Here is a 72,089-nt window from a genome sequence, read left to right as displayed (position 1 = left end):
TTATGTGTCAAGTGGGTTAACTATGTCCCATTGGAACCAAATTTCACCATGTGGAAAAAAGGCCAGAGCTCAGAAGGTCATGTTATGTGTCAAGTGGGTTAACTATGTCCCATTGGAAACAAATTTCACCATGTGAAAAAAAGGCCAGAGTTCAGAAGGTCATGTTCTGTGTTAAGTGGATTAACTATGTCCCATTGGAAACAAATTTCACCATGTGAAAAAGGGCCAGAGCTCAGAAGATCATGTTATGTGTCAAGTGGGTTAACTATGTCCCATTGGAAAAAAATTTCACCATGTGAAAAGAAGGCCAGAGCTCAGAAGGTCATGTTATGTGTCAAGTGGGTTAACTATGTCCCATTTGAACCTAATTTCACCACAATTGCACGCAACGCCACTGTGGATGTGCCACATGATGTCAAGGACGTCACAGCACCTAATGCCCACATTCCACCACTTCGTTTGACTCCTCTGACGGAGGTGAGAACCGCGAAGCCCGGCGTTAATTTCGCTTACTTTTCCTATGAATGGCCGAGGAAAACATTCCAGACGCACCATCGCACAGAAAAGACACTGAAAGGTCTCAGCGGGTGGCATGCATGGTGTCAAGGACACCGCTCCACGCTCAGTGGGGTTGCTAGCCCACAATGCCCTTAGAGAAGCACTGAAGCGTCAGGGAGATATCAGGACTACCAACTACGTCATTCTGTTGCTCATCGCACTGCAACCATCATTTTCGACTTCGGTATGTGTGAGGATCGAAGGCCCAAGAGAGGCGGTAGTTTCAACGAAAGCCTGTGTGGTGGTGTGTCTGAAATGTCGGCCATTCCTAAGAAAACTAAGCGATTTGAAGGCCGGGCTTTGCGGTTCTGACCTCCGTCGCAGAGGCGTCAAACGAAGGGGTGGAAAGTAAGAGGGGCCGTGAAGACCACATCGCGTGGCGCATCCACAGTGGCCTTGCGCGGAATTGTGCTGAAACTTGGTTCCAATGGGACGTAGTCAGCCCACTTTATACGACACAACAACTTTGAACCATCGACCTTTTTTTTCCACATTTGTCGGCACCTGGCTGTCTGAAGCGTCATTGAGCCCATAAGTGATATCGCAGGCCGTCAGCCTTTCTCGCCATTACAGAAGAAGGTTGCAGGTTCGTTTGAGCCTAGGGGTTTCCATTATCGGGATTCATGATTGAAACGAGTTTGGGCAATTAACAGAGCTGGAGGTAGTTTCATATTTCTTAAATTTAATTCTTCTGAATTTGCATTATTGTCAGAATTTCTTTGCAATTCAGGGCCACCATTTGTGTTAATTGTTGGATGTCATGTTGTCAATGTACAGTACTCTGATTGCGTTGGGCTTGTACGAGGGTCACTCCAAAAGAAATGCACACTATTTTTGTAAAAAATACAGTTTTCATTCTGCATGTGTGGAAGTTTCACAGTGTGTAGATACATCCTTCCCGTTTCTTTTCAAACTTAGTTCAACCTGTTCCCGTGAGTGGCGCCGTCACAGCATGTCTTCAAGATGGCTGCTACACTTGACGTTCGTCAGAAGCAACGAGCTGTCATAGAATTCCTGTACTGTGAAAACGAGACAGTGGGAAACATCCACAAGAGGTTGAGAAAGGTGTATGGAGATGCTGCTGTCGATCGCAGTACAGTCCGTCGGTGGGCAAGCAGGTTACGTGATGAAAGCGGGCACGGCAGTATTGATGATTCTCCTCGCTGCGGCAGGCCTCGTACTGCACACACTCCGGACAATGTGCAGAGTGTTGACGAATTGGTGACTGCTTTCAGACGCATCACAGTGAACGAATTGTGACGCTACGTTGGGATAGGGGAAGGAAGTGTTGGCGTTAAAAAAGGTTTGTGCCAGGTGGGTTCCCAGGATCTTGACAGTGGCTCACAAAGAAACAAGAAAAACGGTATGCAGCGAACTTTTGGAACAGTACGAGGATGGTGGAGATGAATTTCTTGGAAGAATTATGACAGGTGATGAAACATGGCTCCATCATTTTTCACCACAGACGAAGAGGCAATCGGTGGACTAGCATCACGCAAATTCACCCAAGAAAAAGAAATTCATAACCACACCTTCTGCTGGAAAAGGTACGGCTACGGTGTTTTTCGATTCCGAAGGACTCTTGCTTGTGGACATCATGCCAAGTGGAACCTCCATAAATTCTGATGCATATGTGACGACACTGCACGAACTTCAAGCTCGGCTGAGTCGTGTTCGACCACATCGGCAAAAGCAGGATATTTTGCTGTTGCACGACAATGCACGGCCACATGTCGGTCAAGAAACCATGGAAGCGATCACAAAACTCGGATGGACAACACTGAAACACCCGCCTTACAGTCCTGACCTGGCTCCATGTGACTATCGTCTCTTTGGGAAACTGAAAGACTCATCGTGGAATAAAGTTTCAAGATGATGACTCCCTTGTGCACGCTGCCAAACAGTGGCTCCAACAGGTTGGTCCAGAATTTTACCGTGCGGGTATACAGGCGCTGGTTCCAAGATGGAGTAAGGCAATTGAGAGGGATGGGAATTATGTGGAGAAATGAAAATATTGTTCCTAAAGCGTGTATCTACACACTGTAAAACTTTCAAACATGTAGAATAAAAGAGGGATTTTAAAACAAATAGTGTGCATTTCTTTTGGAGTGACCCTCGTATATTGTGGGTAATAAATGGATTGGTTAAGTTTGAGTTGCCTTTGTCAGGGAAATTAAAGACTTAGTTTCAAACTTTAGAATATGCTCTTTTCATTGGTTATTAGCACATAAGAGTGGGCATTAAGTGTTTGAAGTTATAATGTGAGGAAACCTAATGAATCGTTCGTAATCACCGTATGACTGTGTTCTCAGGCGTCTGATGGATAACTCTAGGAGAAAACTCCCAGAGAAGGGGCAAACTGGGTACTTCAGTCCTCCAACATCACAACGCGCGACCGCATATGGCTTATGTCAATCACGAATTTTTTACTAAAAACAAGATGTCACTTGTTCTCCACCCGCCATACTCACCATATCACAATAAGTAGCTCCGGGTGACCACTTGCTCTCCCCCAAGATGAAAAAAAAAAAATACTGAATGGGCTTACATTTGATACAGTGGGGAAGATTCAACTGAAATTACAAAGACTTGGAGCATTCATTTAAACGTTGGGAGTAGTGGCAGATGACGACTTTGTAGCTGGTAGTGCAGAGTAATGTCTGGGGAAGGTGTAACACATTTAATTAATTTATTTCGTGACGGTTTGGACCCCATCTCGTAAGGGCACTGAATCTCTGAAACATTTGTTTACGACTCTTGAGATACAACTTGTGGCAATTTACCGCGTTACCGTTCTGTTGCGAGACACGTTTGACAGAGTATGCATCGCAGCCAAAGAACAATACCGGAACACAACAATATTGCTGTTTTCCTGTATTCCGGCTGAACAGTACTACAGAGTGGAGGACTCAAGAGCAAAATATGCCACAGTTCTCCACACGACAGGCTTGACACTAAGTTACGGGTCGTTTTTTAGGGGCTAATGACCTGGTACGGCCTCAGATGAAAAGCCGGAGCACAGATGCGAGACGTTGGAGATAAGATTATGGAAAGTTGCGACACCGAGACGCTGATGCTTTATGAAAGCAATACCAAAGCAAGCAGAGTCTTGCCCTTTCTCCTCTTCGTAAGCACATACACTCCAAGCGCAACGAGTTTCCAAAAAATGTTTCTAGCCTCAACCAGTTGCATATTATTAATTTAGGAAGTTTTAATTGGTCATATCGCCATTGCACCTGGCCAGCGCTCTTAGATTCTTTGCAGACTATGCTGCCAATTACCGTCTTGTAAAGTCAGCTGTCGATCAAAACCAATTGAAAAACGATTTAGACGAGATATGTAAATGGCGCAAAAAGTGGCAATTGACTATAAATGATGGAAAATGTGAAGTAATCCGCATGAGTACTAAAAGAAATTCGCTAAATTTCGGTTACACGTTAAATCACACAATTCTAAAGCCTGTAAATTCAATTAAATACTGAGGGATTACAATCGCGAATAACTTAAACTGGAACGATTTATTTATTTATTTATTTATTGTTCCGTGGGACCAAATTGAGGAGAAGTCTCCATGGTCATGGAACGAGTCAATACATGAAATTATAGCACGATAGTAGAAACAGATAAAATGAAATATAAGAAACATATTCAGGCGGCAATTCGTAAGTTTAAATAAAGAAAATCAACAATGCAACACTGGAATTTGCTTAATTTTTCAGCTCTTCCACGAGCTCCTCGACAGAATAGAAGGAGTGAGCTATGAGGAAACTCTTCAGTTTAGACTTAAAAGTGTTTGGGCTACTGCTAAGATTTTTGAGTTCTTGTGGTAGCTTATTGAAAATGGATGCAGCAGAATACTGCACTCCTTTCTGCGCAAGAGTCAAGGAAGTGCATTCCACATGCAGATTTGATTTCTGCCTAGTATTAACTGAGTGAAAGCTGCTAACTCTTGGGAATAAACTAATATTGCTAATAACAAACGACATTAAAGAAAATATATACTGTGAGGGCAATGTCAGAATTCCCAGACTATTGAATAGGGGTCGACAAGAGGTTCTCGAACTTACACCACATATAGCTCGAACAGCCCGTTTTTGAGCCAAAAATACCCTTTTTGAATCAGAAGAATTACCTCAAAAAATAATACCATATGACACAAGCGTATAAAAATATGCGAAGTAGACTACTTTTCGTGTTGAACTGTCACTTATTTCAGATACTGTTCTAATGGTAAATAAAGCAGCATTTAGTTTCTGAACAAGATCCTGAACATGGGCTTTCCACAACAGCTTACTATCTATCCGAACGCCTAGGAACTTGAACTGTTCCGTCTCGCTTATAATATGCCCATTCTGTCTGATCAAAATATCGGTTCTCGTTGAATTGTGAGTTAGAAACTGTAAAACCTGAGTCTTACTGTGATTTAGCATCAAATTATTTTCCACAAGCCACGAATTTATTTCATGAACTACATTAGTTGATACTGTTTCAGTATTACACACAAGATCCTTCACTACCAAGCTGGTGTCATCAGCAAACAGAAATATTTTTGAATCACCTGTAATACTAGAAGGCATATCATTTATATAAATAAGAAACAGCAGTGGCCCCAGCACCGACCCTTGGGGAACGCCCCATTTAACAGTGCCCCATTGGGACTGAACATCACTACCACTCTCAATATTGCGGAGAATTACCTTCTGCTTTCTGTTCTTAAAGTAAGAGGCGAACCAATTGTAAGCTACTCCCCTTACTCCATAATGGTCCAACTTCTGCAGTAATATTTTGTGGTCAACACAGTCAAAAGCCTTCGTTAAATCAAACACCTAGTGTTCGCAACCTTTTATTTAGTTCGTCCAAAACCTCACAGAGAAAAGAGAATATAGCATTTTCAGTTGTTAAACCATTTCTAAAACCAAACTGTACATTTGACAGCTAATTATGTGAATTTAAATGCTCCAGTAACCTTACATATACAACCCTCCCGATAACTTTAGCAAACACCGATGGCATAAAAATAGGTCTATAATTGTCAAAATTATCCCTGTCTCCCTTTTTATAAAGTGGCTTCACTACCGAGTACTTTAATCGGTCAGGAAACCGACCACTGCTAAAGGAAAAGTTACAGATATGGCTAAGTACTGGGCTAACATACATAGAACAATACTTCAGTATTCTGCTAGATACCCCGTCATATCCATGAGAGTTCTTGGTCTTTAGTGATTTAATTATTAACTCAATCTCCCTCTTGTCAGTATCATGGAGGAGCATTTCAGGTAACAGTCTCGGAACACTTTTTTCTACGAGCGCTATATGATTCCCTGTTGGGACTAGGTTTCTATTTAGTTCACCTGCTATATTCAGAAAATGATTATTAAATACTGTACATATATGCGACTTATCGGTAACACGGACATTCCCACTACGCACTGATTCTATATCCTCGACCTGTCACTGCAGACCAGCCACTTCCTTTACGACTGACCACATGGTTTTAATTTTATCCTGAGACTTAGCTATTCTATCTGCATACCACATACTTTTTGCCTTCCTAATAACTTTTTGAAGCACCTTGCTATACTGTTTTTAATTGGCTGCTGCATTTAGATTTTGACTGTTTCTAACGTTTTGATATAATTACCACTTTGTTATACAGGATATTCTTATCCCTCTAGTCAGCCACCCAGGCTGCCTATTTGTGCTAGTACCCTGTTTTGAACGTTCTAACGGAAAGCAACTTTCAAAGAGCACGAGAAAAGTCTTGAGGAAAGCATTATATTTATCGTCTACTGTATCAGCCATGGAGGTACGAATAAGGGGAGATGGCGCTACGTATCCCAGCCGTACTACGTTTCGAAGCCATGGGGGCGTGGCTCGCTGCCATGACAGTCTGACCAAAACATTGCCAGTGTGCTGTAGCGCTGCGTGTATTACAGTCACTAATTGCACCATATACGCATTTAACGACATCAGATTGGTTGTTTCAAAGTTTTTGTTTAAAATAAAATCTCTTAAAGGCGAAATTCCGCGTTTCTTCTGATTAAAAATAGTTTTTAATGTAATATTACGAATAGCTAGCCTTCAATGTAAACGATACAATTTTGTTAATTCAGTAATAAATGTGTATCACAAACTAAATAATAGAAACTGAAAACTAAGTTAGCTATACCCTCCCTCAAAAGCCCCATAAATACATCTTGTTTGTAATACGTACTGGGACATTTCAGTTACGTTACACTACTGGGAAACACTGTTCATTACCACCAATATTTACTGAAATACGGTACATAGAATGGCAAATCTACACAGTGTCCTGTTTAGGCCTATACTTTACGCCAGTTAATGTTGTGTTAGCTTTTAACTTGGTACATGATGAAGACTAAGTGAGTTACTCAACACTTGGATTATCGACGATACGTACGTATTATACTGAAACGTGTACTTGAAAACTAAGAATTTAATTCTTTGAATTAACATACCTTTTGCAAATGTTTTGGGTGTGAAGGGAAAACTGATGGTACAGCATTTTCTCGGAACCTTACTGTTGAAAGGGAAGTTCGGTCTATGTCCTCTTCTCGGAAATGCTGAGAACATATAGTGCTCCATTTAGACGCACGCCAATTCTTCCTCCTCACGGCATTCTCCCACAGAGCTTTCCGACTTTCATTTTTAGGAAATCTAAAATCATACAGGAGAAAAACACGCTATAGTACAAGTACCGATGTAGCACACGTTCATTCACAATGAAGTTGTAAAATCACATTTAACGAGACAACTTACACATGAAATGTTATTCCCTTCGATTTCGCATCACAATCAGAACGATTCGTACATCCGAACACCACACAAGTCACCATAATAGCGCAAAATCCTTCCAAAAGCGAGCGACAAGCCTATGCACACAAGCTTACAGCAGCAATGTTTTGGTCGGATTGAGATGGCTACCCTCGGCTTCACATAGCTTCACAGCTGTGACGTCACGGCGTCTCCCTCTATTCTTACCTCCATGGTATCAGCACTATAAACATAATGCTGTGGGGAAAACAAATCAGAGGCTGCAATTAACTGGCGGAACATTTAGAAAGTGCAACAGGTGTGCTAAAGAGACTATGCTTGTCCGCCCTCCTCTAGAGTACTAATGTGCGTTGTGCGATCCTCGTCAGATAGGACTGACAGAGGACATCGGAAAAGTTCAAAGAAGGGCAGCTCGTTCTGGGTTATCTCGAAATAGGGGAGAGAATGCCACGGATGTGATTCACGAATTGGGGTGGCAGTCATTAAAACAAAGGCGTTTTCTGTGGTGTCACCGCCAGACACCACACTTGCTAGGTGGTAGCCTTTAAATCGGCCGCGGTCCGTTAGTATACGTCGGACCCGCGTGTCGCCACTATCAGTGATTGCAGACCGAGCGCCGCCACACGGCAGGTCTAGAGAGACTTCCTAGCACTCGCCCCAGTTGTATAGCCGACTTTGCTAGCGATGGTTCACTGACAAATTACGCTCTCATCTGCCGAGACGATAGTTACCATAGCCTTCAGCTACGTCATTTGCTACGACCTAGCAAGACGCCATTACCAGTTACTATTGATGCTGTAAAACATGTACCGTCAAGAGCGATGTTCACCAATTATGGATTAAAGTTAAGTATTCCAGCAGCTACGTACTTTATTTACTAGTCTCAATTCCTTTAACTGTTCCAGACCTCACGCCAGCCTGCGTGATCTTAAACGCGTGCCTTCGGCTGTCTTGCCAGTCCACAACATTTTCCGCTGCAGCTGTTATTTTCTCATGAAACTTCAATCAGCAACGTCCTACTCAGAGTATGAAAATATTTTGTTGGCGTCCTCCTGCATAGCGCGTAATGACCATCATTATACAGGGTGAAAAGTATTTAAACCGACAAACTCTGGGAGGTTGTAGGGGTCATCAAAACATAACTTTTTCCCTAATTTCATTTTTTCCTATGAGGATTATTTAAACACGTAAAGGCCGTATTACGCTCTTCAGTTGTTAGAGGCCGTATTACGTTCTTCAGTTGTAGGCAACTGCTGTCCACTAGTGTAGTAGTGCATTGTCTCTGTTTACTAATGGAGCGATACACCTGGAGTGAGTACACTGATATGGTTGGTGCGTACTACGTAGCGCACCACAACGGACGAGCTGCACAGCGGGTTTATCAACAACAATATCCTAATCGCCGTATCCCGCACCATACGACCTTTGCTGCTGTGTACCAACGTCTGCGTGAGACCGGGTCATTTAGCAGATTACCTGGACAGGGACGCCGTCGCACACTAAGAACGCTGAAATTTAAGGAAGCTCTCTTGCAGCATGTGGAGTGGGATCCTTCAATCAGCACTCGTGCAAGTGCACGTAACATGGGAACGAATCGGACGAATGTAAGAACAGTCCTTCGAGAGCAATTGTTATGTCCATTTCCCTTACAGCGTGTCCACAACCTGAAACCAGTTGATTATCCACCCAGAGTACAATTTTCGCATTGGTACCTGGAACAGTGTGAAATGCATCCAACATTTCCATCCTCTTGTTGCTTACCGATGAAGCAACGTTCGGGCGTGATGGAGTCTTCAACATGCACAATTCGCATGTTTGGAGTGAGGATAAACCACATGCCACAGTTACTAGCGCTCATCAAGTGCGGTTCTTCGTTAATGTGTGGGTCGGTGTTGCTGGGGACTGTTAAATTGCGCTGTATCTGCTACCTAGGCCATTAAATGGCAGGCACTATTACAATTTTCTCGCCAGAGCATTGCCAGAATTGCTGGAAGACGTCCCGCTCCCTACAAGACAACGCATGTGGTTCCAACATGACGGGGCGCCGGCACATTTCAGTCGTCGTGTGCGTCGATTCCTGGACCGACGGTTCCTAGAAACATGGATTTGCAGGGATGGTCCTGTACCATGACCTGCTCGATCCCCAGATATGTCCCCTCTGGACTTTTTTGTGTGGGGAGAGATACGCAACCTTGTTTACGCAACTCCTGTTGCATCAGAAGAGGATCTGGTTGCCTGGATAGTAGCAGCAGCAGGAACAATTCAGGATACTCCTGGGGTTTTTGCCCCTGTCAGACATAACATGATCCGACGGTGTAACCTTTGTTCACGTGTCAATGGAGGCATTTTTGAAAACCTACTGTAATTGAAATTGGGTTGTGTTAATGTGTTGTCTCTTGGTCATAAAAAAATGGAAAAGTGATTGTTGGTTTAATTAATTTGCTGCCAGAGAAATCTTCCTCTACCAGTTTAAATACACCACATAGGAAAAAATGACATTAGGGAAAAATGTTTGTTTTGGTGTCCCCTACAACCTCCTATAGTTTGTCGGTTTAAATACTTTTCACCCTGTAAAATAAGAGAAATCTAAGCACGCATGGAAATATCTAAGTATTCATTTTTCGCGCGCGCTCGTCGAGATTGGAGCGGTACAGAAACAACTTGAAGGTGGTTCGATGAACCCTCTGCCAGACGTGGCTCAACAAGTCGCTGGAAGTCCTCTGCAGAAGTATTGAGCCGTGCTCTCTCCACAGCCGTCCATAACTGCGGAAGTGTTGCCGGTCCAGCAGTTCGTGCACCAACACCTCTCGATGATGTACCACAAATATTCGATGAGATTCATGTCGAGAGATCTGAATGGTCAAATTCTTCTCTCGTACTGCCCAGAATGTTCTTCAAACCAGTTGTGAACAATTGTGGCCCGGCTACATGGCGCATTGTCATCCATGAAAACTCCACCGTTGTTTGGGAACATAAAGTCCATGAATGGCTACAAATAGTCTCCAAGTAGCCCAACATAACCATTTTCAGTCAATGAACCGTTCAGCTGAACCAGGGACCCAGTCCATTCACTAGAGCCACCATTAGTGCCTTGTTGACAACTTGGTTCCATGGTTTTGTGCTACCTACGTCGCACCTACGTTCACTGGGTCTAGGGGTAGCGTCTTTGATTCATAATCAAAACATCTTCGGTCCCGGGTTCGATCCCCGCCACTGCCTAAATTTTGATAAATAATCAGCATTGGCGGCCGAAGACTTCCGGCATAAGAAGTCAGCCTCATTCTGCCAACGGCCTTGTCAAAGAGGGCGGAGGAGCGGATAGAGGTTCAGGGCACTCTCTTGTCCTAGGGATGGGAAATTGCCCCTAAAGGCGGAAGAATCAACAATGATCAACGACATGAGGGTGCAGAAGGCAATGGAAACCACTGCATTAAAGACACGTAACGTGTATCCACAGGACATGTGGCCTGTAATTGAAGAAGTGTTATGATGATCTCTCCATTGGCAAAAGATTCCGGAATAGTCCCCCATTCGGATCTCCAGGAGGGGACTGCCAAGGGGGAGGTTACCATGCGAAAAAGATTGAATAATCAACGAAAGGATAACGTTCTACGAGTCGGGGCGTGGAATGTCAGAAGCTTGAACGTGGTAGGGAAACTAGAAAATCTGAAAAGGGAAATGCAAAGGCTCAATCTAGATATAGTAGGGGTCAGTGAAGTGAAGTGGAAGGAAGACAAGGATTTCTGGTCAGATGAGTATCGGGTAACATCAACAGCAGCAGAAAATGGTATAACAGGTATAGGATTCGTTATAAATAGGAAGGTATGGCAGAGGGTGTGTTACTGTGAACAGTTCAGTGACCGGGTTGTTCTAATCAGAATCGACACAGACCAACACCGACAACGATAGTTCAGGTATACATGCCGACGTCGCAAGCAGAAAATGATTAGATAAAGTGTGTGAGGATATTGAAAGGGTAATGCAGTATGTAAAGGGGGACGAAAATCTAATAGTCATGGGCGACTGGAATGCAGTTGTAGGGAAAGGAGTAGAAGAAAAGGTTACAGGAGAATATGGGCTTGGGACTAGGAATGAAAGAGGAGAAAGACTAATTGAGGTCTGTAACAAGTTTCAGCTGGTAATAGCGAATACCCTGTTCAAGAATCACAAGAGGAGGAGGTATACTTGGAAAAGGCCGGGAGATACGGGAAGATTTCAATTAGATTACATCATGGTCGGACAGACATTCCGAAATCAGATACTGGATTGTAAGGCGAACCCAGGAGCAGATATAGACTCAGGTCACAATATAGTAGTGATGAAAAGTAGGCTGAAGTTCAAGACATTAGTCAGGAAGAATCAATACGCAATGAAGTGGGATACGGAAGTACTAAGGAATGACGAGATACGTTTGAAGTTCTCTAACGCTATAGATACAGCAATAAGGAATAGCGTAGTAGGCAGTACAGTTGAAGAGGAATGGACATCTCTAAAAAGAGCCATCACAGAAGTTGGGAAGGAAACCATAGATAAAAAGAAGGTAGCTGCGAAGAAACCATGGGTAACAGAAGAAATACTTCAGTTGATTGATGAAAGGAGCAAGTACAAACATGTTCCGGGAAAATCAGGAATACAAAAATACAAGTTTCAGAGGAATGAAATAAATAGGAAGTGCAGGGAAGCTAAGAAGAAATGGCTGCAGGAAAATTGTGAAGACATCGAAAAAGATATGATTGTCGGAAGGACAGACTCAGAATACAGGAAAGTCAAAACAACCTTTGGTGACATTAAAAGCAACGGTGGTAACATTAAGAGTGCAACGGGAATTCCAGTGTTAAATGCAGAGGAGAGAGCATATAAGTGGAAAGAATACATTGCAAGCCTCTATGAGGGTGAAGATTTGGCGGATGTGATAGAAGAAGAAACAGGAGTCGATAGGGGATCCAGTATTAGAATCGGAATTTAAAAGAGCTTTGGAGGACTTATGGTCAAATAAGGCAGAAGGGATAGATAACATTCCATCAGAATTTCTAAAATCATTGGGGGAAGTGGCAACAAAACGACTATTCACGATGGTGTGTAGAATATATGAGTCTGGTGACATACCATCTGACTTTCGGAAAAGCATCATCCACACAATTCGGAAGACGGCAAGAGCTGACAAGTGCGAGAATTATCGCACAATCAGCTTAACAGCTCATGCATCGAAGCTGCTTACAAAAATAATATACAGAAGAATGGAAAAGAAAATTGAGAATGCGCTACGTGACGATCAGTTTGGCTTTAGGAAAAGTAAAGGGACGAGAGAGGCAATTCTGACGTTACGGCTAATAATGGAAGCAAAGTTAAAGAAAAATCAAGACACTTTCATAGGATTTGTCGACCTGGAAAAAGCGTTCGACAATATAAAATGGTGCAAGCTGTTCGAGATTCTGAAAAAAGTAGGGGTAAGCTATAGGGAGAGACGGGTCATATACAATATGTACAATAACCAAGAGGGAATAATAAGAGTGGACAATCAAGAACGAAGTGCTCGTATTAAGAAGGGTGTAAGACGAGGCTGTAGCCTTTCGCCCCTACTCTTCAATCTGTACGTCGAGGAAGCAATGATGGAAATAAAAGAAAGGTTCAGGAGTGGAATTAAAATACAAGGTGAAAGGATATCAGTGATACGATTCTCTGATGACATTGCTATCCTGAGTGAAAGTGAAGAAGAATTAAATGATCTGCTGAACAGAATGAACAGTCTAATGAGTACACAGTATGGTTTGAGAGTAAATCGGAGAAAGACGAAGGTAATGAGAAGTAGTGGAAATGAACACAGCGAGAAACTTAACATCAGGATTGACGGTCACGAAGTCAATGAAGTTAAGGAATTCTGCTACCTAGGCAGTAAAATATCCAATGACGGACGGAGCGAGGAGGACATCAAAAGCAGACTCGCTATGTCAAAAAAGGCATTTCTGGCCAAGAGAAGTCTACTAATATGAAATACCGGCCTTAATTTGAGGAAGAAATTTCTGAGGATGTACGTCTGGAGTACAGCATTGTATGGTAGTGAAGCATGGACTGTGGGAAAGCCGGAACAGAAGAGAATCGAAACATTTGAGATGTGGCGCTATAGACGAATGTTGAAAATTAGGTGGACTGATAAGGTAAGGAGGTTCTACGCAGAATCGGAGAGGAAAGGAATATGTGGAAAACACTGATAAGGAGAAGGGACAGGATGATAGGACATCTGCTAAGACATGAGGGAATGACTTTGAAACACTTATGTTGTGTGGCGGCGATGGCGAGGCATTGCAGAGTCTCTGACCAGAGAGCCATTTATCGTGGCTAGTCTGCGCTTGACCGCGCGAGAGTTGCGAGCGGTACACTCTGTCAGTAGTAGTCGTGCAGTGCAGTTGCGAGCAGTAGTCTGTGGGCAGTCTGTCAGTAGCAGTAGGGCAGTGCAGTATGTCGGTAGTAGCAGCCCAGTGCAGTTGTGTGTGAGGAGTCGGCGGGCGTCAACATGGCACTCTGGTCAAGATACAGGATGAGGTATATTATTTTTAAATGCGCTCAGCTAATAATGTAAATTAACTGTAACTAATTTCTGCAACAATCGCCCCAATAATAATTTTGGTTTTCAAAGCAATTTTTTTTACAAAGAATTCTTTAATGAAACAAATATTCCCTTGATATTGCTTAAAGAAAAGCTTCCCTTAAATTCAAAATTTTTGCAATCAATTTCCTCCAAGCTATGGCAAAAGTAAATAAGAGCAGATGCAGCTTTACTAAGGTAAGAATTTCAGTCTAATTAATGAACAGGGCCTAAGATCGACATTTCGATCTGTTTGTGTTTTCTTGTCACTGAGATTTTATTATCACTGAATTGACTTTCATTTTTCGTGAGGAACTTATACTTGGGTCAGATTGCTAATTTTTGTTTAATTGTCATTGTCATTGAATTTATTTGCTGGGAGGTTACATTACGTTGTATTCTAGTTAACATTCAATTATTGTGTTTCAAATTTCTCTGGGGAGCTTATACTTAGCTCACGTGCATTAGCGTTTAAAATAATATCTTTTAAAATTTTCGGTGGGGAGGTTACAACTTCCATGGTACTAGAGGGAGCTGTAGAGGGCAAAAACAGTAGAGGAAGACAGAGATTGGAATACGTCAAGCAAATAATTGAGGACGTAGGTTGCCAGTGCTACTCTGAGATGAAGAGGAAAGGAATTCGTGGCGGGCCGCATCAAACCAGTCAGTAGACTGATGACAAAAAAAAAAAAAAAAAAAAAAAAAAAAAAAAAAAAAAAAAAAAAAAAAAAAAAAAAAAAAACGTCGCACACGAATTCTACCATCAACTATTATCAACTGAAAGCGGGACATATGGCCAGTCCTCAATTTTCCAGTCGTCTATGGTCCGAACGCTGCAGTCACGACCTCAGATGTGGTGTTAGCAAAGGCACTCGCGTCAGTCATCAGTTGCCATAGCCCATTCTTAACATTCTGCGTGGTGTCTGTTTGTTCTAAGTCGTGTCTCCCTACAACTTTCGCGCAACGACGCTCTGAGCGTATTTTTTAGGGAATTGACTAGTTTGAACCTGGGACCTGTTGCTGGTAAGGAGACGCCAGACCACACATGACATGTAGAGTTCAGAAGAGTTCAGTGAGACTAGCGATGATATAATCAAATACTTAATGATTTCAGCGTCAGCTCCACTGCACTCCCTGTGAAAGAATCTTAATACTAACTGAATTTAGTGGAGGGCTTTCAAGGCTTTCCAATTTTTTGTTAGCTGGTAAAATAACGTCGAAAAAGCAGTTAAGCTTACCACTGGAATTTTTATTCTACTCTCAAAACATTGTTTATAAATTGTACTATTGCTAAAAGGAAATATTTTAATACAGGATGATAAAAACCAACTACGTTCAACAAAAATGTGAACGAATATTCCCTGAATGGGTTTCCAAGTTCTACAATGAATCGAAGGATGACCTATGCCATATCACATGTATAATCTAGGTTTAAATTAAGTTCCATAAAAGAGAAAACTATCAAAAATGGTCTACAGTGACCCTCAATTATTTTTAATTACTTATTTAACTTGTCGTAAATTGCAGTGTCTGATGTGGCTTCTTAACAATTATATAACAGAAAAATCATCACGTTTCAGATTTTTACTTCAAGTAGCATATGTGAATACCACGAAGTTTCATTGACGATCGACACGAGTATTACGTAAAAAGGGGATGTAACAGATGAGACTTCTGCATTTCTGAGTGAAGCCTTATGGCGGCATCGCGTGTGTTCATTACCTTGCCGGTGGTTAGGCAGCGACAGCTGGCGGTGCAGCTCCACATACCTTGCCGTCTCGGTAGCAACTCTCTCGAACTTTATCCTTACTACTGTTTACCGAAGTTGGTTTAAGAAAAAGGTATCTGGCTGTGTTTTCAACTGACCAATCAGCATCTCAATGTTAACCTTAAGCTCTGCCTACAAAAATTCTTTATACTTTTCGTGGTGGGGCAATGTTTTTAATGTTTGCCATGTAACAGAGATGCGTATAGCCTCATGCTAAAACTTGCAGCTGGTGTGGCCCTTTTAGTGTTTCCGTAAGATCTATATTGTTCTTCTGGAGGGCTCTGACTTTCAACATGCGCTGGGGGATGGACCTCCTGGCGGTCGGCCGGTGATGCGGGTGTCCCATTGACCCACTCTTATCGTAGGGCCATCTAGCCTACACAGCTCTGCTCTCGGCTTCTGTTCATTTTCTCCCATCGGAACTGCGTCTGTTTCACGGTGGGAAGATATGACATGCATTTAGACGTTCTTGTGTTAGTCCGTGGTATTCCATTTGCTCACTTGTTGATCGTATTACTTTGGTTAATTTAATATCAGGATTTATTCGGAACTATGTGACATATTGCCGGATTTGCTATTGTGTCAGGGTTTTGATGGAAGGTGTTGGATTTGCCTGACACCTTACACCATTAACTGCATATCCTAACGAATATTTGTTGTACATCCACATTTATTTCTGCGTTTATTTCTCTCAGTGTTGCTTGTCTGTTAGCACTGACAACGCTGCGCAAAGCCACTGCTCTCGATCGTTAAGTGGAGGCCGTCAGCCACTGCGATGTCCGTGGTGAGAGGAAATGCCTGTAATCTGGTATTCTCGGCACGCACCTGACACTGTAGATATAGGAATATTGAATTCCGTAGCGATTTGCGAAGTGGAATGGCTCCTGCGTGTATCTGAAAATACCATTCCGCATTCAAAGTCTCTTAATTCTGTCGTGCGGCGAGAGCCACGTCGGGAACCTATCTACGTGAATACCTTTTATACTTTTGTGTATGCTATACTACCGTCATTTGTATATGTGCATATCGCTTCCATAGCTTTTGCCATCTCTGTGTAGAACGTGCTTACATTTTAATGGTCTGTAATCCAGTATTACTCAAAGAAAATTGTATTTCAATTGTCAAACGAAGAGAACTCTTCCAGTACTTTCTAAGTTTGTGGAACAAGAAAAGGCACTGGAGCAAAGCTACGAACTGTTGTTGTTGTTGTTGTTGTGGTCTTCAGTCCAGAGACTGGTATGATGCAGCTCTCCATGCTACTCTATCCTGTGCAAGCTTCTTCATCTCCCAGTAACTACTGCAGCCTACATCCTTCTGAATCTGCTTAGTGTATTCATCTCTTGGTCTCCCTCTAATATTTTTACCGTCCACGCTGCCCTCCAATGCTAAATTTGTGATCCCTCGATGTCTCAGAACGTGTCCTATCCCACCGATCCCTTCTTCTAGTCCAGTTGTGCCACGAACTCCTCCTCTCCCCAATTCTATTCAATACCTCCTCATTAGTTATGTCATCTGCCCATCTAATCTTCTGCATTCTTCTGTAACACCACATTTCGAAAGCTTCTATTCTCTTCTTGCCTAAACTATTTATCGTCCATGTTTCACTTCCATACATGGCTACACTCCATACAAATACTTTGAGAAACGACTTCCTGACACTTAAATCTATACTCGATGTTAACAAATTTCGCTTCTTCAGAAACGCCTTCCTTGCGATTGCCAGTCTACATTTTATATCCTCTCTACTTCGACCATCATCAGTTACTTTGCTCCCCAAATAGCAAAACTCCTTTACTACTTTAAGTATCTCATTTCCTAATCTAATTCCCTCAGCGTCACCCGACTTAATTCGACTACATTCCATTGTCCTCGTTTTGCTTTTGTTGATGTTCATCTTATACCCTCCTTTTAAGACACTGTCCATTCCGTTCAACTGCTCTTGCAAGTCCTTTGCTGTCTCTGACAGAATTACAATGTCATCGGCGAAGCTCAAAGTTTTTATTTTTCTCCATGGATTTTAATGCCTACTCCGAATTTTTCTTTTGTTTCCTTTACTGCTTGCTCAATATACCGATTGAATAGCATCGGGGAGAGGCTACAACCCCGTCTCACTCCCTTCCCAACCACTGCTTCCCTTTCATGTCCCTCGACTCATAACTGCCATCTGATTTCTGTACAAATTGTAAATAGCCTTTCGCTACCTGTATTTTCCCCTGCCACCTTCGTAATTTGAAAGAGAGTATTCAAGTCGACATTGTCAAAAGCTTTCTCCAAGTCTACAAATGTTAGAAACGTAGGTTTGCCTTTCCTTAATCTTTCTTCTATCATAAGTCGTAGGGTCAGTATTGCCTCAAGTGTTCCAACATTTCTACGGAATCCAAACCGGTCTTCCCCGAGGTCGGCTTCTACCAGTTTTTCCATTCGTCTGTAAAGAATTCGCGTTAATATTTTGCAGCTGTGACTTATTAAACTAATAGTTCGGTAATTTTCACATCTGTCAACACCTGCTTTCTTTGGGATACACGCTACGAGCTAGTAAATTGAAAATGAGAGAACAGTAAAGAAAATAAAAAAGAGGAATAAGAGAAATGTGGCTGTACCTTATACGGCTAATCTCTGTATCTCTCAGAGACACTTTTTTTCATATCGTAGCTCATCTGGCCACTGGAGAGATACATAGCGTTGAGTTCGTTGCACTGTCGGTGCGGCGCGATAAAAAACTGAGCAAACATGTACTCCGATGTCTCGCTCTGACTGCTGTCCAAACAGTTAAAAAAACAGGTTGGAGACTGATTCATCAACGTCAGCATTATGGCTACATAAAGACGAGGTGAATTTTTTATTATATTCCTTTTAAGACTACATTGGACTTTTTCGTGGTTTTCTGTTTGGTTCGATGTGGCCATCACGAATTGCTTTCTTCATCTTAGAGAAGCGTTTCACCCTACCTGCTCAGTTATCTGTTGGAAGTATTACAGTCTCTCTCTTCCCCTACAATTTTTGCCCTCTACCGCTCCCTCTTGTAGCTTCGAAGTTATTTCCTGATATCTCGACACATGTCCTATCTTCCAGCCCGTTGTTTTTGTTAGTGTTTTTCAGATGTCTATTTTGCGTGCAGCAAATTTCCTCCTCAGATTAAGGCCATTGTCAGATACTAGCAGATTTGTCCCCACTTTGCCTGTATTAATCTGCTTTATGTATCACCCTTGTTTTGTCTGTCATGTGTTGTTTTGCTTACCTTTATCCAGGTCGACAAATCGTATCAGCCTGTCTTGATTTTTCTTTAGTGTTGCTTCCATTATAAACCGCAACGTCAGAGTTGCCTATCTGATGGCTTCTTATTTTCTAAACCGAAAATGATCGTCATGTAACACGTCGATTTATCAGCCACACGTAAAAACCTGTTATGGTTTTTCTCGTGTCTTGCTTCCATCATCTATTACCCTTATCTTTCGTAAAGCCAAATTGATCGTCACCTAACACAACCACAATTATCTTTTTAATTCTTATGCATATTTTATTTTAAAGTGAGTACAGCCATTAGACTTGTTTGTTTACAGTGTTACATCTACACTTACACAATCATGATTTCGGCTTCAAAGTGCCATTATCAAGTATTTTAAGTGTTATACAGTGCTTAGTGTATTCATCTCTTGGTTTCCCTCTACGATTTTTACCTCTGCACGCTGCCCTCCAATGGTAAATTTGTGATCCCTTGATGCCTGAGAACATGTCCTACCAACCGGTCCCTTTTTCTTGTCAGGTTGTGCCACAAACTCGCCTTTTCCCAAATTCTATTCAATACCTCCTCATTAGTTATGTGATCCACCCATCTAATCTTCAGCATTCTTCTGTAGTACCACATTTCGAAAGCTTCTATTCTCTTCTTGTCCAAAGTATTTATCGTCCATGTTTCACTTCCATACATGGCTACACTCCATACAAATACTTTGAGAAACGACTACCTGACACGTAAATCTATACTCGATGTTAACAAATTTCTCGTCTTCAGAAACGCTTTCCTTGCCATTGCCAGTCTACATTTTATATCCTCTCTACTTCGACCATCATCAGTTACTTTGCTCCCCAAATAGCAGAACTCCTTTACTACTTTGTCTCATTTCCTAATCTAATTCCCTCAGCATCACCCGACTTAATTCGACTACATTCCATTATCCTCGTTTTGCTTTTGTTGATGTTCATCTTATATCCTCCTTTCTAGAGACTGTCCATTCCGTTCAACTGCTCTTCCAAGTCCTTTGCTGTCTCTGACATAATTACAATGTCATCGGCGAACCTCAAAGTTTTTATTTCTCCTCCATGGATTTTAATACTTACTCCAAATTTTTCTTTTGTTTCCTTTACTGCTTGCTCAATGTACAGATTGAATAACATCGGGGAGAGGCTACAACCCTGTCTCACTCCCTTCCCAACCACTGCTTCCCTTTCATGCCCCTCGACTCTTATAACTGCCATCTGGTTTGTGTACAAATTGTAAATAGCCTTTCGCTGCCTGTATTTTACCCCTGCCACCATTAGAATTTGAAAGAGAGTACTCCAGTCAACATTGTGAAAAGCTTTTTCTAAGTCTACAAATGCTAGAAACGTAGGTTTGTCCTTCCTTAATCTTTCTTCTAAATAGGTCGCAAGGTCAGTATTGCCTCACGTGTTCCAACATTTCTACGGAATCCAAACTGATCTTCCCCGAGTTCGGCTTCTACCAGTTTTTCCATTCGTCTGTAAAGAATTCGTGTTAGTATTTTGCAGCTGGACTTATTAAACTGATAGTTCGGTAATTTTCACATCTGTCAACACCTGCTTTCTTTGGAATTTGAATTATTATATTCTTCTTGAAGTCTGAGGGTATTTCGCCTGTGTCATACATCTTGCTCACCAGATGGTAGAGTTTTGTCAGGACTGGCTCTCCCAAGGCCGTCAGTAGTTCTAATGGAATATTGTCCACTCCCGGGGCCTTCATTTGTATTGTATTAAATGTTTAACTCATTTGGCCTACTTTAGTTTAATTTTTGTGTTTGTTTGTATTATTTTCCGTGTTATCCGACGTTCCCGCTTATCTGACCTTGCTGCGGCCGGTTTGGGTCGGATAATCGAGACTCTACTGTATATGACGAAAAAATATGGAAACGTCGCCAGAAAAGTTTGAACGTAAATGCAGATAGATTGGAGGCAGCAGGGTGTGCTGTTGCAGTTAACCACGAGCAGCGTCTGTGCAATGTGCTCAGTAGGTTGCGAGTACCAGTTGTGGCCAAAACAGCGCTCTGTGTGGTCATTAGTTCAGCATGCTGAGAGCATTATGTGCGAGCCAAATGAATTCGAACGTAGGGTAATTAATGGTGCTCAATTGGTGGTCGCTTCCGGAGTGCTCGATGTTTCAAGAGATATCATATCGAAGATTTATTCGCATACAGGGAAAGCCGAAAAACTTCATCTGCTAAGTCACAATATCAGACGAAAGCGTGTGTTAAGAGATCGTGACGGACGGTCATTGAAGAGTATTGTGGAGAAAAATAAGACGACAACAGCTGGAGAAGCCACAGCAGAAATGAATGTCGCACTCGCGAACCCTGTACGCAGCAAAACAACACGAGTGGGTCTCCACAAGCTCGGAACTTCCTGCCGACCTAGAATTCCAAAACCACTCGTCAGTGATGGAAATGCCCGTAACAGGAAAACGTGGTATAGAAGCCATAAAACCTGGGCTACGGAACGATGGAAGAATGCCATCGGTCGGAGAGTCTTGTTTTACAATGTTTCAAACTTCTGGCGGAGTTTGCGCCCCAAGATTCAAACATGGCGAGGGTTCGGTGACGATTTGGACAACCATGCCGTCGTATTCCGTTCACCCCGTGATTACTCTGCAAGTCGCAGTATTGTTCAAATGTTCAAATGTGTGTGAAATCTTATGGGACTTAACTGCTAAGGTCATCAGTCCCTAAGCTTACACACTACCTAACCTAAAGTATCCTAAGGACAAACACACACACACCCATGCCCGAGGGAGGACTCGAACCGCCGCCGGGACCAGCCGAACAGTCAATGACTGCAGCGCCTCAGACCGCTCGGCTAATCCCGCGCGGCTCGCATTCTTGCCAAGGGTTATGTGACATGATATACAACAGGCTCTAGATACCGGCTCCCAGATTGATACCATATTCCTCGACTTCCGAAAGACGTTGACTCAGTTCCACACTGTCGCTTGCTCCAAAAAATGCGCACTTACTGCCTGTCCGATGACATATGCGGTTCGATAGAACGTTTTCTAACAGACAGAGAGCAGTATGTCGTCCTGAATGGGGAGACTTCAAGAGAAACAGGCGTAACATCAGGCGCGCCCCAGGGCAGCGTAATAGGTCCGCTGCTTTTTACGATTTACATAAACGATCAGGTTGATGGTATTGACAGCGGCATTAGACTGTTTGCCGATGATGCTGTAGTCTACAGGAAAGTAGTATCACACGAAAGTTGTGAGCAAATCAATGAGGATTTGCAGAAAATAAATACGTGGTGTAATGACTGGCAGTTATCACTCAATATCAGTAAGTGTAACCTACTGCGTATAACAAAGAGAAAATCCCCATTAATGCACGAGTACAAAATAAATGCTCAGTCTTTGGAAGCAGTAACATCCGTCAAGTATCTGGGTGTGACTATTCGAAATGATCTCATATGGAACCATCAGATTACACAAGTAACGGGCAAAGCGAACTCTAGATTGCGGTTTATTGGTAGAATCCTGAAGCGATGCAATCCTTCAACAAAGGAAATTGCTTACAATAGTTCAGTCCAGTCTTATTGTTCGTCTGTGTGGGATCCTTACCAGTTGGGTCTGATTCAAGAGTTTGAGAAGGTCCAAAGAAGAGCGGCAAGATTCGTGACCGGCACACTTAGCCATCGCGAGAGCGTTACCAATCTCATAGAGAGACTGAACTGGGACATACTTGCAGATAGACGACGCGCTAAACGGAAGGGGTTGTTCACTACATTCCAAAATTCGATCTTCGCCGAGGATGTAGAGCATATATCATTACCACCTACTTTCAAATCGCGCAATGATCACCGTTCAAAGAGAAGGGAAATTAGAGCTCGTACTGAGGCGTTCAGACAGTCGTTTTTCCCTCGCACGATCCGTGAGTGGGACAGAAGGAGGGGGGGGTATGACTTTGGCGCGAATAGTGCCCTCCGCCACACACCGCTTGGTGGCTAGCGGAGTATATATGTGAATACCATCCAATAGTGCAATGTTTATTCCCCAGTGGATATGCTGCACTCCAAGATGACAGTGCCCTGGTTCATGTAGCTCGCATCATCCAGGACTGGTTTTGTGAGCTCGAGAATGAACTGTCACATCTGCCTGGCCATCAGATCTCAGTGTTGCTGGGTCATTGTTGTGTGTAATCGCTATTCCCCTCCATCGTGATTACGTGACGTTGTCACTGTTATGCGGGAATAATGGCATAAGAATCTCTCGAAAGCTATAGAGATGAATGGAAGCTGTTTCGAATGCCACTCGTTTTCCTACGCCGCATTAGGTATGGTAATGAGATATGTTTGTTGTGTGCCCATATTTTTGTCCACCCCATGTATGTGGACCTGATTTCTTGGGCTGAGTGGATGATATTTTTGGGAAAGTCTGATAGTACGTCGACAGTCTCATAGGTTCTATATACCAGCTTGTGTAGCCTATAGCGTGGTTGCCAAGACATTAAGGTGCCACACCCAAATCGATAACGCGAATCGATACCACAGTAGTGGAGGCTTACTGCAATCTGCAACAACCAATGGCAGGCCCTGCAGAGGGCCACGCCTCCCTCTCAACACAGCATCACTCGCACGCTGAGGTCAATATAGTGTCGAGCATGCATAAGCTCAGGCAGGTTCGAGACTTCAGCTATAGCAGTCAACATCTTAGTGTAGGACAGCGATAGTTGCCAATGAAACATACTTTTCTTAAACGGTGCATTTTGTACTGCAAGAGAAGTTTGTTAATCTGTGCCTACGAAAGCATCAGTGACAGCTGTAAATTATCAAGCAATCCTGTGGCAAAGAACTGTGCCAAAGCTGAAAAACCTTTTAGTCATATATGTAATAAAGTGAACTAAAATTTCACATGTTCTATTTCCATGAACGTTCTTCCAGAGTAATAAAAGTATCCACAGTTATGGCGTAATGAAAGTAGTTTCGTCTGGTCATAACACGTAGCTTGCTGCTTACCCCAGTAAGTTTTTAGAAGCTCCAGTGGAATGTCTACATCGTTTCTGATTTATTATATCGCATATCTTGCACAGCTACTTTAAATTATGGCTGTGATGCTGGATCCCTTACGTCTTCCATCCCAAGTCTCATGTCTCCTTCTATCACTTCATCTCAGAAGTCCCCTCTTATAGGGGTCTTCAATCTACTCTTTCCGCGTTTAACAATGGAACTCCTTTTCCATTCTTCATGACCTAAGTCGAAACAAGGCCCTAGGAGTAGACAACATTGCATTCGAACTACTGACAGCCTTGGGAGAGCCAGTTCTGACAAAACTCTACCATCTGGCGAGCAAGATATATGAGACAGGCGAAATTCCCACAGACTTCAAGAAGAATATAATAATTACAATCCCAAAGAAAGCAGGTGTTGACAGATGTGAAAATTACCGAACTATCAGTTTAATAAGTCACAGATGCAGAATACTAACACGAATTCTTTACAGACGAATGGAAAAACTGGTAGAAGCCGACCTCGGGGAAGATCAGTTTGGATTTCGTAGAAATGTTGGAACACGTGAGGCAATACTGACCCTACGGCTTACCTTAGAAAATAGATTAAGGAAAGGCAAAGCTACGTTTCCAAGCATTTGTAGACTTAGAGAGAGATTTTGACAATGTTGACTGGAATACGCTGTTTCAAATTCTGAAGGTGGCAGGGATAAAATACAGGGAGCGAAAGGCTATTTACAATTTGTACACAAACCACATGGCAGTTATAAGAGTCGAGGGACATGAAAGGGAAGCAGTGGTTGGGAAGGGCGTGAGACAGGGTTGTAGCCTCTCCCCGATGCTATTCAATCTGTATATTGAGCAAGCAGTAAACGAAACAAAAGAAAAGTTCGGAGTAGGTATTAAAATCCATGGAGAAGAAATAAAAACTCTGAGGTTCGCCGATGACATTGTAATTCTGTCAGAGACACCAAAGGACTTGGAAGAGCAGTTGAACGGAATGGACAGTGTCTTGAAAGGAGGATATAAGATGAACATCAACAAAAGCAAAACAAGGATAATGGAATTTAGTCGAATTAAGTCGGGTGACGCTGAGGGAATTAGATTAGGAAATGAGACACTTAAAGTAGTAAAGGAGTTTTGCTATTTGGGGAGCAAAGTAACTGATGATGGTCGAAGTAGAGAGGATATAATATGTAGACTGGCAATCGCAAGGAAGGCGTTTCTGAAGAAGAGAAATTTGTTAACATCGAGTATAGATTTAAGTGTCAGGAAGTCGTTTCTCAAAGTATTTGTATGGAGTGTAGCCATGTATGGAAGTGAAACATGGACGATAAATAGTTTAGGCAAGAAGAGAATATAAGCTTTCGAAATGTGGTGCTGCAGAAGAATGCAGAAGATTAGATGGGCAGATGACATAACTAATGAGGAGGTATTGAATAGAATTGGGGAGAGGAGGAGTTCGTGGCACAACTTGACTAGAAGAAGGGATCGGTTGGTAGGACATGTTCTGAGGCATCAAGGGATCACCAATTTAGTAGTGGAGGGCAGCGTGGAGGGTAAAAGTCGTAGAGGGAGACCAAGAGATGAATACACTAAGCAGATTCAGAAGCATGTAGGCTGCAATATGTACTGGTAGATGAAGAAGCTTGCACAGGATAGAGTAGCATGGAGAGCTGCATCAAACCAGTCCCAGGACTGAAGGCCACAACAACAACAACAACAACAACACGTTAGCACCATTGTTTACAATTTCATCTAGGCTTGTTTCGACTTTTCCATATGCTGACTGAATCCTTCTGGCGTTCATTTCTTTTTAATTTCTTCATATTTCTCGTGCAGCCATTTTGCACAGGACTACGTAGTTCGTAATTCTGGCGTGATTTCCCCTTAGCCCAGTACAGTCTCTTCCGATGTCACGGGTATTTTTTCGTTCCTGGGCCCACTCCAATTCACTTCCATTGCTGCCATAGGGGCTACACTAAGAAGGCACGTGGTCAGGCGTTGCGCAGTAATAGTGATGGGAAATCCAACTGGTTTTAATAACAGATTGGCCACTTGCTTTTCTTAACCGAATGAAGAGGTCGAATGAAACTAATCTCTGCCGCAACGTCAGCTACGGGAATGGTTTTCACTTATTCTCTCCATTGAATGGTCTCACCAAATGTGAGACAAGTGGGTGACAGAAGTCTCTAACAGGTACATCAGTTATAGGAATGTTTTAATGTTTTCACTCAGTCCGCAGGTTTGAGTGATTTCACTTACATATTTATTCCCGTCTTTTCAGTGGTATATGAACCATGACTAGATTGCCCAACGTTTTCAGACACAAATAACGTATTTTATTTCAGCGAGAGATTAACAAAAACTACTTTTCTAAAATAAAGGACTATTTTTAAATTTAGGTGAAGCCAGGGCAGGACAGTATTACAGGGAAAAATGAAACTAAGAGGTTTATTTTGACTAAAAAGTGGCGCGCTCTAGAATCATTTTCAGGAATTGTCATCCAAGCGACAAGCGTGGTAAGACGCCATTGTAGAAGAGCTTCTCATTGACTGTTGTGCCAGTAATATGTTTGCACTTGTTTTTCTCATGTATATTACAATATTAGGAACCATTTATGTGCAAGTAAGCGAAAATGCTTTATCTGCTAGTTTTTCTCTAGCTTACAGGGTGGTCCAAAAGTCCGGAAAAACCCTGATAAAATCCAGATGGAGTAGCAAACAAGGAAACAGAGTCCCTACACACGAGGAACGGGAAGGGGGAAACTTTATAGGCTATGCCACCAACATGGCGGCCATCTTGAAAACCGCCAACTTGGATTCAACTCCAAAATTTCAAATGGGAATGTGGTCATGTGACATATCAAACAGATACAGAATTTCACCAGAAAAACAATGCCGTCGTTATTTTAAACATAGCTTTATTCATTCTCGGGTTATAGCGAATAACTTGCGGCAGCAGTGGGACGCTTGGCAGCGTGAGTCGTACGTAATGAGGAGTCATAAAATGGAGTCGGTGCAAAGTGACTATCTCATGCCTGATATGTTACATGTGTTTAACTGTTAGGTATCCTTTACTCATGCTAACGTTTTAATCATTGTTTCCTTATTTACAGGTTACAAAACGTCCTTAACACATGAAGAGCGCATTGAAATCATCTTGATATCAGGAGAAAGAAGCACACGGGTCATTGCTGAGGATTTCAACAGTTGTCACCCAACCAGGCAGCCCATCACTCACAGCGCAGTTGCCAAGCTTTTGGCCAAATTCCGAGCAGCAGGTTTTGTCGCAGATAAGGCTGGAAGACCAAAATCCGCCACCGATGAAGCAACAACAGTGAGCATGTAGGCATCATTTAGCAAGAGTCCGCAACGGAATACTTGTCGCCTGTCACGAGAATGTGGGGTTAGCCGTACCTCCTTATTGCGAATTTTACGGCAGCACAAATGGCACCCGTACAAATTTCAGCTGCTCCAACACCTGGCGAGGATGACCCAGACCGTCGGGTACAGTTCGCAGAATGGGTGACACAGCAGCTGCAGATAAACCCACGTTCCCCCTATCAGGTGCTGTTCAGTGATGAAGCCAATTTCTTTGTCAATGGTGAAGTGCACAAGCAGAATCACAGAAACTGGTCCGACACAAATCCGCACTGGATCGATGCTTCCAAAACGGTCGACTCACAAAAAGTGATGGTCTGGTGTGGTGTATGAGGTACCAAAGTCGTTGGACCTTTTTTTTATTGATGGTACGTTAACAGCCAACGGTTTCCCTCGTTGTTAACGGAGGACGGGACATTTCCGGAATTCTTCCAGCATGATGGAGCCCCACCACATTATGAGCACAATGTGCGAGCATACCCGGACCTGCAGTTCCCTCAAAAGTGGATTGGACGTAGGGGTGCTGTGGAGTGGCCACCACGTGCACCAGATTTGACTCCTTTGGATTTTTATCTTTGGGGTCATGTCAAAGCACTGGTTTATTCTGTGAAAATACGGGATTTGCATCATCTAAAGCAGAGCATTGTTGATGTGAGTGGTCAAATTCAGCCACATGTGTTGGTCAAAGTTCATAAGGACTGGGTTCGGAGGATAGCACAAACAGTCCAACATAATGGCCAACATATCGAGCTATTCCTACGACTGTTGGTGATCTTTCGGGACTGTGTACCAATGGCGTAATGTCTCTTCGGCACACGACCCACACGCTGCCGAGCGTCCCACCTCTGCCACATGTAACTGGCTATAACCCGAGAATGAATAAAGCGATCTTTAAAATAACGACGGCATTGTTTTTCTGGTGAAATTCTCTATCTGATTGATATGTCACATGACCACATTCCCATTTGAAATTTTGGAGTTGAATCCAAGATGGCGGCTTTCAAGATGGCCGCCATGTTGGTGGCATAGCCTATAAAGTTTCCCCCTTCCCGTTCCTCGTGTGTAGGGACTCTGTTTCCTTGTTTGCTACTCCATTTGAATTTTAAGAGGGTATTTCCCGACTTTTGGACCACCCTGTAGAATCTCAGTCCCCTTATTTTAGTGAGTTTACACGGTTTTTATTTTTCAGCGCGCTTTTGAGTGTACCTAACCTCACAGGTCGGGCCGGAACGGACCGAGGGTCCATTGCGCCCCATGTAGCGTACCAGTCTTTCGTAGTGTTCACTTTTTAGTATTCGTATTTATTCTAACACTTGTAAGATATGTTACTTCATTTTCAGCATTTCCTATTCTTACTTGTGACAATTCTTTTTTCGTAGACGGTTGGAAGATACGAATGCAAAACTAATCTTTCAGGAAATTCATAGCACTTGGCCACATTAGAATAATTTATTAATTTGTTTGTGCGTGAGAATGGATGCTGACGTATGAAGAGTATTGGTCTTGTATATTACTGCCCATGAAACTGACAGTCTATACGATTGCATGGCTCAGCATGATTGGCAGGTGACTTGTAGTAGCTATTTTCTTCTGCCAGATAATGGTCAGTGACCGAAACCGATAGCACATTAATAAATTGTTCTAATGCAGCCAAGCGTCCTGAACGATATTTCCTTGCTGACAGTTGCGTGAAGAAAACAAGTACAAAGCTAATCGTTAAAGTTGGCTTAAAGAAGACGTGGAAGAGGAAGTGACGGCTGTTGTGGGCAAGGAAATGGGACAGAGGAAAGACAGTATTCAGTTAACCATTCCCTAAATCAATCCTTGTCATAGCAGTTCACTATAGATTTCGAAATGAAGCTTTTCAAATCGTTAAGTCAAGAAGAAAATTTTCTTCCGTTTTTTCGAACGAGGACCAATTCGAGTTTGTCCGTTATTCAAAAGACACAGAAGACAGATTGTTTTGATTGACAATGAAGGAGTACAGAGCTTAAGCTTATCGGTTAGCAGAGAAACAACTAAAGCACCCCTTTAATAAAGAACTCAAAATGGCGGCTAACATTCTGCCACTGGAAAGCTCATATACTTATATTGCGTTTTTCTAGATTCTAGGAAATGCGATTATATTTTGAAGTTAAACCGTTAAGGAAATGTAAATTAGTAATAGCCCATACACTACATAGAGTTGATGTAGTTCCAGCCTGTCCCGACCTGATACCTTTATTAATTTTTTTTAGTACTAGTCTGTGTGTCTTAACATCAGATTTCTTTGTTTAACTGTTTAAAGTATGTATTAAATGTCACACAAATTTTTCTTAGCTTTTTCTTTGCCATTTTAATTGAGCTGTGTGTTACCATCCTACCACGGATTCGCCTATATATTTATTCACTTAAATGCATATTTTTCGTACTTCTGGCGTTAAATACGGATTTTTGATTGGCTTTAAAGGTTGCTAATTGAAGCTACATTACAAATTTTTGTTTAAATGAATGAGAAATTAATTTTTTATATTAGAACAAATAGGCCCTCGGTCACAAATATTAAGTCAAAATTGACCAGGTTTCGACGCTACTAGGACTTCAGAATTAAACTAACTGTTCTAAAACATATTAGATATACAATACATTAATTAAATTAAAGTTTGTACTGACTGGAAAGAGATGCAGTACTTACAAGTCAAAATTTAGAAAACCTAAGCCGGAAAGGTGACGTCATGAATAGTTGTAAATAAGATGGCGAGCCGCTAAGGGCTGCTCGTACTTGAGTGAACAAGGGTTGCAACAAGAGTCTCGGCTAACCTGGCGGGTCGAATTTACATTTGGAATATTGTCGAATAACTAGTGAATTTTTCACCGACCATTGAATGTCTCCCTCGAGTTTGCAGAAGACATTAAGAAGTGTTGCGTTGTGCTTCACAATTTTGTGCGCACTAGAGATGGAATAAAATTTGCAGGTAGCTTGCAGTGTGATAATTTTAAAGTAACTCATTTTGGAGATGGGATGGAGGCACTGGGACATCGTTGGACCACGTGAATTAATCTACAAGGAGACTACATTCAAAAACAAAAAAAAGTTTTAGTGATGTAAGTACTTTTTTTCTGTGCCGTTCCGAGAACTTTTCAAACCACCCTCGTATGTTGGCTTTATGGTGAAGTGCCCAAAATTCCGATGGTGGTAACACTTAAGGTGAAATTCGTATCTAAGTACGACGCTGTGCGAACTCGTAAAAGTCTGCAGTGAAAAACGTGGGTGGCTATAATTTTGCGTTTGGTGCACATTACACCATACGTTGCTGCAAATGAAACTCAGCTAAGATATTGAATTTTTCTGTAGACTTGAGAGGGGGTCTCTATCTGTCTCCAGTCTCGCGATAGTGGAATTTATGTTGCACGATCACTTTGGATCGCAGGCGCACAGCAGTGAAACATTCATAACACATCTCATATCTCCTAAACCGTTCGAAATGTCGATACGAGATTTTGGCAAGTGATAGCATGCAAAGAGGAGAGTATTTTACTGCCTGGTTAACATAGGCGGCTTTCTACGGCGATATAGCAGAAGCTAAAGTCATTATTTTATTTTTTCAATCGAATACTGTAATTTTTAAGTCTTAGATAACTATTGAAACCAAACGTGAAATTTCTGACCTTATTTTACAGCAAACCGGTACAACGAGTTTTCCATGAGCTATTGACCATCCCACTCCGTTTCACGATTCTGTCGCATTAGGTATCATAAAGTAAGTTTGTGCAAATTATACCGTATTTTCAAATGTTGCCATTCCTCACAATTGATGTTCTTTGAATGAGAAATAACCATCAATTCAGACAAAAATTAATTGCTAATTCTGTTGCAATTTTGGTGGAATCCTGTACCCCATCGTATTTTTGATAATGGAAGCTTACAAAAGGATTTTCTCCCTGTTTTTCATTTGAGAAATATGAAAATATTTCGCAGCAAATAGTGTACAATATTTCTGTTCTTATCCCCATTCGGACTGAAGTGGTGAACTTTTTGCACAACAGTCATCTTTTAATCTGTTAAAAGATAGACTATATTCTTTCTTTCTTTCACGGGCCTTTGTTCCGCTCCAACGCGGGGTCGGCTTTGTTATGACGGATTTGGCAGAGTTACTTGCAGAAGGTGGCCAGATGCCCTTCCTGCCACCACCCAGAACCCCACGGGACGGAAGTAGTGTCTGCGTCAAGTGTAAGTCATGAAATAGTACGATCGTTTTCAAATGTCTGAGAGTTGTGTGAGGCAGGAGATGGGAACCAGCCCGGTATTCACATAGCGGGATGTGGAAAACCGCCTAAAAACCACATCCAGGATGGCCTGCATACCGGCCCTCGTCGTTAATCCGCCGGGTGGATTCGATCCAGGGCGGCGCGCCTGCCCGAGTCCAGAAAGCAGCGCATTAGCACTCTCGGCTACACTGGCGGGTTAAAGATAGACTATACATATACTTATAATCTTTTTAAACCTTGATGAGTAGTTTCAGGCGGTTCATAAAGTAATGAAACCATATAATTTTTAAGAACCATTAACAGTGTAAAGAGATTTGCTTTTGTTTTGCAACAACATAAATGCAGAAATTACATAATTATTTTCATATCGAGGATGTACTTCTTGATAAGCTATTAACCTGATTTGTTCTCAGCTCGTCACTTAATAAACGACTGTTTCAGGAGGCTTAAGATGCAAAATCGTTTACTTTCGGTAGCACCTGGTCCTTATTCAAAAGACACTGATTTACAAGATTACTCTGAAATTGTAACAAAAGGAATGATTTGCTTTGGTCTGACTATTGACCTGATTTGTTCTCAGCTCCTCACTTAATAAACGACTGTTTCAGGAGGCTTAAGAAGCAAAATCGTTTACTTTCAGTAGCACCTGGTCCTTATTCAAAAGACACTGATTTACAAGATTACTCTGAAATTGTAACAAAAGGAATGATTTATTTTTGCGCGACTTGTTAAACGTCTCTCTTCCCGAAAAGTGTAATTAGTGGCGATTTTTTGTTAAAAACGTTTAACAACACGGATGAAAATAAATCACCATTTCTGTTACAATATCATGGGAAACGTACATCGCAGTGCCTTAAATAATGAAGAGCGGGGATTGAAGCTTGCCAAAGCATTTCCTTTCTACACCTAAGTTAGATTTGACATATGAAAAGGTACAGCAAATAGTGGGCCAGACTTCCGTTGCTCTCCATGTACAGAGTGAAGGAGTGAATCTTCTTACAACAAATGTCTTTTAATTCATCAGTGATATTGACTTTCACGAATAGTTGGCACGATCCTGCAAGTCTTTCTAATGTTAACAGCTCCAAAGTTACGAAAGAGTTTTTTTGGGTCTACTCTGAAGCAAAAATGCAGTTTTGTTCAATTAGAAATAAAAAATTAGGTGCCTGTGTATCTATGGATGACAATATTACAAAGACATGATAGTCACTGCTTTATGAACAGCTTGATACTACTAATTAAGATTAAAATAGATTATAAATATGTATGACATATTTTTAAATATATATAATCAAAAAAATGGTTCAAATGGCTCTGAGCACTGTGGGACTTAACATCTTAGGTCATCAGTCCCCTAGAACTTAGAAGTAATTCAACCTAACTAACCTAAGGACATCACACACATCCATGCCCGAGGCAAGATTCGAACCTGCGACCTTAGCAGTCCCGCGGTTCCGGACTGCAGCGCCTAGAACCGCATGGCCACCACGGCCGGCTATATATAATCTATGTTATATAATTATGGTAGGGAAATTCACCAGTCCACTCTTAATGGGGACAGGAACAGAAATATGTGGTCCTTTCTAAAAATTCTGGAACATTCGTAATTTCGCGCCAACCGTGTGTTGGGGGCGAAATGCGGTTGGCATCCCTGCACAGGCCTGTGTTAAATGTGTAACAGCTGTAAGTTTCATTGTTGTATGTCCATTAGTTATTGTTCAGTGGTGTACTGAGTAGAACGTTGCGTCGCACAGTTTTAGAATTTCGAGATGGCAGAGTTAAGGGATCAACGCGTCTGCATTAAATTTTGCGTGGAACTTGAGAAAACTTTACAGAGACACACTGAATGATGTAGGACACCTACGGCGATGAGTGCTTAAGGTGCACTCGGTGTTACGAATGGTTCACCCGTTTTAAAAGCGGCCGGACGGAAGTCAAAGATCCCTCATACAGGGCGCCATTTGACGTCTACCGACGACTTTCATGTTAGGAACGGCAACGAAATGTGCCTACCAATCGAGGACTGCCTGTCCGAGAGGTCGCTGAAGAATGTAAGATTTCAGTTGGATCCTGCCATGAAATCCTGACACAGCATCCTGAAATGTACTGTGTTGCCGCACAAGTTCGTCCCACGGCTTGAGGGTCAAAGACCCTTCCCGCGCAATGTGTGAAGAACTTTTGAATCGCACAAGTCAGAACGAGATGTTCCTTAAGAGAATCATAGCTGGTGACGAGACGTGGGTCTAAAGTTGTGATGTTGAGACCTGAAAGGGCGAAGATTTGCAACGATGGACGAGATAAAAAAAAAAAAAAATTGCATACGGCGCTTCGCGCGATCCAGCAACAGGAGCACCAAGACTGGTTCCGAAGTCGAAACGGCGTTGGAAGCGGTGCATCAATTGTGGAGGAGAGACTATGCACAATTCGTAAAAGGCAAACGTAGAAAAATTTTGTGGACAAATTTACGGAATTTTTTTTAACAGAGCTCGTATTGTATGCTATTTGATGCGAACTATTTTCATACTTCTTATATGAGAAACAGGGAGAAAATCCTTTGGTAAGTGTTCATTCCAGTCGTTCAGTGTTAAAAAAATACGATATGTTACAGGATCCCGCCAACATCGCAACACAATTGACGATTTATTTTTAACCGAATTGTGAACTATTTCCCGTTCGAAGAAATATCATCGGTTATTTCTCTTGTTGAGCGGTTTAATTTACCTTTTTTGTTTTTAAAATACGGTATAAACTGCACAAACTTACCTGACAATACCTATTGCGACAGAATCATGAAACAGTCTTTCTAAAATGCAATAGGCAACTAGGGTGGTTAGTAGCTTATGGAAAACCTCATTGTATCGGTTTGGTATAAAATAACGAATTTCATGTTTAGTTGATAGCACCGAATTCTCTTTTCCGTACTTGTCTAAGACTCAAAAAATTACAGCATTGGATTGAAAAAATAAAACAAAAACCGTAGTTTCAGCTATATCATCGTAGATAAGGAAGTTACCTATGTTAACCACACAGGAAAATACTCTCCTTTTTGCATGCTATCACTGCCAAAAATCTCGTATCGATATCTCGAGCGGTTTAGATGCGATGTATGAATATTTCACTCCCGTGCCCGTGCGGTCGGAAGTGATCGTTTTACATAAATTCCATTTTCTTGAGAATGGAGACAGAGACCTACCTCCCTCCAATTCTAAAGAAAAATTCACTATCATTCGCAGCAACATATGGTGCAATATTTACCAAATTCAAAATTATAGCGATTCATACTTTTCATTGCACAGTTCTTCGAATTCCGCGCTGCGTCGTACTTGATGCGAATATCACGTTAAGTATTATCGAAATTTTGGGCGCTCCACAATGAAGATATAAGTAACGCGAAAATCAGTTTTTTTTTACCGGTTACTTTCTGTAAAATCGTTTGAGAAAGACTGCAGGGCGTGCTCCCCGATTCTGTGAGCGCACTATGTCGCCAACCGGCGCGCCGAAAGCGGGCAAAGAACGTCTCGTTCATCCGGACTCGGCATTGTGTGCTGCCTCATTGGATAACAAGGGGACATTTCCCGCGCTGGACTCCCCCTGCGCAGATAGTGCGCTTCTTTCTGTGCGCACCCTAACGCGTGCGCATAGAACATTTAGCGTTCGTTTTCGCGTTACTTTAATATGATGACGTTACTTCTGAACACCTCGTATTTATTATGGCTGGCATAAAGAAAGCACAGCAAGTATTACGTTAAGAACGGGTGGAAAGGGGATCGTCGAACAAAAGACAGTGCGGAAACTCTACGCATCAAAATATTTTCCAAAGCTCTTTGCGCAGAAGTGTTTCTCGCAGTCGCTTTACTAGTAGAATACCTATACAATTCGCCAGATTAGTCATTTCGATGTTTCAGAAGTATGTATATTCATTCCATTGTCCGCAGCTCGTGGTCGTGCGCTAGCGTTCTCGCTTCCCGCGCCCGGGTTTCCGGGTTCGATTCCCGGCGGGGTCAGGGATTTTCTCTGCCTCGTGATGACTGGGTGTCTGTCCTTAGGTTAGTTACGTTTAAGTGGTTCTAAGTTCCAGGGGACTGATGACCATAGATGTTAAGTCCTATAGTGCTCAAAGCCATTTGAACCATTTCATTCTATTATGGCCGTAGTGGGGACTGATGACCATAGATGTTAAGTCCTATAGTGCTCAAAGCCATTTGAACCATTTCATTCTATTATGGCCGTAGTCTTGATGTTATGTTATGTTAGTTAATCATACACTAACAGCAGTTGACCATCGTTGCCTGGTGAAACGTTGTTGTGGTGCCTCGTGTAAGGAGGAGAAATGCTTACAATCACGCTTCCGACTTTGATAAAGATCGGATTGTAGCCCTTCGCGATTGCGGTTTATCGTATCGCGAGATCCAATGACTGTTAGCAGAATATGGAATCGGTGGGTTCAGGAGGGTAATACGGAACGCCGTGCTGGATCCCAACGGCCTCGTATCTCTAGCAGTCGAGATGACTGGCATCTTATCCGCATGGCTGTAACGGATCGTGCACCCACGTCTCGATCCCTGAGTCAACAGGTGGGGACGTCTGCAAGACAACAACCATCTGCACGAACAGTTCGACGACGTTTGCAGCAGCATGGACTAACAGCTCGGAGACCGTGGCTGCGGTTACCCTTGACGCTGCATCACAGGCTGGAGCGCCTGCGATGGTGTACTCAACGACGAACCTGGGTGCACGAATGGCAAAACGTCATTTTGTCGGATGAATCCAGGTTCTGTTTACAGCATCGTAATGGTCGCATCCGTGTTTGGCGACATCGCGGTGAACACATATTGGAAGCGTGTATTCCTCATCGCCATAATGGCGTATCACCTGGCGTGATGGTATGGGGTGCCATTGGTTACACGTCTCGGTCACCTCTTGTTCGGATTGATGGCACTTTCAACAGTGGACGTTACATTTCAGATGTGTTACGACCCGTGGTTCTAACCTTCATTCGAGCCCTGCATTATCCCAGCAGGATAATGCACGACCGCGTGTTGCACGTCCTGTACGGGCCTATCTGAACACAGAGAATGTTCGACTGCTGCCCTGGCCAGTACATTCTCCAGATCTCTCACCAACTGAAAACGTCTGGTCAATGCTGGCCGAGCAAATGGCTCGTCACAACACACCAGTCAGTACTCTTGATGAACTGCGGTATCGTGTTGAAACTGCATGGGCAGCTGTCCCTATACACGCCATACATGCTCTGTTTGACTCAATGCCCAGGCGTATCAAGGCCGTTATTACGGCCAGAGGTGGTTGTTCAGGGTACTGGTTTCTCAGGATCTATGCACCCAAATTGCGTGAAAATGTAATCAAAATGGTTCAAATGGCTCTGAGCACTATGGGACTCAACATCTGTGGTCATCAGTCCCCTAGAACTTAGAACTACTTAAACCTAACTAACCTACGGACATCGCACACATCCATGCCCGAGGCAGGATTCGAACGTGCGACCGTAGCGGTCACGCGGTTCCAGACTGACGCGCCTAGAACCGCACGGCCACCCCGGCCGGCGAAAATGTAATCACATGTCAGTTCTAGTATAATACATGTGTCCAATGAATACACGTTTATCATCTGCATTTCTTCTTGGTGTAGCAATTTTAATGGCCAGTAGTGTAAATTCAAATAGCGCCCAAACGCCCGACGATAACACGGAGAAGCGCATACCAGCTCAATGAAAGCCTTTCCCTATCTTTGCTTGAAAGCCTGCGGACAGAGAACAGAGTGCTAAAACGATGGCACAGATTTCGAAACCCTGCCGACCACAGAGATTTAAGATAATTATCTCGAGAACTACACCATCGCGCAATGGAGAGGAGAATCGAAAGGGGAAAGACAGAATGGACCAGTTCCTTCTAAAAAGCAAAGAGGACTGGAGTCTTGCAATAAGCTTTCGCGAACGAAAACCACCAAAGACTGCCGTCGAGGGACCAGCTCGCTTAGTTTTCGACGCGTTGGTTAAAACGGAATATTGTCAGATACTTACGAAGCGCAAAACACTATCGATATACCCAACAACGAAAACCCAGAAGACAACAGAACAATGCAAAGAGCGGAAAACATAGAAACATTCCGAGCGAACAAGGGCCGCTACTGACGTCCCCAACTGAGATTCGAAAAATAATTAGGAATTTGGCCATAAAATCAGTCCCAGGACCAAACAGCGTAGCAAATGAACAATTAAGCTACCAAGAAAACCGATAGGGCTACTAACACGAATATTTCCGGCACAGTGGTAACCACCTCGAATTGTACCAATTCCAAAGCCGGGTAAAGATTTAAAACTGCCCCACAATCAGCGAGCTGTTAGCCTCCTTCCAACTTCACCCGAAGTTTAAGATCGAGAAATCCAACAAAGGCTAAAACAACAAATTCCTGAGAATGAGATCACTCGACCAGAATAGTTTGCATTTCAGGCCACAATATAGGCAGAGATTCTACTCCTACGCGTATCCGAAAACATCGCATATAATGAATAGGCGCTATTACACGGCAGCAGCTTTCTTAGAGAAAGCTTATGATAGAGTCTGGAAAGATCGCCTTATTGTACAACTACAAAATCTAAATTGCATCCCAGACCCCTACATAAAAACCACAGATCACTTTCTCAAATACAGGATTTTCTTTGTAAAATTGGCGAACAATCGAGCAGAAAATCATTTGAACAATGAATCTCTCATGGGTCGGTATTACCGCCGACACTGTTCGCAATTTATTTTAACGACATACTTCCGTTACCCAACGTAGTATTGGCTCAATTTGCAGACGACACCGCTTTACTTGCAATCAGTTAGGACGACCACAGCGATAGCGTGGATGCAAAGACAGCTAAACACCACAGAAAATTGGGCACCTGAAAATAATGTCAAATTAAACGCAGAAAAAAAACACAAGCAATAACATTTACGAGGAAGAGGCCAGTACTACGGGACAGATTGGTAATAAATGGAACACACATAAATTGGACAAATCAGGTCAAATATCTTGGAGTCATGTTGGACAATAAGCTGATCTTTAAAACACATGTCGTATACAGGGTGTTACAAAAAGGTACGGCCAAACTTTCAGGAAACATTCCTCACACACAAAGAAAATATGTTATGTGGACATGTGTCCGGAAACGCTTACTTTCCATGTTAGAGCTCATTTTATTACTTCAAATCACATTAATCATGGAATGGAAATACACAGCAACAGAACGCACCAGCGTGACTTCAAACACTTTGTTACAGGAAATATTCAAAATGTCGTCCGTTAGCAAGGATACATGCATCCACCCTCCGTCGCATGGAATCCCTGATGCGCTGATGCAGCCCTGGAGAATGGCGTATTGTATCACAGCCGTCCACAATACGAGCACGAAGAGTCTCTACATTTGGTACCGGGGTTGCGTAGACAAGCTTTCAAATGCCCCCATAAATGAAAATCCAGAGGGTTGAGGTCAGGAGAATGTGGAGGCCATGGAATTGGTCCGCCTCTACCAATCCATCGGTCACAGAATCTGTTGTTGAGAAGCGTACCAACACTTCGACTGAAAGGTGCAGGAGCTCCATCGTGCATGAACCACATGTTGTGTGGTACTTGTAAAGGCACATGTTCTAGCAGCACAGGTAGAGTATCCCGTATGAAATCATGATAACGTGTTCCATTGAGCGTAGGTGGAAGAACTTGGGGCCCAATCAAGACATCACCAACAATGCCTGCCCAAACGTTCACGTTCACAGAAAATGACGTGATTACACAATTGCGTGCGGATTCTCGTCAGCCCACACATATTGATTGTGAAAATTTACAATTTGATCACGTTGGAATGAAGCCTCATCCGTAAAGAGAACATTTGCACTGAAATGAGGATTGACACATTGTTGGATAAACCATTCGCAGAATTGTACCCGTGGAGGCCAATCAGCTGCTGATAGTGCCTGCACACGCTGTACACGGTACGGAAACAACTGGTTCTCCCGTAGCACTCTCCATACAGTGACGTGGTCAACGTTACCTTGTACAGCAGCAACTTCTCTGACGCTGACATTAGGTTTTTCGTCAACTGCACGAAGAATTGCTCGTCCATTGCAGGTGTCCTCGTCGTTCTAGGTCTTCCCCAGTCGCGAGTCATAGGCTGGAATGTTCCGTGCTCCCTACGACGCCGATGAATTGCTTCGAACGTCTTCCTGTCGGGACACCTTCGTTCTGGAAATCTGTCTCGATACAAACGTACCGCGCCACGGCTATTGGCCCGTGCTAATCCATACATCAAATGGGCATCTGCCAACTCCGCATTTGTAAACATTGCACTTACTGCAAAACCACGTTCGTGATGAACACTAACCTGTTGATGCTACGTACTGATGTGCTTGATGCTAGTACTGTAGAGCAATGAGTCGCATGTCAACACAAGCACCGAAGTCAACATTAACTTCCTTCAATTGGGCCAACTGGCGGTGAATCGAGGAAGTACAGTACATACTGACGAAACTAAAATAAGCTCTAACATGGAAATTAAGCGTTTCCGGAGACATAACATCTTTTATTTATTTGTGTGTGAGGAATGTTTCCTGAAAGTTTGGCCGTACCCTTTTGTAACACCCTGTATAAGAAAGAGAAAATGATAAAGCGAGTAGATACACTGTTCGCAGATTTGGCGAGCACTGACATGGGAATCCGAATAAAATTAATACTGTATAAAACAATAATATTACCAACTGTATTATACTAGCTATATTATAACGCAAATCAGCAAGTGCTGCAAAGAGTCCGAACCCACGCTTCAGAATAACGCTCAACTCCCCTCGGTGGACTACAATAAACTACTTACATGCTCAATATCCAAACAGTCACACAGCAAATACGGGAAGAAACTCGAAAACTGGTAGAAAAAGATGCACCAATTAAGAAATAAAACCGGACACCTAGAATATGCTGGAACAGTCGAACCTCCAGAATCGCACAGAGTGACAGATCCCAAAGCTGTATTAAGGAATTAATAGACTACATAAAAACCAGTAGCAATCACCGTATTAGGCTTAAAGGGCGACAACAGCCCAAATGAGCTAATAAAGTGAAATGCAGTAAAATTATGTTAAAAGCTATAAACGGAGGATGTCCAGTCGCCAAAAAGAAAACTGATTCGTCATAAAAGGTGGTATAAGTGAAAGAATCATTCAGAATAGACCAATACGTTTAACTTAATTTATACCGCTATGCCTGCATATACAAATGTATGGTTAGCTTACATTTACATCGCCATCGAACGAGCGAAGGCACCGAAACCCGCAACTTGTCAACGCGATTGCTCCCCTTGATCTGGACATAGAACACGTGGTATGCGTGACTTATATTTACATGGCCACCAACTAGCAAAGGGGCAGAAGTATACAACATGACAGGCATGTCATGCGCGAGATCCTCACAACTGTCCGTGTGAAACAGCACAATTAATAGCCAACTCGGTTGGAAATACAAAAGTACAAATAAGAGTTGAGGATCAAAAATCAACCTACTTCACACCCAAAGCGGGAGTCCGTCAGGGTGCCGCCGTATCCCCATTGTTACATACGACACATACAGTTGACATGCCAAGACCCAGGTGGCGGAATGTACATGGGTGACACCACTTATCAGTGTCATGCAACAGCCTCAATGCCATCAGTGAACAACCCAGCAGCGACATCAACAAATTTGAAACCTGACCTAATTCAACCAAAAGTCAACTTATCCTACTCATTCAGAGTAACTTCATTAAGTGCCAACAGCAGGAACCCCACAAACTCAACATTCGACTTTGGCGACAACAAATTACTCCACAACCGAATGTCAGTTACCTTCGAATTATCTAGATGAACTCTTCAATTGGCAAGAAAACGCGACTGAAAAGATTAAAAAATCTGAAAGCCAACTTAACTCCGCACGTCTGACGAAATATCGAAAATGCAGAGTGGAGCAACCAGTTGCCCTTCTTACATACAGTATGTTTGCACGACCCATTCTCGCATATGGATCTCAAGCATGAATTATGTCATCTAACGAAATGAAAAGAATTCTATCTGCTGACTAGAGGATGCTTCGAATAACTGCCGATCTAAGCCATGACTTCCAAAAAAATTCCCTTTACCAAACAATTAAAACCGAGAACGTGCTAGACAGAATAAAAGAACAGAGGACCAGGTTCGGGCTCAACACACTACTTAACAATGGACTTCCAAGATCACTATTGCAGCACGATTGTACAACTTTTAATACAGAATGTAGAGAGCATGTCCGTAGCAGAAAAGGGTTAAATTTTATGACTAAGAGTTTAATATTACAGAAAGATATCACTAACGTCTATTTAGAGTAGGATTTTGCAATAAGTACCGGGTGATCAAAAAGTCAGTATAAATTTGAAAACTGAATAAATCACGGAATAATGTAGATAGAGAGGTACAAATTGACACACATGCTTGAAATGACATGGGGTTTTATTAGAATAAAAAAAATACAAAAGTTTAAAAAATGTCCAACAGATGGCGCTTCATCTGATCAGAATAGCAATAATTAGCATAAGACAAAGCAAAGATGATGTTTTTTACAGGAAATGCTCAATATGTCCACCATCATTCCTCAACAATAGCTGTAGTCGCGGAATAATGTTGTGAACAGCACTGTAAAGCATATCTGGAGTTATGCTGAGGCATTGGCGTCGGATGTTGTCTTTCAGCATCCCTAGAGATGTCGGTCGATCAGGATACACTTGCGACTTCAGGTAACCCCAAAGCCAATAATCGCACGGACTGAGGTGTGGGGACCTGGGAGACCAAGCATGACGAAAGTGGCGGCTGAGCACACGATCATCACCAAACGACGAGCGCAAGAGATCTGTTTGACATTTTTTAGAACAAAAAAAAAAAAAAAAAAAAAAAAGAAAACAAACCCCCATGTTATTCCAAGCATGTGTGTCAATTTTTACCCGGTACTACGTTTGAACGTTATGAATTACCTTGAACGTAATGGTCTGTTGACAGAAAGTCAGCACAGATTCAGGAAATACTGTTCTTGTGTAGCGCAACTAGCTCCTTATTTCCGCGAAATAATTAGCGCTTTAGACAGGGGATCTCAAATTGATTCCATATTTATAGATTTCCAGAAGGCTTATGACCTCGTTCCTCACGAGCAGTTTATGATCAAATTGTGTCCCTTCAAGTGTGCGACTGAATTCGAGAGCTCGTGTCGGAAAGGTCACAGTTTGTAGTAATTGCTGGGAACTCATCGAATAAAACAGAACTGATACCTCGCGTTCCCCAACAAAGTGTTATATGCCCTCTGCTACTCCTGATCTACACTCCTGGAAACTGAAATAAGAACACCGTGAATTCACTGTCCCAGGAAGGGGAAACTTTATTGACACATTCAGGGGTCAGATACATCACATGATCACACTGACAGAACCACAGGCACATAGACACAGGCAACAGAGCATGCACAATGTCGGCACTAGTACAGTGTATATCCACCTTTCGCAGCAATGCAGGCTGCTATTCTCCCATGGAGACGATCGTAGAGATGCTGGATGTAGTCCTGTGGAACGGCTTGCCATGCCATTTCCACCTGGCGCCTCAGTTGGACCAGCGTTCGTGCTGGACGTGCAGACCGCGTGAGACGACGCTTCATCCAGTCCCAAACATGCTCAATGGGGGACAGATCCGGAGATCTTGCTGGCCAGGGTAGTTGACTTACACCTTCTAGAGCACGTTGGGTGGCACGGGATACATGCGGACGTGCATTGTCCTGTTGGAACAGCAAGTTCCCTTGCCGGTCTAGGAATGGTAGAACGATGGGTTCGATGACGATTTGGATGTACCGTGCACTATTCAGTGTCCCCTCGACGATCACCGGTGGTGTACGGCCAGTGTAGGAGATCGCTCCCCACACCATGATGCCGGGTGTTGGCCCTGTGTGCCTCGGTCGTATGCAGTCCTGATTGTGGCGCTCACCTGCACGGCGCCAAACACGCATACGACCATCATTGGCACCAAGGCAGAAGCGACTCTCATCGCTGAAGACGACACGTCTCCATTCGTCCCTCCATTCACGCCTGTCGCGACACCACTGGAGGCGGGCTGCACGATGTTGGGGCGTGAGCGGAAGACGGCCTAACGGTGTGCGGGACCGTAGCCCAGCTTCATGGAGACGGTTGCGAATGGTCCTCGCCGATACCCCAGGAGCAACAGTGTCCCTAATTTGCTGGGAAGTGGCGGTGCGGTCCCCTACGGCACTGCGTAGGATCCTAAGGTCTTGGCGTGCATCCGTGCGTCGCTGCGGTCCGGTCCCAGGTCGACGGGCACGTGCACCTTCCGCCGACCACTGGCGACAACATCGATGTACTGTGGAGACCTCACGCCCCACGTGTTGAGCAATTCGGCGGTACGTCCACCCGGCCTCCCGCATGCCCACTATACGCCCTCGCTCAAAGTCCGTCAACTGCACATACGGTTCACGTCCACGCTGTCGCGGCATGCTACCAGTGATAAGACTGCGATGGAGCTCCGTATGTCACGGCAAACTGGCTGACACTGACGGCGGCGGTGCACAAATGCTGCGCAGCTAGCGCCATTCGACGGCCAACACCGCGGTTCCTGGTGTGTCCGCTGTGCCGTGCGTGTGATCATTGCTTGTACAGCCCTCTCGCAGTGTCCGGAGCAAGTATGGTGGGTCTGACACACCGGTGTCAATGTGTTCTTTTTTCCATTTCCAGGAGTGTACATTAGCGACATAGGAGAAAGTAGACTGGATATGCTGTCACATCCCGTCTCGTTAAGTCATCACACGATCAAAACCAATTTGACAATGATTTTGAAAAGATATGTGTATGGCGCAAAAAAATGTCGCTATTGGCAGTCAAAAATGTAAAAAACAAATTCGCTAAATTTCGGTTACACAATAAATCACTTTAATCTAAAGGTTATAAATTCAATTAAATACTTAGGGATTACAATTGCAAATAACGTAAACATAGTTAATGTTTTGCAGAAAGCAAAACCAAAGACTGTGATTTATTGACAGAACTGTTAGAAAATGCAGCAGGTCTACTAAAGATACTACTTGTCGACCAGCTTCTGGAGTACTGATGTGAGGCGTGGGATCGACATCAGATTGGACTGATGGAGGACATCAAAAAATTTAAAGAAGGGAGTTCGTTTTGTACTGTCGTGAAACAGGGGAGAGACTGCCATGGAAATGAAAAGTGGAGTGGCAATCATTAGAAAAAAAAAGCATTTTTCGTTGAGGGTGACTCTTCTTGTGAAATTTCAATCACTAACTTTCTCCGCCGATTGCGAAAATATTTTGTTGGCGCCTTCCTTCATTGTGAGAAATGCTCAACGTAATAACATAAATCACAGCTCGCACAGTAAGATTTAAGTGCTTGTTTTTGCCGCACGCCGTTTGAGACTGGACTGATAAGGAAATAGCTTGAAAGTGGTGGTTTGATGAACCCTCTGGCAACCAGTTAATTATGAATTACAGTGTAATCATGTAGATGTAGATGTGGAAGATTGTCAGGAAATAAAAATGAAAAATAGAGGCGTTGGTAGCAACGGGAAAGGAACCTGAGCCTATGAATGTCCGGTAAGTGTGCTTGATCATTTGGTCATCGCGCCATTACGACAACTGTTCCTCTAAAATTCCCCTTGCTCAACACCTGGACAATACTTTACATGCTGTCCTCAAAGCAAAATAGTGACCATAGCACCCTCTGCACTGGCAGAGCATGTCTGACTGTCCTTTCAGCGTTCGACACTGGTTTTCTAGGTAGAGCACTACTAAACATGTTTTCGTCCATTTTATTTGCAAATCACCACGCTTTGGAAGAGAACTGGCCTAATTTTAGTGCGACTTTCGGCTTGCATTCAAAGAGAAATGGCGTAATTTAAGTCCTATATTTACAGTGTGCTGTAGCAAATTAGCACATGATCACCGCCCGCCACTGCTAACGTTTGTTGTTCCGAAAAGATTAGTAGGGGCCTGTTGTACCTCATAGCATACAGCTGGTTCAGTGTGAAATGTCATGCCCTTACAATAAATCCTAATATCGTATGGTTCATGTCTTCATCTCCTCCATAAATACACTCCTGGAAATGGAAAAAAGAACACATTGACACCGGTGTGTCAGACCCACCATACTTGCTCCGGACACTGCGAGTGGGCTGTACAAGCAATGATCACACGCACGGCACAGCGGACACACCAGGAACCGCGGTGTTGGCCGTCGAATGGCGCTAGCAGCGCAGCATTTGTGCACCGCCGCCGTCAGTGTCAGCCAGTTTGCAGTGGCATACGGAGCTCCATCGCAGTCTTTAACACTGGTAGCATGCCGCGACAGCGTGGACGTGAACCGTATGTGCAGTTGACGGACTTTGAGCGAGGGCGTATAGTGGGCATGCGGGAGGCCGGGTGGACGTACCGCCGAATTGCTCAACACGTGGGGCGTGAGGTCTCCACAGTACATCGATGTTGTCGCCAGTGGTCGGCGGAAGGTGCACGTGCCCGTCGACCTGGGACCGGACCGCAGCGACGCACGGATGCACGCCAAGACCGTAGGATCCTACGCAGTGCCGTAGGGGACCGCACCGCCACTTCCCAGCAAATTAGGGACACTGTTGCTCCTGGGGTATCGGCGAGGACCATTCGCAACCGTCTCCATGAAGCTGGGCTACGGTCCCGCACACCGTTAGGCCGTCTTCCGCTCACGCCCCAACATCGTGCAGCCCGCCTCCAGTGGTGTCGCGACAGGCGTGAATGGAGGGACGAATGGAGACGTGTCGTCTTCAGCGATGAGAGTCGCTTCTGCCTTGGTGCCAATGATGGTCGTATGCGTGTTTGGCGCCGTGCAGGTGAGCGCCACAATCAGGACTGCATACGACCGAGGCACACAGGGCCAACACCCGGCATCATGGTGTGGGGAGCGATCTCTTACACTGGCCATACACCACTGGTGATCGTCGAGGGGACACTGAATAGTGCACGGTACATCCAAACCGTCATCGAACCCATCGTTGTACCATTCCTAGACCGGCAAGGGAACTTGCTGTTCCAACAGGACAATGCACGTCCGCATGTATCCCGTGCCACCCAACGTGCTCTAGAAGGTGTAAGTCAACTACCCTGGCCAGCAAGATCTCCGGATCTGTCCCCCATTGAGCATGTTTGGGACTGGATGAAGCGTCGTCTCACGCGGTCTGCACGTCCAGCACGAACGCTGGTCCAACTGAGGCGCCATGTGGAAATGGCATAGCAAGCCGTTCCACAGGACTACATCCAGCATCTCTACGATCGTCTCCATGGGAGAATAGCAGCCTGCATTGCTGCGAAAGGTGGATATACACTGTACTAGTGCCGACATTGTGCATGCTCTGTTGCCTGTGTCTATGTGCCTGTGGTTCTGTCAGTGTGATCATGTGATGTATCTGACCCCAGGAATGTGTCAATAAGGTTTCCCTTCCTGGGACAATGAATTCACGGTGTTCTTATTTCAATTTCCAGGAGTGTACAAAGAGGGTCGTCGATCATTCCAAAGCGTGAAGTGTTTTTCAAAAGAACAATGACTGAACTGCATTCACGCCATGCTCGTGTATGGAAATGCCGTGTGGTTAGGGCCTCCCGTCGGGTACACCGTTCGCGTGGTGCTCGTCTTTCGAGTTGACGCCACTTCGGCGACTTGCCTGTCGATGGGGATGAAATGATGATGAAAGACACACAACACCCAGTCATCACGAGGCAGAGAAAATCCCTGGCCCCGCCGGGAATCGAACCCGGGACCCCGTGCGCGGGAAGCGAGAACGCTACCGCAAGACCACGAGCTGCGGACAATGCTCGTGTAAAAGTTGCTTCATATACCAATGAGTTGTAAGGATCACAGGATGTAATCACTCTGTTGGGGATTGTAGCTGACCCAGAGAGTTGCGGAGGAATGGGCCGTTTGTAGGTCAGGAAAAGATGTCACTTCCACGCCCACATGTTGGTTGTGGGGCTTTACATGGCGAACCCTTAGTGAAACATCTCTGATTGCAACAGTCCTTTGTTCATTTTGGTACAGAGGAGGCATCGCAGCAGCCAGGAGGCTATCGGTTCTCAGTAGATGTCAACAACCACTAGCTTAGGAGACAGCACCAGCTATACAGGGTGATATTTCGACCATGCACACGCTCTAGGGATTGATTGTTGAGGGGATGTGGAACAGAAAAGGAGTAATGAACTTATGTCCGGAAATGCATGGTTTCCTTGCTAGAGGCCATTTATTCAGTCACATTGTTACAAAGACTGCGGTATAATACGCGCTGTACTATGCAACCACAGTTACAGTATGTGTTGAAAATGGTGCCTCAATGCATGCATGGAAGCGCTGTAGCGCTCTGTCTCACACATTCACCAGGCTGCATTCGAGTAGTGTCCAAGGCAGCATGAATACGCTGCCCCAGTGTCTCCACATCTGGAAAATTGGAAATTTGTGGTAAGGTTTTATGGAACCACTGCTGAGGTCATCAGTCCCTAAGCTTACGCACTACTTCACCTAACGATACTAACTTACGCTAAAGACAACACACACCCAAGCCCGAGGGAGGACTCGAACTTCCGACGGGGGCAGCTGCTCCACATCTGGAATGGGCTCTGCATACACGATTGTTTTCACATGTCCCCATAACCAGAAATCGTTCGGGTTGATATCCGGTGAACGAAGAGGCCATGCAACTGGACCCCCTCGTCCAACCCGTCCACCAGGGAAGACACGATTGAGATGCGTCTGGACGTTAACGGCGAAGCGGGCTGGAGCGCCGTCATGTAGCAGCTACATAACCCTTCGAATCACCAGTGGTAGGTCTTCCAGCAGGGCAAGGGGAGGGGGGGGGGCGGAGGGGAGAGGGGTGGCCACCTCACCCGCAAGAAACACCGAGAGTTCCGGCCTGTTAGGTGACGTGGAGGGAAGACTGGTCCCAAAATGTGACAAAACAGCTCCTGACGTCGAAAGTCTGTCGCTAGCAAGCCTCGAAGACGCCGTAAGTGATAGGGTAGTAACAATTGTCATGGAGAATGTCCCATACGGTCGCCTGGCTTACCGTGTACTGGCGGGCCAATTGCCTGGTACTGACACGGTGGTCAACTTCCACAGTGTTAATCGCATTTTCCTCCAAGTCTGGTGTCCGAAAATTTCGGGTACGTCCTTCATGATTTCCTGCTTCCTGAAACGACCCTGTCTCAGACAAACGGCGAAACACTGTTGCAAACATTTAACGCTGTGGTTGTTGTCGGGAGGGATAGATCTCCTGATAAAACCTTAGTAAACAACATGTCGGCAAGCTCTCAATTCAAATACGGAATCATTGTGTACAACGCTGTATCGTGTCCACTACAAATTGAGTCAGCAAGAGAAGTGAATCGGGCACAACATTACCAATTACTATCGCAGGAGAGGGCGCTAGGGTATGATGTGTGGAATAGTACCACCCTCTAGGAGGAAACCAAGCTTGCTCTAACTGTGGCTGCATGGTACAGCGCGTATTACACCGCGGTTTCTGTTACGAAGTATGACTGAATTAATGGCCTCTGTCATGGAAACCATGCATTTCCGCACATAACTTCATTAGACCTTTCCCGTATCCACTCATCGATAAATCGCTAGAGTTTGTACACGGTAAAAACAAAATCACCCTTTATAATTGGAGTCATGAACAGTGACGATTGAGTTTAGGCTCGTTTTGTATACCCACAACACGCAAGGAGCGTTCAGTAGTGTTCTGAGCGCTCTGATGTGAATGTAGTAGCCAGTGCCAGAGTTAAACCTGACCGTGGTGAGTTATTTAGTGAATTTTTTACTCCATTTGTTGCGAGTTGCCGCCGGCCGGGGTGGCCGAACGGTTCTAGGCACTACAGTCTGGAACCGCGCGACCGCTACGGTCGCAGGTTCGAATCCTGCCTTGGGCATGGATGTGTGTGATGTCCTTAGGTTAGTTAGGTTTAAGCAGTTCTAAGTTCTAGGGGACTGATGACCTTAGAAGTTAAGTCCCATAGTGCTCAGCGCCATTTGAACCATTTTTTTTTTTTTTTTTTTTTTTTTTGCGAGTTGCCATGGCTGACGATGGTAAGCGACAAATTCTACATAAGCAAGCGAGAGACAGAATTTGCAGGACGCACGCTTTCTTCAAACGCAAAGCACGTGTATAAGTGTACCGCAGCTGTTGCTGTTCGTGGCTCGACCAGCCATCGTTTCTGAATTAGACCACAATAGCGTTGGCCTCTGGAGGCTGACAGTCACATGCTGCCACCAGTGTGTGATAGGCGCAGTTTCCGGCACCCTACTGACCTGTGGGCACAGCGTACCAAACTGGGAACGATGATATTTAATCTGGTTTCCAGCTTGATGAAAGTCGAAGGGGTGTGTCTGCCCTGGGTGTTGATCAGCAGTGGTGAGAGCCCTCTGGAATCAGTGAACAGTAACAGCTAGCCTCAGCAGCCCCATTTCGGGGCTCAAACACACGACCCGGCAGGGAGGGGTTGCCAGCTCAGGCGGAAGCCACTTCTCAGCCTCAGGTGGATGCCTGCAGCTACTAGAGATGAAGTCCTTGGAAGGTGACTGGGTTGTTCATCTGGCGCTGCAGCAGCGTCCACCCTGAAGTTAAAACCTGACGGAGAGGGCGGCTTTCGGCCTCATACACACATCCAAATAAGGTTGCCATGAGAGCCCGATGACTAGTACTTTCTCAACCGCAGTAACCCATCTCAATAGAGTCAGCAGGTTGTAGCAGTTGGGTGTAGCCACTGGGTGTTTCGTCAGAGCCGGAGCTGTATTATTGCCCAGCTTTGCCACTGAGAAGCGTTGGACAGCTTCACTTGCTTTGTTACCTTCAGGAGTAACCACTGTTCCATTATGAATACGCCGTCCTGTGAAAGAGTGTCTGGACTTCAGGGAGACACTCTCTTCGCTTAGTATGACGTTATTTTGCGTATCGTCACATAAGCAGTCGATCATCGCACCCAACAGGGTCGTGGTGCAACACTCCTTCTCTTGAAGAAATCTAGTCTGCAGGTGACCTGTTTTCATTTCTAGAGCCGGCCTCTGTGGCCGAGCGTTTCTAGGCGCTTCAAACCGGAACAACGCTGCTGCTACGGTCGCGGGATCGAATCCTACCTCGGGCATGGATGTGTGCATGCCTTTAGGTTAGTTAGGTTTAAGTCACTTCCTGGCAGATTAAAACTGTGTGCCGGGCCGAGACTCGAACTCGGGACCTTTCGCGGACAAGTACTCTACCAACTGAGCTACCCAATCACGACTCACGCCCCGTCCTTAAAGCTTTACGTCTGCCAGTACCTCGTCTCCTAACTTCCAAACTTTACAGAAGCTCTCCTGGTAGAGCACTTGCCCGCGAAAGGCAAAGGTCCCGAGTTCGAGTCTCGGACCAGCACACAGTTTTAACCTGCCAGGAAGTTTCATAACAGCGTACACTTCGCTGCAGGGTGAAAATCTCATTCAGGTTTAAGTAGTTCAAAGTCTAGGGGGCTGATGACCTCAGACGTTAAGTCCCATAGTGCTCAGAGCCATTTTTTTTTTGTATTTCTATACAAAATAGGATACGTTTATAACTTGATGTAAACATAAAAGATTTTTCTCTTTGTCTTTTATTTTTGTTGTTACCCAGATGGTTAACTGGCTGTTCCTTATCTAAATATTATTTTACATGGTTATCCTAGTGAACTTCTCTTATTTTCACACACAGCGCTCTATTGAATAGTCACCTAACAAACTAGTAGAATAAAACTAACAAAACTCTTCCTTCACAGAGTCTCCTTCAACAAATTAACAGCAAATGGGACCACTCACATAACTTCTCAGCTACGCAGTTCTCCTCACTTCTTCTTTACATTGAACATTCAGTAAAGAATTCCTGTATTTGGTAACTCTCACGTGCAGATGTTGGCTTTCAGATAAGGACAGAGAATCATAACAGACTGGCAATATAGATTAGTTAAGGAAATATGACGTTACTGCACATTTTCAGGCAATATAGACTAGTTAAGGAAATATGACGTTACTGAACAACTTCATGCAGTTTTCTTATGTGTGATCCATTCTTAGTACATCAGTAACGTTTTAAAATTTTTGCACATGTTCCAGCCAACAGAGACTGGTTTTGGTGTTCATACATACAACATGTTTTTCACTGTTATATAGCTCCATCGATATGGTACAAGAGCCATGAATTATTTTGCCTCAGTTCCGGATTGCTTCGCGCAACCATGGTTGAACTTGTAAGTAGAATTCCTTATCTATTTTATGACGAGAGCGCTTTGTGTACGATGAGTCCAATGTCGAAAAAGACAGTGAGGATAACATAAACATTTGATCATACTTGTCGAGCTACGTGTTGGCGATCCCAAATGGAATCATTGAGACGACTGAGCCTTAATTTCGACGTGGCACCCGTAAGTCCATGTTCCATCGCCAGCTATGGCACATTTCAATAGTTCTCCGTCGTTGCTGACTTCATCCAGCGACTTCTGAGCAACTTGCGTTCACTGTTGTGTTTGATCGAATTTCAACAATTACTGAACAAATTGTGCTGAAGTATGTTATATACCCAAAAGTCCAAAAAAATTTGATAACATGAGCCTACAGATATGCTAACATCATCAGCGTCTTCTCTAATTACCATTCAGCGATCGTTCACCATTATTGGTTTCCCATTTGCACGATCTCGTCAGTTGATGAAGTGCTGTGGCGTCCAAGGTGTTCGTCAGTGTCCTTATGACGTTCTTCTAAAAGCAAATGTCGCTTGTTTTAGAGACAACAGACGCAGAAAAGCAATATTTAACATTTTCGAGACTTTCCTGCTCTTTACTTCGTCCCTGCAGCAAAATGCAGTACAAATTCTCTGATCCAGTTTCATGCAAACTAGCTAAGTACCCAGCATTTCCTAGGTATGCATTTATTCCAATCTTCTCTTAGTCTATCTCCTGCTTCCCCTCTCCCTGACTCTCTTCTCCACCTTTTCTCTTTATTCACTTCTCCCACTTGCACTCCTGTCCATGTGATCCTACCTGTCTCTCTGCTCCTCCCTCTGTCCAGCTGACGCTATCCCCTCTGTCCACCTCCTTCTTCCCCCTCTGTCAATTTCACCCTCTATCTCCAACTGCTCCAGTCCTCTTTTGGTGACCACTTTCCTCCTCTACATGTCCATCTCCTCCACCCACCTATCTCCACAGCACCCTCTCCCATCCATTTCCTCCACACCCTCTCTCTGCCCACCTATGCCACACCCTCTTTCTGCTCCTGTCCCACTCTCTGTCTAGCTCCATCTTCCCTCTCTCTGTCCATCTTCTCCTGCCCCCTCTCCCTGTAGACCAACGCCCCCCACCCCTTTCACTGCCCATCAGGAGGAGATCGGCCCTTTTCCTCCTCTACCCTTTGTCTGTCCAGTTCTTTCTCCCCTCTCAGTCCCTCTTCTTGACATCTGTCCACTTTCTCCTCACTCTCTGTCTTTCCACCTGTGCCACACCCATTCCCTACTACTGTCCATTTCTCTGTCCATCTCCTCCTGCGCCTCTCTTTTCCATTTGCTCATCCCAACTCTCTCTCCATCTTCCCCCTCACCTTCCCTTTCTCCAACCATTTCCATCTCCCAACCTGTCAGTGAAACTCCTCTTTCCCACTCTGTCCATCTGCTTCTCCCCCTATCTGCCCATCGGTTCCTTCCCCCTCTGTCCATTTCCTCCTCCCCCCTCTCACTACATTACCTCCTCTCCTCTCTCTTTGTTCATCTCCTGCTTCTACCTCCCTGTCTCTCTCTTCCCCCACTTGACTCTGCCTGTCGCTTGCTCTTTCCTTTCTCTCTCCATTTTCTCCTCTCCCACCTCTCCATCCCTCTCCTTCCCTTTCTCTATCTCCCCCTCCCCATCTCTCTTTCCATATTCTCCTCCCTCTGTGTCCACCTTCTCCTTTCCCCTCTCTGTCTGTCCATGTGCTGTTCCCCATTCTCTCTCAAATTTAGCACCAGTGGGAAGTTACTGGTTCCTATCCCCACAGCACTTCTTTCCAGACAGTAAGTAATGTGTGTACAAAATTTGGCTGAAACCGATCCAAGGGTTAGGAGAAGACGTAGAACATACATACATATGTGCATAAATTTTTATAGTATTGTGCCGTGCTTCGGCTCGCATTGGTGCTGTTTGTAGGTTTCTGTCCTCTGTTGGAGGCCAGACCGTATCGTTTAGTTGACATGGTTGTATTTGTTTGTCTTCTTCTCGTGTTGATTGGTGCCACTTGGTTTCGCAAGCGTTGCCTGTCCGCTAATGGCAGCAACTGCGGTTGTCAATATGTAGTAATTGTGGCCCTACCTTCGGTGCGACGTTATGGTTCTCTCAGGTCGTGGCAGTGGCTGTTCGGTTGGGGGCTCATTAGGAGCCAGGTCCGCACAGTGCGAGAACGCGCCACGTGGACTGCCAGATCGAAGGCCTTTGGTCACAAGGGTGTACGTCCTCGTCGTAAACCAGACCCTGCAAGCTTTGAGTGCATTTGGATTCAAGTAGAGAAACATCCATGATTGTGATATCTCGCGATTTTCGTGTTGCTGCTCGTAGCGTTGCCGAGGCGAAGAGCTGCGAGTGGAGTGCTTGGGGAAGGCGGATCTGATTAACTTTCCTGGACTTGTAATTAGTATTTACTGCGTTCAGCTTGTTACAATTTCTTAAGTTCAACCAGCGGTATTTTTCATGCCTGGTGGCCGCTAACACCCCAGTTACCTGCCCTGGGGATTAGTGTATGTAACGGCAGTGTACGTTTCCTCGCCTTGCCGCTGCTGTCCGATAAGACATGTAGTTTTAGCTTCTTGATTGTAGGTTGGTTGGCGATTCTTCTACTGTGGTGGTAATGATTCCTTTCTCGTTCCGCGCGCTCTAAGCACAGTATTTTGGGTCACATTGAGTTGTTTTTAAAACATTATTTGCTGTGTCTGTATTTTATGCTCATTTGGTAACGCACTGAAAGCACTATTAATTACGCAGTTGTTTATTCCTTCGTTAATAACGTGTGATACCTTTATGTATTGCTGAGTCTGGAATTACTGTTTTAAAATAAATGTGTGTGATTGGCTCTGAGCACTATGGGACTTAACATCCATGGTCATCAGTCCCCTAGAACTTAGAAGTACTTAAACCTAACTAACCTAAGGACATCACACAACACCCAGTCATCACGAGGCAGAGAAAATCCCTGACCCCGCCGGGAATCGAACCCGGGAACCCGGTCGCGGGAAGCGAGAACGCTACCGCACGACCACGAGCTGCGGACAAATGTGTGTAATTGCAAAAGGGAACCAACAGTAACTGATTACGGCCTCTTCCACAATCGTAACCATATCCTGCCTTCCTTGAGTACCAGGTTTCAACTGGTAGCAGAGCGTGGTTACGATTGTAATATCGCCATTTGAGTTATTGTTGGTCTGATTCGGTAATCTCTGTTACTGTTGTACGATTTCTGCCTTTGGTGTTTTGTTCTGTTTTAGGTGATCAACTCTGTAATGGCGGTCAGGTAGTGCCCCGGGATCGACCTATTCAGGAAGGACCACCTCTTTCATGAGCTGGCGATAAGACACCAGCCCATTGAGGGTAGAGACTTTGCACCCAGCTTGCATGTTACCGTTCATCAGCCAGGTGACGTCACGCCGGATGTTGTGGGTGAGACAAAGGCAGCCATTGAGTTTTTGTTTAAGGGCCTCCGGAAAGGCTCAAAGTCATGAAAAGTTCAATTTTTACTTTTTTGCGTTTTATGAATCTGCAGACTATTACCTTTTAATAGATATATAATTTATTCAATTCCGAAGACTACAACTATTTTTAAATTTTTTTTAAAATGTGTTCTACATGGGCGTGACCCACTGTGGCGCTGTTAAACTGCTGTCAAATGGTGTTATTATTAACGTCCGTGTTCATCAGGTACATTTTAGTGATGTGAGATAAAGTATGTGTTGTGGCTAACCTGTGACGGTTCAATATATATCGCTGGTGTGATTGTCGATTGTTTCATGTTTATTTACTCTGTCATTATCTCGAAAATATTCGTAATTAATTCTGTTTCTTGAGTCTCTGTTTTGTTGAAGTATAATAATGAGTAAAAGTAAAGTTATTAGAAATCCTCTGAAGGCTTTTAAGAAAAGGAGAAATGTTGGAAAGCCAAAGGTATGTGTTATTACTGTAAACAATAAAGACGATAACCAAGTGAGTGAACCTAACCTCTCAAGTACACCTGCCCATAGCAGTCAAAGTGGGAAAGAAAATACTTCACAGAAGAAGCTTCGTTCAATGAGTGAAAACTATGAATGTTTTATGGGCGAATCGGATGTGAGTGAAATATTTGATATGTCGGTTCTCAAAGGAATTTTTTCAAACTGTGTAAGATGTATTCATTGTAGTGAAGTTGTTCTGGAGCTCTCCATAATAAAGCACGTAGGACTTGCTACTGAAATACAACTGAAATGTGATAAGTGTTCATACATGACCACCTTTTGGAACAGTGTTGCAGTAACTGCAACTGAAGAAAATGGTAGCAAAATCTACGAACACAACAACGAGCGATGCTTGCTTTAGACAAGGAACGCCTTCGGGCTGCAGACAGGGCTGTAAAGAATCTAGAAATACAAGCAAGAGTAAACAGGAGGAGGAACAAGAGGAAGCTGGAGGAGGAGTTTGCAGAGGATGAAGATAATCCATCCTATGGACCTGGAATGCACTAAAAAGTTAATCCAATCTTTGTCGCTCGATTCCCAAAACTTTTATTTTCTCGTACTAATTACATGTTTTCTAAGGATCTTCCAAACATATTTGTTTCAAACTTTCAGTAAATGTTACACAGTACCTTCTGCACAATTTAACACAGCCTTTTTCCAAAAAACTGTATATTTTTGAATATATAAATAAAAAATTGCAAAAAAAGTTGTGAATTTTCATTACAATTGAAAAAAAATCATCTTTAATAACTGAACTAAAATTTTGTAAGATCCCTGTGTTAAGTTGTAGCCCATATTCCAATAAATAATCTGTAAAAAGTTCAACTTCCTACCTCAAATACTTTGTGAGGAAAGATGTAATTTATAAGCGTTATTTTAACATTGCAAGTATAGGGCGTTCCGGAGCCCCTTAATGCTGTTAGGAGTCATGAGTATGTTATCGGCTTTTTAGAGGGCACTCAACCTAGTGGCAGTCAGACAGGGTATGGGCACAGTTGATACATTTAACCAACCGGGTATCTGACTCAAGGGCATTAAAATTAGAGGATTGTGATGAGAAATCAGCCGCTGAGTTCGGGTCTTTGGTTAACGAATTGCAGTTTAAGGTCACATGTTTAGAGCTTGATGGGAAGAGGACCGGGGAGCAGGATTTGTTACCTACCGAGCGGTGCGCTATGAACCCGGGAATAACGCCCTTATGTTCTCCGAGGGGTCAGTCGGGGCGTTTGCTAAATTGCCTAATCCCCCGCTGCATCTGTTTCGAGACGTTACAGAATTAGCAATAGACCGACTCGAGCAAATTGAAAGAATGTTATGGATGTTGGTTTTGTAAGTAGGCTGTTTAGGTTTTTATATTGGTAACGCCACGTAGCGCTCTATATGAAAATCACTGACTGTGCTGTGTGCAGTCTGAGGCTGGTCGGCATTGCCGTAATATTCGCTTTTGTAGTGTTGGGCTGTTGGCTGTTAACAGCGCGTAGCGTTGCGCAGTTGGAGGTGAGCCGCCAGCAGTGGTGGATGTGGAGAGAGAGATGGCGGAGTTTTGAGAGCGGATGATCTGGACGTGTGTCCATCAGAGAGAGTAAATTTGTAAGACTATATATCATGAACTGATATATATATTATGACTTTTGAACACTATTAAGGTAAATACATTGTTTTTTCTCTGTCAAAATTTTTCATTTGCTAACTATGCCTGCGAGTAGTTAGTGCCTTCAGTAGTTTGAATCTCTTATTTAGCTGGCAGTATTGGCGCTCGCTGTATTGCAGTAGTTCGAGTAACGAACATTTTTGTGAGGTAAGTGATTTGTGAAAGGTATAGGTTAATGTTAGTCAGGGCCATTCTTTTGTAGGGATTATTGAAAGTCAGATTGCGTTGCGCTAAAAAAATATTGTGTGTCAGTTTAGTGTTGATCAGAATAGGTAAAGAGCGAAATGTCTGATTACGTTCAGTTTTGCTCAGCTGTTTGAAAATCAAATAATGTAAGAGATTTATCAAGACAGTAATTCAATAATTTTTCTAAGGGGACGTTTCATAGTTTGACTTGAGCAACACAATGATGCGTTTGGTGTTTCACATCAGGTAATTTTGTCTCATTGTATCCTTTAACTAGAGGCGAATTGAGGACGTTGGTATCCTTAGCTATGGCTGAAGAGTTTTCATAGCAGCAGTTGAGGGGGCTTGTAATCAGCGAAAGATTGACCACATGAGTTCGTAAACAGCTCGAGTGCCGCTATATTTGGCAGATGCAGCAAGATAGGAGTTGCATGAATAATTGGAAAGGGTTAAGACGGCCTGTTTGGCCTTGTTAATCGACTTGCCAGAACGGGAGTTAGTTTCAATGTCCTGAGGGGAATGCGAGCGGCGGATAAGTCACATTTTGTTTTTCATGGTCATCCCTCCACATGAGAAGAACTTCGCTCCGCCGTTGTAGCGGTATCCGCGTTGCTGCTCTCGGACGATAGACACTGTCAAGTTAAAATTCAGCCTGGACATTTAGTTGGTACTTGCGCTCAGCCGCGGACATCCAGAGTCAATAAATGACGGCCGGCTGGGCAGCGACGCTGGGATCGAGCCTTTAAACCCTGGTGTACCCGTGTCACTTCTCGATCATCACCCCCACTGCCCTATATTTGTTCTCGAGTAGGTGGTGAGCCTACTTGTGCCCTTTTGGATTCTGACAGCTCCTTTTCATTGTTGAGCTTGGAATGGTTTCTTGTATTGCGAGACTTAGGGCGGCCCCTTCTTCGGTGCAAAGATGTCGGGTTGCCAACGGACAGGTGTTGCCTCTGCATGGTTGGGTCCGAGGGAGTATCTCGGTTGAGGATTTATCGTAGCCCTTGTCTTTGGTCTTTGTTAAGGACCTGCTGGTCTATATGATTTTGGGATGTGATTTCATCCGTAAAACTGGTCTTGCCTTGTATTATTAAGGGTACACTTTTTTCTTTAACCCATTACTGGCCAAAACTCTATCGGATCATTTTTTGCAAACTTTTATACATAAATACGTTACATTGAGTGATTAATTGAAAAAAAGTTGTTTTGAAAATTTTCTGTTTATTAGAACAAAAACTACAGACCGTCCCATTTTTGGGACATTGGCCAAATGCGCTATCCAAATTCACAACATTATTCTCCATGCATAATACTGTAAGAAACAACACAAACAATAAATAAAGAATATTTTAATATTATTGAATGTCTATTCAGTATGAAGCAAAACACTTGTCGTGTACACCAACATTGCTCCTGTCACAAATTTTTGTTTTGTTTTTCTTGCAGTAAGCACATCTCTTCTGTGTTTTACTTGGCACAATGAAATGATTTCCAAGATCTAGTCGTACATCTGTGCTCACCCGTCCTCCCATCAATTTGCTTCCTTGTGGTCCTCTGCGTTTTGGTACTGATCCTGTTTTTTTTTTTTTATGTCTCCGTCGGACATCCAAAAGTGAGAGCTTCTCTCTAAAGTACCGTCTACATCTTGTACAACAGACTCATTGTTCAATACATTTTTGTCAATGTCTTCTTCATCTGTTATTACATCTGCATCGGGTGGAATAATCGCCAATTCTACGTCATCATCTTCATCGTCATTCTCTTGATGGTTCGCTAGTTCTGCTAGAATTTCTTCAAGTGTAAGTCCACGCGGAATGTTTTTATCCTGTTGGAATCTTAAAATTCGAATAGAACATGAAAAAAAGCAGATATAAAGAACGTAAAATGCAATTCTTCTCTGTATAATACATGTATACAAGAATAGGACACACCAACAATAAATGATAGGGTAACATGCCATTGTCCCATTATTGGGACGCATAAAATGTATCCATATTGCACTTACTTGAAAAAAATCTGAAGTATACTTAATCTTACATGGACATCCATATGTTCATAACAAACACGCCCACACAACTAAATTGCAGCTCATTGTCGTCCAGGAACTACCAGCAGACATACAGTGCTGCCAAGTGCGAGAACAAAAAATCGGCAAGTTTATAATTTTCCTGGCGTGAAGTACTTAGAAAAAAGTTATTTATTTTACATTTACAGGCATTATAGCAGTTAGTTGAACCTACAGGTGCAACAATAAAGGCTAAAAGCTCCATTGCTTACGTAGAAATAAGTGAAATATACGCGTCCCAAAAAAGCGACAATGGCCAGTAATGGGTTAAGTTCGCTTCTAGTCAGAAATTTGGGTTCCGTACTAAACGTATGGTGCATCGAGATGCGGGAATGGTGGCTATTGATGCTAACGTTAGTGAGTTTGTTCTCGCCCATCTTTCTTCCCAGCAGGCCTCTGAACTTGTTGGAGAGGCTCCTAGACCTTTTCTGTATAGACTCGGGGTTACTAACGTTCTTGACTACCATATCCGTCTGTCTGACCATATTCCTCTCAGGTAGTCCCCATATCGTCTCTCAACGACTAAGATGAAGATACTAAGGGGAAATATCTCCAGAATGCTTGAGCAGGGAGTTATTAGGCCTTCTACCTCCGCTTATTCCTCCCCTATATCCATCGTCTCTAAGGATCAGGGGCGGGACTTTCCGCCTGTTGTTGACTACCGTCGCCTAAATAAGAAGGTTCCTTTACCTGGTCTTCATCACTCTTTTACTTGGTTTGTCGGGGCTAATTGGTTTACTGTACTCGACCTGAATCAAGCCTATTATCAGATTCCATTAACCGAAGAATGTAAACACGTTACAGCGTTTTGTACTGATTGGAATTTGTTTGACTTTAATAGGGTCCCCTTTGGTTTGGCTACTGGCGCAGCCGTCCCTACTCGTTTGCTGGATAAGATTCTTGAAGACTTGAAATTAGCCTGTGTTTACAATTACCTGGACGATTTGGTAATCTATAGTTTCAAGAGTATTTGGAACGTTTCCAGCAAGTTTTTGCTAGGTTGCAGGGGGCCGGTTTGACTGTTAAACCCAATAAGGTGAGATTAGCCAGGCAGCATGTATCCTTCTTAGGTCACCTAGTATCAGGCGAGAGTGTTCGCATTGATCAGGAGCAGACTAAGGCCTTGAGAGCCCTTCCGCCGCCCACTGATAATCGAGGGATTGCCAAGTTCATAGGGATGGCGAATTAATTTAGGCGTTTTGTCCCTACTTTTGGTCAGCTGGCGGCTCCTCTAAATGAACTGCGCCGAAAAGGGATGCGCTTTGAATGAGGAGCTGCTCAAGAGGCCACGTTTGAGCATATTAAGGCGGCTATAGCCAGACCTCTCCTTCTTGGAGTGCCTGATTTTAATAAGAAATTTATTGTCCAAACTGACGCATCAAATGCGGGAATTTGGGCAGTTTTCCTCCAGGAATTCGAAGGTCAAAGGCAGCCATTAGCATACACGTCTCGTCGGTTAACCAGCGCCGAACTTAAATATTGTGTTTACGAATGTGAGGCATTGTAAGTCTTGTTCGCGCTGGATAAATACTGGTTTTATCTCGAACATAATTTCAGCTAGAGACCAACAGTCAAGCCTTAAGCTGTGTGCTAGCCAGGCCGCGTAAGACTGGCCGTATCGCGAGGTGGGCGGTACGCATTTCGGCGTCTCAGTTCGAGGTTAAACACATTAGAGGCACTGAGAATGTGCTCGCGGCCGTGTGTTTACTGAACAACCATCTAGTGAGCGCGCCCAAAAAGCTGCGGAAGGCAATCTTAGTTGTGTCGTGTTAGGCGGTATTTCTCATTTGTTTAGTGGCACTGCCGCCCATCAGGGTCAGGACCCCACTTGGGGACCGGTTAAGAAGTGGCTTTCGGCGGGCGAGCATTTGGATGAACACATTATCAGGAAATGCAGTTTGTGTGAAAGGGTGGGACGTACCAAGGAGGTTAAGATCTGTCTACCAGACACCCTAGTACGCCCCGCTTTCCATTATTTTCACAACTCGTTGATTGGCGGGCGTTTAGGAACCTATAAGACCTTGCAGAAGATTAAGGAGCATCTGACTTGGCCGTCTATTGACCGAGACGTTAGACAAATGGTTTCTCGGTGTCAATTGTGTCATGTTGCCAAACCGAATAACGCTCTTCAACAGGGGCTCCTTAGTTCTGAGCGTGAATCTTGCCCCATGGACAAACTCTATATCGATAATGTGGGGCCCTTACCTCGCACCAAAAGAGGCCATTGGTATGTGTTAGTTATTATTGACGAGTTTCGAGGTTTACCTGGCTTCTTCCGAGTCGTAATGTGACCCCTGCCACCACCATTGCGCATTTAACTAACGTATTTAGTGTTTTTGGACCCCCTAAGCAAATCGTTAGTGATTCGTATTATCCACAGGGGTCCTTTTCGGAAAGGGTCAATTGCAACCTTAAATCTGCACTCATTATTTTTCATCAGAAGTCTCCCAATAAGTGGGATTCTAGTCTCCCTTGGCTTAACTTTGCCTTCAATACCACCAGCCATGAGGCTTTGAAGGCTACTCCTGTTTCCTTGATGTTTGCTTATCCTGTTAATTCCCTCCTTTCGAACTTGTGGGGAATTCTAATTCCTGCGGAGATCACCCCTCAGGCGGTGAAGAAAAACTGGAATCGTGCGAGGCTCAATATTCTCAGGGAGCACAACAAGCAAGCTGGTCGTTATAACCGTAATCGGAGAGGCTTCAGGGGGTAAGCCGGGAGATCAGGTGTATGTCTGTAATTTTCCCGGGAGGGAGATGCGTGTTGGCACCCTTGATAAGTTTACTCCCCGTTTTCTGGGTCCATGTACTATTATACGGATTTTAGGACCAGTTAATCTTTTGGTTATGGACAACCATACCGGTAAGCAATACCGGGTCCGCCTTAATCAAATTACGTTTGGTTAGCCCGCTAGTTGGGTCTCCTAACACCTCCCCCCCCCCCCCCTGCCGCCCTCCACGTTTCTCCTAGAGAAGGGGAGGTTGAACCGTGCTGCAGCTCGCGTTGGTGCTGTTTGTAAGTTTCTGTCCTCTGTTGGAGGCCAGACCGTATCGTTTATTTGACATTGTTGCGGTTGTTTGTCTTCTTCTCGTGTTGACTGGCGCCACTTGGTTTCGCAAGCGTTGTCTGTCCGCTAGTGGCAGCAGCGGCTGCTATCGATATGTAGTAACTGTGGCCCTACCTTTGGTGCGACGTCGTGGTTCTCTCAGGTCGTGGCAGTGGCTGTTCGGTTGGGGACTCAGGAGGAGGCAGGTCCGCGCAATGCGAGAACGCGCCGCATGGACTGCCAGATCGAAGGCCTTTGGTCACGAGGGTGTACGACCTCCTGCAACTTTTAAGTTGAGTGCATTTGGATTCAATTAGAGAAACCTCCATCATTGTGAGACTTGCGATTCTCCAGTGACTTGGTTCCGTGTTGCTGTTTGTAGTGTTGCCGAGGCGAAGGACAGCGAGTGGAGTGCTTGGGGAAGGCGGATCTGATTAACTTTCCTGGACTTGTAATTACTATTTATTGCATTCAGTTTGTTACAATTTGTTGAGTTCAACCAGCGGTATTTTTCATGCCTGGTGGCCGTTAACACCCCAGTTACCTGCCCTGGGGGTTAGTGTATGTAACGGCAGTGTACGTTTCCTCGCCTTGCCGCTGCTGTCTGGTGAGGCATGCAGTTTTAACAGCTTTTTTACTGTAGGATGGTTGGCGATTCTTCTACTCTGGTGGACGTTGCGATTCCTTTCTCGTTCCAGGCGCTTTAAACACAGTACTCTGCGGGTGGAGCAGACAGCCTGTTCTGGCTTTGGCGTATTTTAACATCTTTTCATTTGGTTTATTGGACGTCCGGTAGCCTCAGCAAGATTATCATTAGTCATTAGTTAGACTGCCACTAGTCTGTTACCATCTTGTGAAGTGAATGCAACTTTTGACTGCCTATCTCATAGCTCGCGAAAGCGTTTTCTTGCCGGACCTACTCAGAGGTCGATTCCTGGTGCACCGTCTGTGACTGGCCCTTGTGTTGTATTATCGTATTTGCTATTTCATTGCATGTTTCTAAATTTTTTATATAATTGCCATTCTTGGCGTTACAGCAGGTTTAAATTATTGTGCTACCAAGTTTACCATCATTTTGTCTCACCTGTTTGGTGATCAGTTGCTTGTCTTTTTAAATTAACCTTGCTATTGTACTGCTGTTTTACAGTATGTCTGTTAATTTTTTTATAATTGCCTTTCTTGGTGTTAAAGACCTTCAGCCGTGACTGTGGTTACTTGCCTTAAAATTCTAATTGGGGTCACATTGACTTGTTTTTAATACATTATTTGCGGCGTCTGTGTCTTATGCTCATTTGGTAAATTGTAACGCACTGAAAGCGCTATTAATTACACAGTTGTTTATTCGTTCATTAATAATGTGTGATATGTTTATTTATTGCTGAGTCTGGAATTACCATTTTAAAATAAATGTTCGAGTCTCGGTCGGGCACACAGTTTTAATCTGCCGGGAAGTTTCATATCAGCGCACACTCCGCTGCAGAGTGAAAATCTCATTCTGGAAACATCCCCCAGGCTGTGGCTAACCCATGTCTCCGCAGTATCCTTTCTTTCAGGAGTGCTAGTTCTGCAAGGTTCGCAGGAAAGCTGTAAAGTTTGGAAGGTAGGAGACGAGATACTGGCAGAAGTAAAGCTGTGAGTACCGGGCGTGAATCGTGCTTCGGTAGCTCAGATGGTAGAGCACTTGCCCGCGAAAGGCAAAAGTCCCGAGTTCGAGTCTCGGTCGGGCACACAGATTTAATCTGCCAGGAAGTTTCATATCAGGGCACACTCCGCTGCAGAGTGAAAATCTCATTCTGGAAACATCCCCCAGGCTGTGGCTAAGCCATGTCTCCGCAGTATCCTTTCTTTCAGGTGTGCAAGTTCTGCAAGGTTAGCAGGAGAACTTCTGTAAAGTTTGAAAGGTAGGAGACGAGATACTGGCAGAAGTACAGCTGTGAGTACCGGGCGTGAGTCGTGCTTCGGTAGCTCAGATGGTAGAGCACTTGCCCGCGATAGGCAAAGGTCCCGAGTTCGAGTCTCGGTCGGGCACACAGTTTTAATCTGCCAGGAAGTTTCATATCAGCGCACACTCCGCTGCAGAGTGAAAATCTCATTCTGGAAAGATTGAATAAGTTTCACTCTCTCAGTTTAAAGATAAATGGGATCAAAGTGTAAAATTTAACAGGCAAAAGAAAGGAAACAGTGCGTCTACCTTTCGCTGCATTGCTCCAAAAGCGATAAGTGGCTGAGTACTACAGTGAAATCAACAGCAGTCTCCTAATGACGCAAATTTTTTGAAAATCTGCTGTGCTCATAAATCATGTTGCAATTGGGGATCGTATCACTATTTAGATATTATGAAAGTCAGTCCTAAATGACGAAAACTGAAGCTGAATAATATTTTTCGTGTTAATTTGTCCGTTTTTAAGGGCTACAAGCAGGTAAAGGTATATTATATTGACACATTTTGACTGGGTACTATAAAAGAAGCGTTGCTAAGTTTGTAATTTATTACTGTTACCAAAATTTCCTTCCTCCTTGTTTATTTCTAAGAAGACAAGTCTTAAAGCATATGAAGCGTTGTACATTTTTGCTACGTCACTTCGTAAAAGTATTTCCAGGCTAGGGTGGGTGCCATTACGCAATACAACGGATGTCAGGCGATGACAAAGAGAAACTGACATACAGACCAGGTGGAGGAAAGAGTTGCAGGCTGCACGGACACGCGCACCTTAAAGGCCACGACACACTGCAGCAGGGACACAATGCCGTACCAATTACCATGCCATGTGTTTGGTGCTCGTTTCTATCGACATTGTTATTAAAATAACACTGCTCACTTTTCCTGTTTTCTGTAATAACGCAATATTTCAAATCAGTGCAAATTTTACGAAGAAAAACTATTGTTGTTGAGGTCTTCAGTCCTGAGACTGGTTTGATGCAGCTGTCTATGCTACTCTATCCTGTGCAAGCTTCTTCATCTCCCAGTACCTACTGCAGCCTACATCCTTCTGAATCTGCTTAGTGTATTCATCTCTTGGTCTCCCTCTACGATTTTTACCCTCCACGCTGCCCTCCCCAATTCTTCTCCCCAATTCTATTCAATACCTCCTCATTAGTTATGTGATCTACCCATCTAATCTTCAGCATTCTTCTGTAGCACCACATTTCGGAAGCTTCTACTCTCTTCTTGTCTAAACTATTTACCGTCCATGCTTCACTTCCATACATGGCTACACTCCATACAAATACTTTCAGAAATGACTTCCTGACACTTAAATCTATATTCGATGTTAACAAATTTCTCTTCTTCAGAAACGCTTTCATTTCCATTGCCAGTCTACTTTTTATATCCTCTCTACTTCGACTATCATCAGTTACTTTGTTCCCCAAATAGCAAAACTCCTTTACTAATGTAAGTGTCTCATCTCCTAATCTAATTCCCTCAGCATCACCCGGCTTAATTCGACTACATTCCATTATCCTCGTTTTGCTTTTGTTGATGTTCATCTTATATCCTCCTTTCAAGACACTGTCCATTCCGTTCAACTGCTCTTCCAAGTCCTTTGCTGTCTCTGACAGAATTACAATGTCATCGGCGAACCTCAAAGTTTTTATTTCTTCTCTGTGGATTTTAATACCTACCCCGAACTTTCCTTTTGTTTCCTTTACTGCTTGCTCAATATACAGATTGAATAGCATCGGGGAGAGGCTACAACCTTGTCTCACTCCCTTCCCAACAACAGCTTCCCTTTCATGTCCCTCGACTCTTATAACTGCCATCTGGTTTCTGTACAAATTGTAAATAGCCTTTCGCTCCCTGTATTTTACCCCTGCCACCTCTAGAATTTGACAGAGAATATTCCAGTCAACATTGTCAAAAGCTTTCTCTAAGTCTACAAATGCTTGGAAAGGTAGGTTTGCCTTTCCTAAATCTTTCTTCTAAGATAAGTCGTAGGGTCAGTATTGCCTCACTTGTTCCAAAATTACTACGGAATCCAAACTGATCTTCCCCGAGGTCGGCTTCTACTAGTTTTTCCATTCGTCTCTAAAGAATTCGCGTTAGTATTTAGCAGCTGTGACTTATTAAACTGATTGTTCGGTAATTTTCACATCTGTCAACACCTGCTTTCTTTGGGATTGGAATTATTATATTCTTCTTGAAGTCTGAGGGAATTTCGCCTGTCTCATACATCTTGCTCACCACATGGTAGAGTTTTGTCACGACTGGCTCTCCCAAGGCTGTCAGTAGTTCTAATGGAATGTTGTCTACTCCCGGGGCCTTGTTTCGACTCAGGTCTTTCAGTGCTCCTTCAAACTCTTCACGCAGTATCATATCTCCCATTTCATCTCCATCTACATCCTCTTCCATTTCCATAATATTTTCCTCAAGTACATCGCCCTTGTATAGACCGTCTATATACTCTTTCTGAATATTGAGCAAGCAGTAATGGAAACAAAAGAAAAATTCGGAGTAGGTATTAAAATCAATAGAGAAGAAATAAAAACTTTGAGGTTCGCCGATGACATTGTAATTCTGTCGGAGACAGCAAAGGACTTGGAACAGCAGTTGAACGGAATGGACATTGTCTTGAAAGGAGGATATAAGATGAACATGAAGAAAAGCAAAACGATGATAATGGAATGTAGTCGAATTAAGTCGGGGGATGCTGAGGGAATTAGATTAGGATGATGGTCGAAGTAGAGAGGATATAAAATGTAGACTGGCAATGGCAAGGAAAGCGTTTCTGAAGAAGAGAAATTTGTTAACATCGAGTATAGATTTAAGTGTCAGGAAGTCGTTTTTGAAAGTATTTGTATGAAGTGTAGCCATGTATGGACGTGAAACGGGGACGATAAATAGTTTAGACAAGAAGAGCATGGAAGCTTTCGAAATGTGGTGCTACAGAAGAATGCTGAAAATTATATGGATAGATCACATAACTGATGAGGAGGTATTGAATAGAATTGGGGAGGAGTTTGTGGCACAACTTGACCAGAAAAAGGGATGGGTTGGTAGGACATGCTCACCAGATGGTAGAGTTTTGTCAGGACTGGCTCTCCCAAGGCTGTCAGTATTTCTAATGGAATGTTGTCTACTCCCGGGGCCTTGTTTCGACTTAGGTCATTTAGTGCTCTGTCAAACTCTTCACGCAGTATCATATCTCCCATTTCATCTACATCTACCTCCTCTTCCATTTCCATAATATTGTCCTCAAGAACATCGCCCCTGTACACCCTCTATATACTCCTTCCACCTTTCTGCTTTCCCTTCTTTTCTTAGAACTGGGTTTCCATCTGAGCTCTTGATATTCATGCAAGTGGTTCTGTTTTCTCCAAAGGTCTCTTTTATTTTCCATTAGGCAGTATCTATCTTACCCCTCATTAGATAATGCTCATGAGATGAGATTAAACTATCCTTATTTAAAAATAAGAGTACAAAGATTGGCCACGTTTAAGTAGGACCAGCGCACTGTGGATCCCATACAGACTCAATTATGCATACAGGTGGTTCATCCATTCCGGGAGCAGATTATCTCGATAATTTTTGCCTGTTGTTGACATGTATACTGGCAAGATATCGGTTCCAGGGATTCCAAGACTTAGGAGAATACTTAAAGCTGGATAGCTAAAAAACAAAAGAAATACTTTTTTCATGTGATGTAAATACAAATTAACAATTTTCTGATTTTTTTTCCTTCACTCGTACTTTGAAATCTTTCTTCTCGCCAAATTTGATGATTGTACATCAAGGGAAATACACTATAAGATTTAATAAATGAGGTCGCGAATATAAAAATATGTGACGTAAATGACAGTGTCACTTGAACGCGTTGTCTTAGAAGCTTAATATTTTTGCACCACTAAATTACTATGGACCTCAGTAGGTGCCGTAGATTTCAGCTTGATGTGTCCGACTGTTCCTGAGAAAAAGAGGTCTGAACAGACTAAGAGAGAGCAGTCTGAAAACAAATAACAAAAAAAAATTGTTTCGTGTAATAGTATTACAAATTAATAATTTCGGAATATTTTTCCTTCGGTTGTAGAGAGAAACGTGGCTTCTTGCCAAATTTCATGATTCTAGGTCAACGGGTAATAGGTCAGAGTGAACTTGCGATTATCAAAATGCTTGAATAAGCGGCCGTATCTTTTGATTGTATTGACTTAGAACTGTGGTTTCTTACCTGGGAATAATGGCCCCCTGAGAGACAAAATGATATTTTCTGAAGGGCGCAAACTAAACGATTCGATTCTGGTTCAGTCTAGAAACTAAAGTGTTTTCAAAGGATCATTACTATTGTCACAATTTTGTAAGACTGTGTTGATTATATAAATTATCAATAATTCCTTTTTCTCAATTAGTAGCATTAGTGCGGTGCAGATCACAGGTTCCTCTCATAGGCCACCCGTCACACGCATGTGCTGTGCTTTGTCCTATACGTTGCTGACGATGGAAATGAGACATATACGTAACAAACGCTAAATGTCTGAAGAAAATGTGTTCTCCCAGTTGTAGATCAGCTGCAGTCCATGAAATTGCTTCATTACTCGCTTCGAGACAGATAAATGGATTAATTGACAGTATGACACTGCAGTAACTACATAAGCGCTTCTGTAGTGTTGTATGCAGTGTTATTATTATTATGAGACTGGTTAGACAGAAAACAATAAAAACGTGTAGTCGTCCAATTTCTGCCGTTTCAGAAGTAAGGAGAGATTCAATGAAGTGATCTGCAAACAGAACACACATTTTAACTTGGTCGATTTTAAATGGAGTTGCAGCAACGTGCAGCCCTGGAAAGTGCCTCAATCCAAAGGAGTAATGCAGGTGAAGTATGTGCTGTAACAAATGTCTACCTTCACTGTGGATGGTTGACTTTCTTATCTGAGAAGGAGTTGTCGGTGGCAATTGCGATGCATTACGATTTCCTTCACCATACATTCTAGTACCCACACACACACACACACACACACACACACACACACACACACACACACACACACATTGTCATTCATATTTTGTCATTTTAAAAATGTAAGTGTTCCATGAAAAGTCTTTTATTCTAGAGTTTAGTTAGGTGCTAAGGAAGAAGAATAGAATACTTCCAATCCCAAAGAAAGCAGGTGTTGACAGACGTGAAAATTACCGAACTATCAGTTTAATAAGTCACAGCTGCAAAATACTAACGCGAATTGTTTACAGGCGAATGGAAAAACTGGTAGAAGCCGACCTCGGGGAAGATCAGATTGGATTCCGTAGAAATGTTGGAACATGTGAGGCAATACTGACCCTACGACTTATCTTAGAAGAAAGATTTAGGAAAGGCAAACCTACGTTTCTAGCATTTGTAGACTTAGAGAAAGCTTTTGATAATGTTGATTGGAATACTCTCTTTCAAATTCTGAAGGTGGCAGGGGTAAAATACAGGGAGCGAAAGGCTATTTACAATTTGTACAGAAACCAGATGGCAGTTATAAGAGTCGAGGGACATGAAAGGGAAGCTGTTGTTGGGAAGGGAGTGAGACAAGGTTGTAGCCTCTCCCCGATGCTATTCAATCTGTATATTGAGCAAGCAGTAAAGGAAACAAAAGAAAAATTTGGAGTAGGTATTAAAATCCATGGCGAAGAGATAAAAACTTTGAGGTTCGCCGATGATATTGTAATTCTGTCAGAGACAGCAAAGGACTTGGAAGAGCAGTTGAACGGAATGGATAGTGTCTTGAAAGGAGGGTATAAGATTAACATCAACAAAAGCAAAACGAGGATAATGGAATGTAGTCGAATTAAGTCGGGTGATGCTGCGGTAATTAGATTAGGAAATGAGACACTCAAAATAGTAAAGGAGTTTTGCTATTTTGGGGAGCAAAATAACTGATGATGGCCGAAGTAGAGAGGATATAAAATGTAGACTGGCAATGGCAAGGAAAGCGTTTCTGAAGGAGAGAAATTTGTTAACATCGAGTATAGACATAAGTGTCAGGAAGTCGTTTCTGAAAGTATTTGTGTGGAGTGTAGCCATGTATGGAAGTAAACGTGGACGATAAATAGTTTAGACAAGAAGAGAATAGAAGTTTTCGAAATGTGGTGCTACAGAAGAATGCAGAAGATTAGATGGGCAGATGACATAACTAATGAGGAGGTATTGAATAGAATTGGGGAGAGGAGGAGTTCGTGGCACAACTGGACTAGAAGAAGGGATCGGTGGGGTAGGACATGTTCTGAGGCATCAAGGGATCACCAATTTAGTAGTGGAGGGAAGCGTGGAGGGTAAAAATCGTAGAGGGAGACCAAGAGATGAATACACTATGCAGATTCAGAGGGATGTAGGCAGTAGTAGGTACTGGGAGATGAAGAAGCTTGCACAGGCTAGAGTAGCATGGAGAGCTGCATCAAACCAGTCTCAGGAATGAAGACCACGAAACAAGAAGGTCGGTGGGGGGGCATTAGATGGCGGGGAGAGGGGTGGGGCGACGGTACTAGCTAATGTCTGATTGCACTCGGGGGTGATGGTCTTAGAAAGGTTGGGAGCCACAGACTTAGGAGCTTCACATTTTGACTCCGCCATGGGACTATAGATCGTAGTAAGTAACATAAATTTGAACTGGAAACGTGTCTCTGTTAATGAGAAGAAAGAGCCCTAACAGACGGACGGACAGATATACAGCCTGATAACAACTGACAACTTTTTTCGTGTGATGTAATGACAATTTAATAATTTTCGAATTTTTTGCTTTTGTTGTAGGGGGAAACCTGGCTTTTTTTTAACCAAATTTCATGATTCTAGGTCAACGGGAAGTAGCCTGTAGCTTTCGACGAGTAAGTCTGTGAGCATCAAAATACGTGACGTACATGGCCGAATCTTCTAAGGGCAGTGACTTTAGAAGTTTCACTCTCTTACACCGCCAAGGGACCTTAGATATAAACATGTGACATAAATTTCAGCTTGATACGTCCGCCAGTTCCTTGGTACAGCCGGACATGTTTTGAACAGTCGGACTGACACAGAGACGGATGTCAGTGATCCTATAAGGGTTCCGTTTTTACGGAATGAGGTACGGAACCATAAAAAGAACCTGTTGTAACCGAGACCTAACAAATATCGTAAAATACCGGTTATTCAGAAACAAGCAATCTTAAGAAAGCTATTGAAAATTTCAGTACTGACCTCGATGCACCATCAAAATGGCCACAGGACATAGGACTAAAACTAAACCCATCTAAATCCCAAGCGGTACCTCTTGGTCACTCTAAGCTCATTAGCCCAAAACATCGGGAATCCGTACCATCTCTTAACCTAAATGGAACAA

This window comes from Schistocerca serialis, chromosome 10 (assembly GCF_023864345.2).
Source record: "Schistocerca serialis cubense isolate TAMUIC-IGC-003099 chromosome 10, iqSchSeri2.2, whole genome shotgun sequence".
NCBI lineage: Eukaryota > Metazoa > Arthropoda > Insecta > Orthoptera > Acrididae > Schistocerca > Schistocerca serialis.
Note: the sequence above shows the minus strand (reverse complement) of the source record.